Source organism: Pristis pectinata, chromosome 6 (assembly GCF_009764475.1).
Source record: "Pristis pectinata isolate sPriPec2 chromosome 6, sPriPec2.1.pri, whole genome shotgun sequence".
NCBI classification, from domain to species: Eukaryota; Metazoa; Chordata; class Chondrichthyes; order Rhinopristiformes; family Pristidae; genus Pristis; species Pristis pectinata.
The window spans coordinates 799,358-870,789 of record NC_067410.1 but is presented as its reverse complement, the minus strand read 5'-3'; the positions used below and the strand labels follow the sequence as shown (position 1 = coordinate 870,789).

Sequence of the window (71,432 nt, the reverse complement as noted above, 5' to 3'; positions counted from 1 at the left end):
CTGAGTGTAAGGCCAGGGAGATGGCGTCCACTGTAGACCTGTCACAGTGGTAGGTGAATTGCAGTGGGTCGAGGTTGTCTGGGAGGCTGGAGTTGATGTGTGCCATGACCAGCCTCTCAAAGCACTTCATGATGGTGGATGTCAGAGCCACTGGTTGGCAGTCATTAAGGCATGTTACCTTGGTTTTCTTAGGTACTGGGATGATAGTGGTCTTTTTAAAACGGGTGGGAACCTCAGATTTAAGCAGGAAGAGGTTAAATATGTCTGCAAATACCCCCGCCAGCTGATCAGCACAATATCTGAGCACATGGTCAGGGACACCATCTGGGCCAGATGCTTACCGTGGGTTCACTCTCTGGAAGACTGATCTTATGTCCTCGACGTTGACCACGGGTTCAGGTGCATTGGAGAGTGTCGGGGTGGTGGTGACAATCCACTTCGTTTTTGTTCAAAACATGCATAGAATCCGATAAACTCATTGGGAAGGGATGCACTGTTGTTGGCGATGCTGCCTGACTTTGTTTTATAGCCCGTTATAGCGCATAAGCCCTGCCACAACTGACGGCTGGTCTGGGACTTGATTTTGGACCAGTATTGTCTCTTGGCATTCCTGATAGCTTCACAGAGGTCACATCTCGACTTCTTGTCAAGGTCAGAGTCACCTGATTTGAACGCTGCAGTTCTCGACCAGTAGGGAGTGGATCTCTCAGTTCACCCATGGTTTCCGGTTTGGGAACACCCGGATTGTCTACAGCCATTGTTGGCAAGATGCCAGAGTTCATCATCAAAATGGAAATACCTAATCAATTCAGTAAGCTGAATATAAGCAAACCTGGTCAATGTAGTTTTATGGAAGGTAAATTGTCTCTGCCAAATTTGCTCAGATCTTTGAGGATGTGACAGGGAGAGTTGATGGTGGTGTGTGGGGTGGGAGGTGGGTGGGAACCCTGCAGATGTAGTGTATTTAGACTTCCAGAAGACATTTGACAAGGTGCCACGAGAGGCTGGTGCATAACATAAGCGCCCAAGGAAGTGCGTCAGCATGGATTGACAACTGGCTGTCACATTGTTGGAATAAATGGGTGCTTTTCAGTCTGGAGGGATGTAACTGGTGGAGTTCCCCAGGGATCGGTTCTTGGTCCTCAATTGTTTAATAATTACACGAATGATCTGGAGGAGGGAACAAAACGTAAGGTTTCCAAGTTTTCTGATGATACAAAAGTGGGTGGAAGGACCTGTTGTGATGGGACGTTGTGATTCTGTAACGGGATATCGATAGATTGAGTGGGTGGCAAATGGAGTTTAATGTGGGGAGGTGTGAGGTCATGGACTTCAATAAGGGGAATCAAACGGTGGGTTATTATCTAAATGGAGAGAGATTGTAAGTGAGTGAAGTTCAGAGGGATCGAGGTGTTCTTGTGCATGAGTCACAAAAAGTTACCAGGCAGGTCCAACAAGTAGTTCAGAAGGGAGACGGCACGTCGGCCTTTATTGTGAAGGGTTGGGGTTTAAGAACAGGGAGGTTGCGTTCCAGTTGTACAGGGTGTTGGTGGGACCACACCTGGAGTACTGAGCACAGGTTTGGTCCCCTGACCTCAGTAAGGATCTAGTGGCACGGGAGACAGTCCAAAGGATGATTCCTGGGTAACTCCTTGGAAGGAGAGGCTGGACAACTTGGGTCTGTATCCTCTGGAGTTCAGAAAAATGAGGAGTGAGCAGTGGGAGAGTCACGGACAAGGGGACATGGTTACAACCTGAAGGGCGAGTCATTTCAACCAAAGTGTGTGGAAATGTCTTCTCTCAGAGGGCGGTGAACGTCTGGAATTCTCTGCCCCTGAGGGCGGTGGAGGACGAATCATTGGATAAATATTTTACAGATCCGGGAATTACGGGGAGCTGGCACAGAAGAGGAGTTGAGGCCAGTGTAGATCAGCTGTGGTCTTATTGAAAGGTGGGGCAGGACTGAGCGGCCAAGTGGCCTCCTCCTGCTCCTGTGTCATTCTGCATGTGAGGCTGACATACTGTTACCCAAAGGTGTTCACAGAAAAGGCAGTGGCAGAGAGTGGGGAGGCTGGGGGTGAACTCAGAGTGGTTCAGGGTTATGGTCAGAGGGAGATACAGCAGGAAACAGGCCATTCAGCCCACTGAATGTGCTGACCATCTACCCCCCATTTACACCAATCCTGCACTAACCCCATTAGTTTACTCTCCCCACATTCCCATCAACCCCCCCCCCCCCCCAGATTTCACCCCTCACCCACACACTTTAAAGCGTCCAATTAACACACTGAGCCACACGTCTTTTGAACTGGGTTGGCAGGGGGATGGGAACCAGAGTGTTGGGTCAGATGCTGGAGCATTGGTGTAAAGGCAGATGCAATGTGCAGAGAGGCTGTGAGGAAGGATAGGCAATGGATAGGCATAAATGCAGTCAGTCGGATGGGTTGAAATGTGTTTAATGTGAGAAGTCTTAAGGATAAGGGTTGTGAACTCAGGGCACGGATCAGTACAGGGAACTACGATGTCGTGGCCATTACAGAGACTTGGCTGTCACAAGGGCAGGAATGGCTGCTAGATATTCCAGGGTTTAGATGTTTCAAAAGCGACAGGGACGGAGGTAAAAGAGGTGGGGGAGTGGCTTTGCAGATCAGGGACAGTGTCACAGCTGTAGAAAGGGAGGACACCCTGGAGGGATCGTCCACAGAGTCAGTGTGGGTGGAAGTCAGAAACAGGGAGGGAGAGATCATTCTATTGGGAGTATTCTACAGACCCCCAATAGCAGCAGAGACACTGAGGAGCAGATCAGGAGGCAGATTTTGGAGAGGTGCAAAAATAACAGGGTTGTGATGGGTGACTTCAACTTCCCTAATATTGATTGGCACCTCTTTAGTGTAAAGGGGATAGATGGGGCAGAGTTTGTTCTGTGTACAGGAAGGATTCCTGACACAGTGCGTGGACAGGCCGACTAGAGGAGAGGCCATTCTGGACCTGGTACTAGGCAATGATCCTGATCAGGTGACAGACCTCTCGGTGTGCGAGCATTTCAGAGACAGTGACCACAACTCCCTGACCATAGTCATTGGCAGGGATAGGAGCAGACAATATGGAAAAGTATTCAATTGAGGGAGGGCTAATTTCAACGGTATTAGGCAGGAACTTGGGAGCGTAAATTGGGAACAGATGTTCTCAGGGAAATGCACAGCAGAAATGTGGAGGCTGTTTAGGGACCACTTGCATAGGGTTCTGGATAGGTTTGTCCCACTGAGACAGGGAATGGATGGTTGGGTAAAGGAACCGCGGTTGACAAGGGAGGTAGAACATTTAGTCAAGAGGAAGAAAGAAGTATACTTAAGGTTTAGGAAGCAAAAATCAGACAGAGCTCTTGAGAGTTATAAGGTAGCCAGGAAGGGGCTTAAAAAGGGAGCTAGAGGGGGCATGAGAAGGTCTTGGTGAGGAGGTACGGGAGGTCCTTCATGAATACTTTGCTTCAGTGTTCACCAGGGAGAGGGACGTTGATGAGGTCAGTGTAGAACAGGCTAATGTGCTGGAGCATATTGAGGTTAAGAAAGAGGCAGTATTGGAGCTTCTGAAAAACATTAGGATAGATAAGTCCCCAGGACCAGACGGGATATACCCCAAGTTACTACGGGAGGTGCGGGAAGAGATTGCTGGGACGTTGACGACGATATTTGCATCCTCCCTGGCCACAGGAGTGGTACCAGAGGATTGGAGGATGGCAAATGTTGTTCCCTTGTTCAAGAAAGGTAACAGGGATAATCCTGGGAATTATGGACCAGTGAGTCTTACATCAATGGTGGGTGAGCTATTGGAGACGATTCTTAGGGACAGGATTTATGAGCGTTTGGAGAAGCATAGTTTTATTAGGGATAGTCAGCATGGCTTTGTGAGTGGCAGGTCGTACCTCACAAGGCCAAATGAGTTTTTAAAGGAGATGATAAAACAAATCGATGAAGGTAGAGCAGTGGATGTGGTGTATATGGACTTTAGTAAGATGTTTGACAAGGTTCCCCATGGTAGGCTCATTCAGGGAGGGATCCAGGGAGACTTGGCTATGTGGATTCAGAATTGGCTCACCCACAGAAGGCAGAGTGTGGTAGTAGATGAAGCATATTCTGCCTGGAGGTCGGTGACCAGTGGTGTTCTGCAGGGATCTGTTCTGGGACCCCTGCTCTTTGTGATTTTTATAAATGACTTGGATAAGGAAGTGGAGGGATGGGTTAGTAAGTTTGCAGATGGCACAAAGGTTGTGGATAATATCATAGGTTACAACAGGATGTAGACAGGATGCAGAGTTGGGCGGAGAAGTGGCAGATGGAGTTCAATCCAAACAAGTGTGAAGTGATACACTTTGGGAGATCGAACTTGAAGGTGGAATATGAGGTTAATGGCAGGATTCATAGCAATGTGGAGGGACAGAGAGATCTTGGGGTCCACATCCATAGATCCCTCAAGGTTGCCGTGCAAGTTAATAGGGTGGTTAAGAAGGCGTATGGTGTGTCGGCCTTCATCAGTCGGGGGATTGAGTTCAAGAGCCGCGAGGTGATGTTGCAGCTCTATAGAACTCTGATTAGACCACACTTGGAGTATTGTGTTCAGTTCTGGTCACCTCATTATAGGAAGGATGTGGAAGCTTTAGAGAGGGTGCAGAGGAGATTTAGCAGGATGCTGCCTGGATTGGAGAGCATGTCTTATGAGGATAGGTTGAGCGAGCTGGGGCTTTTCTTTTTGGAGAGACGCAGGATGAGAGGCGACTCGATAGAGGTATATAAGATCATGAGGGGCATAGACAGAGTGGACAGCCAGCACCTTTTCCCCAGGGCAGCAATGAACAATACCAGGGGACATCCGTTTAAGGTGAGTGGAGGAAAGTTTAGGGGAGATGTCAGAGGTAGGTTTTTTACACAGAGAGTGGTGGGTGCCTGGAACGCACTGCCGGGGGTGGGGGTAGAGGCTGATACAATGGGGACACTTATGAGACTCTTAGAAGGCACATGGATGTAAGAAAACTGAAGGGTTACAGGCTGTGTAAGAGGGAACGGTTAGATTGATGATGGAGTAAGTTTATATAGGTCCTGTGCTGTACTGTTCTATGTTCTAAACCAAGCACCCGGGGGAAGCTCCTGCGGTCACAGGGAGAAGGTGTAAACTGCACACAGACAGCGCCCAAGGTCAGGATCGAACCCAGGTCTCTGAAGCTGGGAGGCAGCGGCTCTACCCACTGTGTCACAGGGGCAACCCGAGGTTACGTTGCCTCCTGCACAGGATGCTTCTGATTATTCTGCTCTCTGTGTCAGATCTGTTCCACTTTGCTCAAACAGCTCTCCGCAGCTTCCCCTGGGAAATGGCATGGTTCAGACTGAGTGATTGAGAGGTTTTGTTCAGAGAGTGTGAAGGTACAAAGGCTTCTGGAGAACAATGGTAACTTTCCCACTGTCACGGTGACAGCAGTGAACATCACAGCCTGTCAACAGCTCTCAGCCCGACCAATTCAAAAACAGTCTGGGGCAAAAACAAGACGTGGTGCAAGGCAGGCATTGGTCAGGCAGCGGGTATGGAGAGAGGACACAGTTCATGCTTTATGGGTGACCTTCAGGAGGAGCTCCTGCCCTCTGACAGGTGAGTGACCTGAAGAGATTCTCCCTCCACAGATGCTGGCCTGACCTGCTGAGGATTCAGACTGTGCTGGGTTCAGATTCTGCTTTACCTGCTGATGAATCTCGCTCCTCGTTCAGCCGCAGGTTCACCAGAACCGACAGGTAAGGTGGCGATGTGACTGCTGCAGGGATATGTGTTCAGTTCTCACCAAGGCAGTCACTGAGTTCTCCACTGAACTGGTGGGGAAAGGTGAATGTCAGTGACCGTGTCCAGGAGAAGACAACTTACAAACGAGCTCAGAATCTTGGTAACGGGCTCTGTCGCCCTTCCCTTCCCTTCCCTGCCCAGCCCAGCCCAGCCCAGCCCAGCCCAGCCCAGCCCAGCCCTCCCCCGCCCTGCCCAGCTCAGCTTTAACCAGACGCTGACTGCAGAATCACTGGTGTGAAAACGCCTTGGCTCAGGGCAGTGAAGGGTGGGTAATAAATCTGACGGGTGACACCTGCAGTGTGTTGGAACATGAACAGGTACACAACAGGTTCAATCTTAACTCCAGTTTATGGGATCAAACAAAGGAGTGTCAGCCACAAACCAACCAGTCCCAGCCCTGTCACACTCTCCTTCAAATAACCCACTGCCCCGCTCTCCCCACAGCCCCGTCAGTGCCCACACTGATCCCACTGCCCCGCGCTCTCCCCACAGCCCTGTGTCACCTTCCATTTTCCTGTCCATATGCAATGATCTTGCTCCCGTCCCCGGGGTAAACCACTCAGTGCTGCGGTCACTGTCTGAGTAATGACATTTCTCCTGCCTGAGCCCTCTCTCAGACTCAGTTATTGAACCAATGCTCCCCTGACGCTGACTCACCAGCCTCAGGAATGAGCTGTCACGGTTCCCTCCATCAACACCCCACACTCATTTCGGTTTAATGCAAACTGTTGCAGAGCTGAGCTCAATAAATTCAACAGGATTCCTAATGAGATTATAGGACCTGGTCATGATCAAACTACACAATTTGATGCTACTGGGTCCCAGAGATGCTTTGAAGACACTTGAATTCACGAATAAAACAAGAATTGTACCTCGACAGCATCACAAAAACAAATGATCTCCTTTCTGTTTGTGGGATCTTACTGTGCAGGTTAAGGGTAACAGAACAGCAAGGGTCTCCTACACTGACCACACCTGATTGTCTGTGAGGTGTCTGGGATGTGCTGGGGTTGGAACCCTCCTCCCTCGATCGGGGACAGAGCTCGGGCCCTGTCCGACTCTGAGCTGCCTGTTCCTGTGCACCCACTCCCCAGGACCCACGTCCCCTGAGTCCCTTGCCATCGCAGACTTACTGGTCCCAGCCTCGGACACTGACTGAGCAGCACCACGCCAGGGCAGAGACTTCCAAACACCCCCTCCCTCACTCCCCTTCCCCATTCTCACTTTCTTTCCTTTATTCTCCCCCTCCCTCTCTCTCCTCTCCCCCCTGCCCTCTCCCTGTCATCTCTCTCCTGTCCCCTCTCCGTCCCCTCGCCCTCCCCCCTCTCTCTCCCTCTCTCTCTCCCTGCTGTGAGCTGTGAGCTGTGAGGCCACATGCTGGCACTGACACAATGGGCCGAATGGCTAGCCCTCTGCTGCCCCCACCCCTGGGTAAGACCTGATTTGCCCTCCTGACTTTAGCTGCCGGCAGTCTGCACTCAACCTCAGCCGGGACGGCCGTTCAGGTGGGTAGAGTCTCATCCAATGGGCAACGAGGTCTGGGTGTGTCCAGGTGAGTCTGGGTGTGTCTACGTGACTCTGGGTGATTCTGGGTGTGTCCAGGTGAGTCTGGGTGTGACTCAGTGTGTCCAGGTAAGTCTGGGGTATGTCCAGGTGAGTCTGGATGTGACTCAGTGTGTCCAGGTGATTCCGGGAGTGCCCAGGTGATTCTGGGTGTGACTCGGTGTGTCCAGGTGATTCCGGGTGTGCCCAGGTGATTCCGGGTGTGACTGGATGTGTCCATGTGAGTCTGGGTACATCCAGGTGAGTCTGGGTGTGACTGGGTGTGTCAAGGATGGGGGACAATTGGTCTGCGTCATTAAGTTGGATACCATAGAACCATAGAACAATACAGCACAATACAGGCCCTTTGACCCAACGTGCTGTGCCAACCTTTAAACCACACCTAAGACTATCTAACCCCTTCCTCCCACATATCCCTCGGTCTTAAATTCCTCCATATGTTTATCTAACAATCTCTTGAACTTGTCCAACATATCAGCCTCCACCATCACCCCAGGCAGCGCATTCCATGCACCAACCACTCTCTGGGTGAAAACCCTCCATCTGATATCTCCCTTGAACTTCCCACCCATTACTTTAAAGCCATGTCCTCTTGTATTGAGCATTGGTGCCCTGGGAAAGAGGCGCTGGCTGTCCACTCTATCTATTCCTCTCAATATCTTGTATACCTCTATCATGTCTCCCCTCATCCTCCTCTCCAATGAGTAAAGCCCTAGCTCCCTTAGTCTCTCCTCATAATCCATACTCTCCAATCCAGGCAGCATCCTGGTAAATCTCCTCTGCACCCTTTCCAATGCTTCCACATCCTTCCTATAATGAGGCGACCAGAACTAGACACAGTACTCCAAGTGTGGCCTAACCAGAGTTTCGTAAAGCTGCATCATTACTTTGCGGCTCTTAAACTCTCAAACCAACTACAAAGTTGGTTTGCCCAAAGAAGACAGGGTAATGCTGGATGTGGTGTTATTCTGGAGGTCTGAGACTGGTGGAGGGACTGCTGTTGTTCGTGATGTACATCAGTGATCTGGATGAAAATGTAGGTGGGCTGATTAGTAAGTTTGCAGACAACACAAAAATTGGCAGTTGTGGATAGTGAGGAAAGTTGTCAAAGGATACAGCAGGTTATAGACCAGTTGCAGATGTGGGCAGAGAAATGGCAGATGGAGTTTAATCCAGACAAGTGTGAGGTGTTGCACTTTGGGAGGTTGAATGTAGGGAAAATGTACAGTAAACAGCAGGACCACTTTGAACATTGACATACAGAGGGATCCACAGCTCCCTGAAAGTGGATGGGGGGGTGGAGAGGGTGTACAGTATACTTGCTTTCGTTGGTTGGGGAGTTGAGTATAAAGATGGCAAGTTGTGTTGTAGCTGTATAAAACTGTGGTTAGGCAGCTTTTGGAGCCTTGTGTGCAGTTTTGGTCGCCCCATAATCGGAAGGGTGTGGAGGCTTTGGAGAGGGTGCAGAAGAGGTTCACCAGGATGCTGCCTGGATTAGAGAGCATGAGCTATAAGGAGAGGTTGGACAAACTTGAATTGTTTTCTCTGGAGCGACAGAGGCTGAGGGAAGACCTGATAGAAGTTTATAAAATTATGAGAGGCTTTGATGGGGTAGACAGTCAGAGTCCTTTGATCAGGGTGGAAATGTCTAATACTAGAGGGCATAGGTTTAAGTTGAGAGGGGGAAAGTTTAAAGGAGATTTATGAGGCAAGTATTTTTACACAGAGAGCGGTGGGTGCCTGGAACGGGCTGCCAGGGGTGGGGGTGGAGGCAGACACGACAGTGATGTTTAAGAAGCATTTAGACAGACACGTGAACAGGCAGGGAATGGAGGGATATTGACCGTGAACAGATAGGTGGGATTAGTTAGACTGGCATCATGGTCGGCACAGACATGGTGGGCCAAAGGGCCTGTTCCTGTGCTGCACTGTTCCACACCAGGACTGCCCTACAGCCGTGGGAAGGACACCCAGGAGCAGATTTGCAAGTAAATTGTAGAGATGTGCAAAGGCTGTAGAGTGGTAAAAATGGGAAACTTTGACCATCGGAATATAGAAACGCGAGGGGTTTTTGAAATGTATTCGGAAGTATTTCCTTGGCAGTGTGTTTCTGCTCCAACGTGGCTGGTTGGGTTCTGGGACCTGGGCCAGCCCAGTTGAGAATCAGTGGGGAACATCCAGGGAATAGTGATCATAACATCATACGGTTTAGAATAAGTACGGAAAAGGATATGGACCAGTCCGATATGGTCAACTGGAAAGGCAGTTGTTCCAATGAGAGGACAGATCTAGCCGGAAAAACTGGAGCCAAAGCTTGCAGACAGAATGGTGGCTGAACTCTGGGAGCCTTTAGTTGGAGATTTTCAGTTACACAATAGAAAGGGAAAATGGAATTCGAGCCAGAGTTTCCTGGGGGATTGGGAAAAGGCAGAGGGAAATGAAACAGAAAGGGAGAGCAGATGACAGATGCCTGTCACAGCAGATCAGTTCAGGAAGATCAGAGAGGAGAGGAAGTGAGAGCAGAGAGATCCTGGGAGGAGACATGAAAGGGAATCCATAAACACCCAGCAGGCATGTGAACAGAAGGACTGTCACCAGAGAGAGCAGGACAACCACAGATTGGAAGGAAAGCTGCTCAAGGATTCGGAATAAAAGAGGAAGGAAAATCACAGTGAACCTTTCCAACACGTTTGGCCACAGCCGGGCTCGAGGGATCTAGGGAGGGTGGGGGATGGATTCACTGAAATGTTTCCGGCAGGAGGGAGTTTAGTTCTGTGGAGAGACTGGAGAAGCTGGGATGTGAGGGGATTTATAATCAGGGAGGTAGTGAAGGAGGGAGAGACAGAGAAGGAGGGGGAGGGAGGGGGAGGGAGAGAGGGGGGAGGGAGAGAGGGGGAGGGAGAGAGAGAGGGATGGAGAGAGAGAGGGAGGGGGAGGGAGAGAGAGGGGGGAGAGAGGGAGGGAGAGGGAGGGAGGGAGAGAGGGAGGGAGAGAGAGGGAGGGAGGAAGAGAGGGAGGGAGGGAGAGAGGGAGGGAGAGAGAGGGAGGGAGGAAGAGAGGGAGGGGGAGAGAGGGAGGGAGAGAGAGAGGGAGGGAGAGAGAGAGGGAGGGAGTGGGGGGAGAGAGAGGGAGGGAGAGAGAGGGAGGGAGAGAGAGGGAGGGAGGGAGAGAGAGGGAGGGAGGGAGAGAGGGAGGGAGAGAGAGGGAGGGAGGAAGAGAGGGAGGGGGAGAGAGGGAGGGAGAGAGAGAGGGAGGGAGAGAGTGGGGGGGAGATGATTACTGCCTGGTCCTTGTGTGACATGTTACTGACCACTGACCAGCCTGTGTCTGAGTGCTGCCCAGGTCTTGCTGCATGCAGGCACCGGCTGCTTCATTACAGAGGGGTTGTGAATGGGATCGAACACTGTGCAGTCGTCAGTAACCATCCCCACTGCTGACCTCCTGATGGACGGACGGTCACTGATGGTTGGGCCCAGGACACTGCCCTGAGGAAGTCCCCAGTGATGTCCTGGGACTGGGACGCTGACCTCCAACACCCACACCCACCTTCCTCTGTGTGAGGTCTGACCCCACCCACTGGGGTGTTACCCCAATGCCCACTGATGTCAGGTTTCCCAGGGCTCCGTGATGCCACACTCGGGCAAACACTGCCTTGGTGTGGAAGGCAGTCACCCTCTCCTCCCCTCCCCTCCCCTCTGGAGTCCATGCTTGGACCCAGGCTGTGATGGGTGTGGACCGAGTGGTCCTGGTGAAACCCAGACTGTGCTCGGCATCAGTGACAGGTCATTGGTGGGTCAGTGCCACTTGACAGCACTATCGACAACCCCTTCCATCACCGTACTGATGGCTCAGGGCAAACTGACTGGGTGACAATTAGTTGGATTGGATTGCCCTGTGTTTGGTGAACAGGACACCTGGTTAAGTTTCCACATTGCCAGGTAGATGTCAGTGTTGTAACTGCACTGGGACAGTTTGCCAAAACTAATCCCACCTGCCTGCACATGGTGCATATCCCTCCACTCCCGGCCTGTTACCATGTCTGTCTAAATGCCACTTAAACGTTGTATTGTACCTGCCTCCAACACCTCCCCTGGCAGCCCGTTCCCGGCACCCACCGCCATCTGTGTAAAATCAGAATCAGGTTTATTATCACTGACATATGTCGTGAAATGTGTTGTTTTGCGGCAGCAGTACAGAGCGAGACATAAAGACATCAAAATTACTACATTACAAAAATAAATAAATGGTGCAAAAGAGGAATAACGAGGGAGTGTTCATGGGTTCATGGACCGTTCAGAAATCTGATGGCAGAGGGGAAGAAGCTGTTCCTGAACCATTGAGTGTGGATCTTCAGGCTCCTGTACCTCCTCCCCGATGGTAGTAATGAGAAGAGGGCATGTCCCAGGTGGTGAGGGTCCTCAGTGATGGATGCCGCCGCCTTGAGGCACCACCTCTTGATGATGTCCTCGATGGCGGGGAGGGTTGTGCCCGTGATGGAGCTGGCTGAGTCTACAACCCTCTGCAGCCTCTTTCGATCCTGCACATTGGAGCCTCCGTACCAGGCAGTGATGCAATCAGTCAGAATGTTCTCCACTGTGCATCTGTAGAAATTTGCAAGAGTTTTTGGTGACATACCAAATCTCCTCAAACTCCTAATGAAGTAGAGCCACTGGCGTGCCTTCTTCATGATTGCATCAATGTGTTGGGTCCAGGATAGATCTTCCTAGATGTAGATGCCCAGGAACTTGAAGCTGCTCACCCTTTCTACCACTGACCCCTCAATGAGGACTGGCGTGTGTTCTCCTGACTTCCCCTTCCTGAAGTCCACAGTCAGTTCCTTGGTCTTGCTGAGGTTGAGTGCAAGGTTGTTGTTGCGACACCACTCAACCAGCCAATCTATCTCACTCCTGTACGCCTCCTCATCGCCATCTAAGATTCTACCAACAACAGCAGTGTCATTGGTGAATTTATAGACGGGGTTTGAGCTGTGCTTGGCCATATAGTCATGAGTATAGAGAGAGTAGAGCAGTGGGCTAAGCACACATCCTTGAGGTGCAGCTGTGTTGATTGTCAGTGAGGAGGAGATGTTACTACCGATCCGCACTGACTGTGGTCTCCCGATACAGAAGTTGAGGATCCAGTTGCAGAGGGAGGTACAGAGGCCCAGGGTTTGAAGCTTGATGATTAGTACTGAGGGGATGATGATGTTGAACATCAAGCTGTAATCAATAAACAGCAGCCTGATGTATGTTTTGCTGTTGTCTAGGTGCTCCAAAGCCAAGTGAAGAGCCAGTGAGAATGTGTCCGCTGTAGACCTGTTGTGGCGGTAGGCAAATTGCAGCAGGTCCAGGTCATTGCTCAGGCAGGAGTTAATTCTAACCATGACCAGCCTTCATCACAGTAGAAGTGAGTGCTATAGGATGATAGTTGTTGAGGCAGCTCACCCTGATCTTCTTGGGCACCAGTATGACTGATGCCCTTTTGAAGCAGGTGGGAACCTCCGACTGCAGCAGTGAGAGGTTGAAGATGTCCTTGAACACTCCAGTCAGTTGGCTGGCACAGATTTTCACAGCTGGCCAGGCACACCATTGGGACCTGATCCTTCACCCTCTTGAAGGATCTTCTGATGTCAGCCTCCGAGACAGAGATCACAGGGTTGCCGGATACTATGGGGATTCGTACAGGTGTAGTGTCATTCTCCCTTTCAAAGCATGCATAAAAGGTACTGAGCTCACCAGGGAGTGAGGCATCACCGACATTTATGCTGTTAGGTTTCACCTTATAGGGAGTAATGGCATGCAAACCCTGCCACAGCTGTCGTGCATCTGATTGTGGCATTAACTTCACACGGAATTGCCTTTTTGCTCTCCTGACGGCCTTCCGTAGGTCGTACCTGGACTTCTTGCAGGGTTCTGGATCGCCGGCCTTGAACGCCACAGATCTTGCCCTCAGCAGACTCCGAATCTCCTAGTTCATCCGGGGCTTCTGGTTTGGGAAGACTTGGTATGTTCCCGACGGCACACGCACATCCACACGGGTCTTGATGAAGTCTGTAACGGCCATGACATATTCATTCAGATCCAAGGATGAATTCCTGAATATTGTAAAAGAAACTTGCCTCGTAAATATCCTTTAAACCTTCCCCCTCTCACCTTAAATGCATGCCCTCTGGTATTTGACATTTCCACCCTGGGGGAAAGACTCTGGCTGTCTGCCCTCTCTATGCCTCTCATAATCTTATAAACCTCTATCAGGTCTCCCCTCAGCCTCCACCCCTCCAGAGAAAACAACCCAAGTTTACCAACCTCTCCTCATAGCACATACCCTCTAATCCAGGCAGCATCCTAGTGAACCTCTTCTGCACCCTCTCCAAAGCCCCCACACCCTTCCTGTGATGCAGACTAACCAAAGGTTTACACAGCTGCAACATAACTTCCCCACCTTTATACTCAGTGCCCAAACCGATGAAGGCAAGCAAGCTGACCAGACGCAGACCCCTCTGTACATCAATGCTCCAAATGGTCCTGCCCTTTACTGCCCCCAGCACATTCTCAGTAACGCAAAAAGACACATTTCACTGGGCGTTTCAATGTACATGTAACTAATAAATAAATATCTTATCTTACATTTATCCCCTAAAGTGCAACACCTCACACTTGCCCGGATTAAACTCCATCTGCCATTTCTCTGCCCACATTTCCAGCTGTGTTCTATATTCACCAGAGGCTGAGGAGTGTGAGGGAGCAATATCGACAACTATTCTCTCAGAGGTGGGGATGTTCACTGACGACTGCACAATGTTCGGTCCCATTCACAACCCCTCAGTGACGAAGCAGCCAGTGCCTGCATGCAGCAAAACCTGGGCAGCACTCAGACACGGGCTGGTCAGTGGTCAGTAACATGTCACACAAGGGCCATCAACAAGAGAGTCTGACCACCTCCTCTGGACATTTCATGGCTTTATCATTGCCCAGTCCCCCACCACCAACAGCCTGGGGGTCACCACCGACCAGCTGCATAAATAAAACTCAAATTAACTGTAAATGCTGGAAATGTGAAATGGAAACATAGCTCGGAAATTCTCAGCCGCTGAGTGGACTTTAACTTGCACTGTTAACTGCTCCTGTCTCCACAGACACTGTCTGACCTGCTGAGTGCCACATAAACCCATGGCGACAGAAGCAGGTCAGAGGCTGGGGATCCTGCGGTGAGTGACCCACCCCCGAACTCCCCACAGCCTGTCCACCATCTACACGTCAGGAGTGTGACGGGACACTCCCCACTCGCCTGGGTGAGTGCTGCTCCGACAACCTTTGAGAAGCTCGACACCATTTAGGACAAAGCAGCCACTCGATCAGCACCCCATCCACCCCCATAAACACCCCATCTACCCCCATAAACACCCCACCCACCCCCATAAACACCCCGTGCCTCCACCACCAGCACACAGCTACACCCGTCTACACAACACACTGCAGTTACTCACCCAGGCTACTCCGACAGCACCTCCCAAACTGCTTCCTCTAAGAGGGACGAGGGCAGCGGGTGCAGGGGAACACCACCACCTACAGGTTCCCCTCCCAGTCACACCCCACCCTGACTTGGAAATATCTCACCATTTCCTCACCGTCACTGGGTCTAAGCCCTGCAACTCCCTCCCCACTAGCACCGTGGGAGCTCCTTCACCAGAGGACTGCAGCGGTTCAAGGGGGCAGCTCACTCCCACCTTCTCCAGGGGCAGGTAGGGATGGGCAATAAATGCTGGCCTGACAGTGACGCCCAGATCCCAAAGAATGAATGAATGGAAATAATTGTTCTAGTACAGGACACAGAACACAAAACAGTGCAGCATAGGAACAGGCCCTTCGGCCCACCGTGTCTGTACTGACCATGATGCCAAATTAAACTAATCCCTTCTGCCTGCACACGGTCCACCTCCCTCCATTCCCTGCCTGTTCATGTGTCTGTCTAACAGCCTCTTAAACACCTCTATCATATCTGCCTCCACCACCTCCCCTGGCAGCACATTCCAGGCACCCACCACTCTCTGTGTGAAAAAACTTGCCCCGCACATCTCCTTTGAACTTTCTCCCTCGCACCTTAAATGCATGCCCTTTAGTATTAGACATTTCCACCCTGGGAAAATGACTCTGACTGACTACCCTATCTGTGCCTCTCATAATTTTATAAACTTTCATCAGATCTCCTCTCATCCTCCGCTGCTCCAGAGAAAACAACCCAAATTTCTCCAACAAGGAGAGGTTAGCTCATGCCCTCTAATCCAGGCAGCACCCTGGTGAACCTCTTCTGCACCTTCTCCAAAGCCTCCACATCCTTCCTGAAATGGGGCGACCAGAACTGCACACAATGCCCCCACGTGGCCTGACCAAAGTTTTATACAGCTGCAGCATGACTTCCTGACACTTATACACAATGCCCTGACCAATGAAGGCAAGTGTGTCGTATGCCTCCTTTACCACCCAATCTACTTGTGTTGCCACTTTCAGGGAGTGATGGACTTAGACTCCAAGATCCCCCTGTACCTCAACACTCCCAAGGGTCCTGCCATTTACTGTACACTTTCCCCTTACATTTGACCTCCCAAAGTTCAACACCTCACACTTGCCCGGATTAAACTCCATCTGCTATTTCTCTGCCCATATCTGTACCTGATCTATATTCTGCTGTATACTTTGACAGCCCTCTACACTGTCCACTACTCCACCATCTGCAAACTTACTAACCCATCCGTTTACACATTCATCAAAATTATATGTATATGATTTATATGTAATATTCTGGCTGGAGGTCCGTGACCAGAGGTGTTCTGTGGGATCAGTGCTGGGACCTCTGTCGTTTGTGATAGATATCCTGCAGAACACCACTGGTCACAGACCTCCAGCCAGAATAACACCCCTCCACCACTACCCTCTGTCTTCTCTGGACAAGCCAGTTCTGAATCCAATCTACCAAGTCACTGTGGATCCCATGCATCATAATCTTCTGGATGAGCCTCTCACGAGGGACCTTGTCAAGCACCTCACTGAAATCCATGTAGACAACATCCACACCCTACCCTCATCAATCACCCTCGTCACCTCTCAAAAAACTCAATCAAGTTTGTAACACGTGACCTGCCCCACACAAAGCCATGCTGACTGTCCCTAATCAGGCCACGGTTTTCTAAATGCACGTAAATTCTATCCCTAAGAATTCTCTCCAGTAGCTTCCCCACCATTGACGTGAGACTCACTGGCCTATAATTTCCTGGATTATCCCTATTTCCCTTCTTGAACAAAGGAACAACGTTGGCTGCTCTCCAAGTCTCTGAGACCTCGCCTGTTGCTAGTGAGGACACAAAGATGGACATAAGATGAGGTGTGTAGAACACCTCAGCAGAAGTGATGTACTGAATCACCAGCACCCGGAGTGGAGTTCGCTGTGGACACGTAGCTGGCCACACGCAGATCCTGCACTCTTCCCTCACCTTTCCACCTCCGTACCTGCTCTCGTCCAGTCTCAGTGGGTGCTCGTTGTCACAGCACTGGGATTGGGGAATTCTGGTCTCAAGGAGGGGCTGCCCAAGGAGCTGAATGAGTTTTTAACAGATGTGTTCTCCGTTACAATCAGCCTCCCCTCCATGGAATCTGTCTACACTTCTCACTGCCTCAGTAAAGCAGCCAACATAATCAAAGACCCCACCCACCACAGACATTCTCTCTTCTCCCCCCGCCATCGTGCATAAGATACAAAAACCTGAAAGTACGTACCACCAGGCTCAAGGACAGCTTCTTTCCTGCTGTTATAAGACTATTGAACGGTTCCCTAGTACGATAAGATGGGCCCTTGACCTCACAATCTACCTTGTTATGACCTTGCACCTTATTGCCTGCCTGCACTGCACTTTCTCTGTAACTGTGACACATTATTCTGCATTCTGTTATTGTTTTACCTTGTACTACCTCAATGCACTGTGTAATGAATTGACTTGTACGATCGGTTTGCAAGACAAGTTTTTCACTGGACCTCGGTACAAGTGACAACAATAAACCAACACCAATTTCACTTCCTGGAAGGCAAGGATCAGTCACCTGTGGGGGAGTTGGAGCAGGATCAGAGGCAAGATAAGGAAAATATTTCCCCAGGAGGTGGTGGGATCTGGTGCTCACTGGTCGAGAGGGAGGGGGAGGTGGACACCCTCCTCATGGTTCCCGCTGCACCACTCTGCACCGTGTCCACACACATCTCATGGGATCAAGGCTGGACAACAGCTCGAGAGATGATCCACCGGGCACAGGCCATCCACACCTCCATTCCACACCAGCCTCCTCTCCCCTCCATCTCCCCCCTTCAGCCCCTCCCCCAGCTCTCCCACCCTGTGCTGTTGCTCTGCTCCCTTCCCATATTCTCTGCACCTCTGCTCCCTGACCCCCCAACCTGAGTGACCTCTGTCACCTCCTCCCAGCCCCCCCCCCCCCACCGGCTCCCCTCCCCGGCCCCTCCCCAAGTGCTGATGATGTACACTTCCAATCCTGCACTCACTGACAGGGGAACAAGCACAGATTGTGAATCACTGAATGTAACGCGATAAAAACTGATGAAAACCAGTCCCAAAATATCACAGCAAATATCCTCTGAAAAATTGATGATCTCCATCAGGCCTTTACGACGCAGAGGTCTGGCTCCAGGAGTGACGTGAGGGTATTACTGGGGCTAGAACACACTCTATAACATATTGTCTTCTCGACGGTGAGGGCCCCCAGCCTGGGGCAGTCCTCACAATCCGATGGTTTCCTTCTGTAGTTTGATGTTAACGGCAGTCAACGACTGTCGCCAAGGGGACCCATGGTACAGACACTGGCCTGGAGCTTCAGTCTGTGCCAGACCACTGAGTTTCTTTGCTGCATTTATCAGGAGTTAGCACGAGCCCCACAGTGCCCTGTGCAGCTGACATCGTCCAGGTGTGTGCTGTGGCCTCCAGCAGTGTACAGAGCTCATCTGATGCTCATTCCTGGACCCAGGCTGCAGACGGTGAGGGGAACTCTCAATGCGGTGTCTGGTGCCCCACAATCAAAGGGACACCCACCAGGAACCACCCCACTGGTCCACCAGTCACAGGGAGATACAGCACGGGATCAGGCCCTTCGGTCCATCTTCCCTGCTGTCCATCAACCAAACATGGTTTCATTCTCCCCACATTCCCACCAACTGCCCCCAGACTCTATCCTTCACCCACACACTGGGGGGCATTTACAGTGAACAACTAACCCACTGACCCGCATGTCATTGGGATGTGGGAGGGAACCGGAGCAACCAGCCAGGGACAGCCAGCATGGCTTTGTGAAGGGAAGATCATGTCTCACAAGCCTGATAGGGTTCTTTGAGGACGTGACCAGGAAGATTGATGAGGGTAGTGTAGTAGATGTGGTCTACATGGATTTTAGTAAGACGTTTGACAAGGTTCCTCATGGTAGGCTTCTTCAGAAGGTCAGAGGGCAAGGGATCCAGGGGAGCTTGGCCGTGTGGATTCAGAATTGGTTTGCCTGTAGAAAGCAGAGGGTTGTGGTGGAGGGAGTGCATTCGGATTGGAGGGCTGTGACTAGTGGTGTCCCACAGGGATCGGTTCTGAGACCTCTACTTTTCGTGATATTTATTAATGACCTGGATGAGGGGGTAGAAGGGTGGGTTAGCAAGTTTGCAGACAACACAAAGGTTGGTGGTGTTGTGGATAGTGTGGAGGGCTTGCAGAGGGATATTGATAGGATGCAGAGCTGGGCTGAGAAGTGGCAGATGGAGTTCAATCCGGAGAAGTGTGAGGTGGTACACTTTGGAAGGACAAACTCCAAGGCGGAGTACAAGATTAATGGCAGGATACTGGGCAGTGTAGAGGAGCAGAGGGACCTGGGGGTTCATATCCACAGATCACTAAAAGTTGCCTCACACGTAGATAGGGTAGTTATAAAAGCTTATGGGATGTTGGCTTTCATAAGTCATGGGATCGAGTTTAAGAGCCACAAGGTAATGATGCAGCTTTACAAGACTCTGGTTAGACCAAACTTGGAAGGATGTGGAAGCGTTGGAAAGGGTGCAGAGGAGATTTACCAGGATGCTGCCTGGATTAGAGAGTATGAATTATGAGGAGAGACTTAGGGAGCTAGGGCTGTTCTCATTGGAGAGAAGGAGGATGAGAGGAGATATGATAGAGGTGTACAAAATATTAAGAGGAATAGATAGAGTGGACAGCCAGCGCCTCTTTCCCAGGGCACCAATGCTCAATACAAGAGGGCACAGCTTTAAAGTAATGGGTGGGAAGTTCAAGGGAGATGTCAGAGGGAAGTTTTTCACCCAGAGAGTGGTTGGGGCATGGAATGCGCTGCCTGGGGTGGTGGTGGAGGCTGATATGTTGGTCAAGTTCAAGAGATTGTTAGATAAGCATATGGAGGAATTTAAGATAGTGGGAGGAAGGGGTTAGATAGTCTTAGGTGTGGTTTAAAGGTCGGCACAACATGGTGGGCCGAAGGGCCTATATTGAGCTGTATTTTTCTATGGTTCTATCTGGGGGAAACCCCCGCAGTCACGGGGAGAACGTGGAAACTCCACACAGACAGCGCTGGAGGTCGGGATCGAACCTGGGTCTCTGGAGCTGTGAGGCAGCGGCACTACCTGCTGCACCACCCAACATTGCAGGGTCCTCCCTCCAGCCACACAACACCCTAACCACCCCACTCAGCCGCAACCCTAAACACGCCACCAGCAGCCAATCGCCATATCACTAAACAGGTGACCTGGCCAATCACATTGATGTTTGTGGGATCTTGCTGTGTCTCCAGGTCACATTCTGGCTCCACAGTGGCTGCCTCGGCACAAACCACCTGAAGGAGGTTTCCTACTGCTAGTGGTCAGGTGTTAAACACAGAACATAGAACAGTCCCTTTGGCCCACTATGTCTGTGCTGATCATGGTGTCAGTCCCCTGCACATTCAGGTGTCTGTCCAACAGCCTCTTAAACACCAAGTGCTTTCACCTCAACCCCCGGCAGCCTGTTTCAGGCACCCGCCGCTCTCTGTAAACGGGGAGCTTGCTCTTCTCCAGTTGCAGCAGCAGAGGGGAGGAGCCAGCAGCTTTTTTAAGGTTGTGTGATTGGCTGAGTGTGGGGTGACTCAGACACATTTCTCTATCGCAAGGATCAAGAGACCCGAAGGCTGTGTTACCTGCCTGGTGCCTGGGTTCAGGACATCTCATCTGACCTGCAGAGGAATTTGGAGTGGGAGGGGAAAGATCCAGTTGTTTTGGTCCATGTGGCCACCAACAATGTAGATAGAACAAGGAAAGAGGTTCTGTTGAGGGGATTTGAGCAGCCAGGGACTAATTAAAAAGCAGAACCAAAAAGTAATAATCTCTGGATTACTACCTGAGTCACATGCAAATTGGCACAGGGTCAATAAGATCAGATAGTTAAATGCATGGCTCAAAAATTGGTGTGGGAGAAGTGGGTTTGAATTCGTGGGACATTGGCACCAGTATTGGGGAAACAGGGAGCTGGTCTGATGGGACGGGCTCCACCTGAACCACGCTGGGACCAGGGTCGTGGCGAATCGCATAACTAGGGCTGTGGATAGGGCTTTAAGCTAAGTAGTAGGGGGGTGGGTTCAACAGATTGGAAAAGTGTGGATAAAGTAAAAGGGAAGGATAACGCAGGAGAGGTTACTGAAGTCTCCAGAAAGGGATAAGAATTTAACTTCAGGTAACATGGAGACAAATTTGAGAAGAGGGGTGGTGAATACAGGACTGAAGGTGTTATGTTTGAATGCACACAGTGTACAAAACAAGGTAGATGAGCTCATAGCGCAGTTAGAAATTGGCAGGTACGGCGTTGTGGGCATCACAGAGTCGTGGCCAAAAGAAGATCACAGCTGGGAGCCAAATGTCCAAGGATACACATCCTATCGACAAGACAGGCAGGTGGGCAGAGGGGTGGGGTGGCTCTGTTGGTAAAAAATGAAATCAAATCCTTAGCAGGAAGTGACATAGGATCAGAAAATGTAGAATCCTTGTGGGTAGAGTTAAGAAACTGCAAGGGTAAAAACGACCCTGTTGGGAGTTATAATCAGGCCTCTGAATAGTAGCCAGGACGTGGGGTACAAATTACAACAGGAGGTAGAAAAGGCAGGTAAAAAGGGCAATGTTACGGTGCTCATGGGGGATTTCAATATGAAAATAGATTGGGAAAATCAGGTAGTTACTGGATCCCAAGAGAAGGAATTTGTAGAATGCCTATGAGAAGGCTTTTTAGATCAGCTTGTGGTCGAGCCCACTAGGGGAAAAAGCAGTTCTGGATTTGGTGTTATGCAATGAACCAGATTTGATTAGGGAGCTTAAGGTAAAGGAACCCTTGGAGGCAGTGATCATCATATGATAGAATTCACCCTGCAGTTTCAGAGGGAGAAGCTAAAGTCGGACATATCAGGATTACAGTTGAATGAAGATAACTAGAGAGGCATGAGAGCGGAGCTGGCCAGAGTTGACTGGAAGGGGACCCTAGCAGGGATGATGATAGAGCAGCAATGGCAGGAGTTTCTGGGAGTAATTTGGAAGACGCAGGATCAGTTCACCCCGAAGAAGAAGCATTCTAAACAGTGGATGAGGCAACAGTGGCTGACAAGGGAAGTCAAAGACAGCATAAAAGCAAAAGAGAGAGCAAACAATATTGCAAAAATTAGTGGTAAACTAGAGGATTGGGAAGCTTTTAAAAACCAACAGAAGGCACTGAAAAAGCAATAAGGGGAGAAAAGATGAAATATGAAGGTAAAGCTAGTCAAAAATATAAAAGAGGATACCAAAAGTTTTTTCAGATATATAAAGAGAGGCAAGAGTGGACATCGGACCACTGGAGCATGACACTGGAGAGGCAGTAATGGGGAAGAAAGAAATGGTGGACGAACTGAATAAGTATTTTGCGTCAGTTTTCATTGTGGAAGACACCAGCAACGTGCCAGAAATTCGAGGGGGTCAGGGGGCAGAAGTGAGTGCAGTTGCTCTTACTAAAGAGAAGGTGCTTGGGAAGGTGGGGTAGGTGATGGCTCTGTGGGTCAGCCGGGGGTGGTGCAGGTCTGTGGGTCAGCTGGGGGTGGGTCAGCCGGGGGTGGTGCAGGTCTGTCAGTCAGCCAGGTGTGGTGCAGGTCTGTGGGTCAGCCGGGAGTGGGTCAGGTCTGTGGGTCAGCCAGGGGTGGTACAGGTCTGTGGGTCAGCCGGGGGTGGGTCAGCTGGGGGTGGGTCAGCCGGGGGTGGGTGACGGGTCTGTAGGTCAACTGGGGGTGGGTCAGCCAGTACATTCAGAGGTTACAACACGCAGAACATGTTGATCTCGTGTGCACAAACTCGGAGGTGTCAGGGACAACAGTCGGACCTAGGAGGGTCTTTGAGCTGAAACATTAGCTCCAGTCCTCCCTCCACAGATGCTCTAGAACAGACAGAGCTTGTAGTGAAGTCAGGTCAGTGTGACCGAGCACCGGCAGCCGTGGTGGTGACTGCGGTGATCAACGCCGTGTCCCTGAGGAGATTAGGTGGAGGGCAGCTGATGAGGGATTGTGCCCAGGACCCACCTCACAGCACGAGTCGGCACGAGCTGCAGCTTCCAACAGACCTGCTCTGTCACCTGCACAGCTACAGCGGATGCTAATTATCCGGGTAAGCAGAGTTTGACAATTAATACACAAAATTACCTTATGGTGTGAAACCTTCACTGACAATCTTTAAAACTTGGATAAAAATAGATCATGTGGATGGGAAGCAGCCAAAGAAAACATGGAAACAATTGAGAAGGCAGGGAGACAAAACACTGCAGAATTAGGCTCATCCTGCAGCACAGCACAGCACAGAGTCAGGGTCTCCCAGATCCTCCCGGTTCCTGAAGGTAGAAAAACAGGGAATTGGGGTCAGAGCATCAAACGTCACGGCCTCAGGTGAGGGGCATTGGGGAAGGGAATCGTTATTGCCACGGGGACAATACATTGTGTTTCTGATGCTGTGACAGATGGAGGTCAAGAAACTCCCATTGTGTAAGCATCACGGGCACTGCTGAGAGTAATAGGAACAACTCGGACTGAGAAAGACCATCAGATATTGCCTTTGCAGGGAAGAGGTGTTATCATTTCTTACTGGGCAAGTCTTTCACACGGTCAGAAACCACAGGCTCTGTTGACGATTCTTGGTTCTGTCAGCAGTCCCTGGGCTGGAAAGGTGTCTGTTTAACAACATGAATCAGTTACCAGACACTTGAACGGACCTCTCATATGCTAAGAGATGAACTCTTGACCTTCCAATCGACCTTGTGGTGGCCCTGGCACCTTATTGTTTACCCGCACTGCACCTTCTCTGTAACTGTAACCCTATATTCTGCATTCTGTTTTCCTTTGTACTACCTCGATGTACTGATGTAGGGAATGATCTGACTGGAGGGCATGCAAACAAAAGCTGTTCACTGTAGCTCAGTACATGTGACAATAATAAACCAATAAACCAGTTACCAAAATTCTTCAAATACAGAAAGATACCAGTTATGCTCCTGCTGAAGTGCAGAAGATTCAAACACCACAGAACTTAGTTAAGTCAGATCTTGAGGGGAGGGTGGAGGAGAAATGGTTGAGGCAAAGACGGATTCCTGAATCAAGCCCAACTGAGAGGCAGTTAAATAACGACGTCAGGAACAGGGTGTCAGAGGGCAGTGGACAAAGATATCCAGTAGAAACGGGTGTAAATGTAAATCACTTCATCCAATCTACAAAGGAACGGAAGGGAGTTGTGATGAGTGTGTGTCAGGCAAGGAACAGTGCGACTGGGAAAGGAACGACCCAGGATTCCACTGAACTGAGTCAAGAAACGACACCTTCCTCTGGAAGTGGATACAAAGCCAACAAGTACCTGTGAGAAGATCAAAGAGACTCAGAAAACCTAAAAATAGGTTAAATCTGTAGAATAATATGAATACATGAATCACTTTTCAGAAAGAGAGGAGCAGTGTGGTGTATTAAATGTTCGACATATGGCCACATACACAGTTAGCTGTGGCCATATGCAATAAACAAGGTATATGTACCCGACAGATTGCTACGTCTGCTACCCATTTATAACATTGCTGGCACTACATACAGGCAGAATAAGAAGCCACACGTACATTCACACAAATCTGGGCCACATATCCAAGCTCTAAATCTAAGACACAGACCTGGGCCCCAAATCAACACGCCGACAAATCTCCAAGGGACAATACATTAGACCACGTTTCTGGGCAGCATTTCGGGGCTTGGAAGTAAAAGAAGAGCCTTTGGAGCACATTCCCAGGACTGGGAATACTGGGACAATAAGATTACCCAATGCCGAGGCTGCTCTGTGACGGAAACCATTTCCATGCTTTTGCTTCAGCTGAGACTCTCCTGAACAAATCCCCTCGTTCTCAGTCCGGGAACCCGTGGACCCCACAATCCACATTCTCCCCTGTGTCTGAAGTACTCTCTGAACGCAAAAACCAAACTGCTGGGGGAGCTCAGTGGGTCAGGCAGCATCTGTGGAGGGAAACGGACAGTCAACATTTTGGGTCGAGACCCTTCATCTGCCCTGAAAGACCAGAGGGGAGATGGTCAGTGTAAAGAGGTGGGGGGACGGGGTGGGGCCAGAGCTGGCAGGCGATGGGTGGATGCAGGTGAGGGGGTGGGCATAGGCAGATGGAGGAGGGGAGAGAGGGAATGGTGACGGAGGCTGGGAAGGTTTCGACTTGAAACGTCAACCATCCATTTCCCCACAGATGCTGCTCGACCTGCTGAGTTCCTCCAACAGTCTGGTTTCTGCTCCAGATTCCAGTCTCTTGTATCTCGTTTCTCTGAACGGCCTGGCTCCAGTTTTAACAAGATGACATTTTATTCCACGAATAATACGTGTATTTCTTACAGTCTACTGTGTTGCAAACGTCATTCACAATTTTCAGTGAGGTTTCCCCGAGGTACGATCTGCCTGGGTTGCTGGGACTGGTGGCTGTGCTGTGGGGGGTGCTGGTTTCTCAGGGACAGAACCACACCCCACTGCTTGGATTCCTCTCCCTCACTGGCCGTTACTGGAGTATGAGGCTGTGAAAGACCCCACTGCACCACAGCTCTTGCTGTGTTCCGGAGGAGACAGCAGACATTCAGAGTCCCCACATTTAACAGAGGTTACTCCGTGTGTGGGCAGTGTCCACCCCACATCAGTCACCTCATCCCCTGTTCCCAAATCCAGGGATTTCTTCCGCTATGTTGTTCTTGTTCCCACCAGACCGTGCACTCAGTGGATCATCCTCTGTAATTCCTCACCTCCAATGAGATTTCATCACCGGGCACACCTTCCCCTCCCTCCCCGTTCAAATTCCAAAAGGACCATTCCCTCCACGACATTCAAACCCCTTCCCCCACCTCCACCAACTCCTCCCCTTCTCATGGTACCTTCCCATGTGCGACACTGGCCCTTTTACCTCCCCTGAGCTGATTCCAAGGATCCAAATGCTCCTTCCCGGTGAAGCAGTGATTTACTTGCACTTCCTCTAACCCAGTGTCCTGCATTTGGTGTTTACCATGGGGTCTCTTCACTGGAGAAACCACACACAGACTGGGTGACCACTCTGTGGAACATCTGCGTTGTCTGGGGTGACCCTGAGCTTCCCGTTGCCACATAATTCCCCCTCCCACTCCCATTATTCCCTAACTGCCGGCATTACATTAAATTCAAGAATGGCAGATAACCAGTCATTTCAATCTTCCCCCTCCCACACTTCTGACACACCTTCTCCTGACACACCTCCACATGACACACTTATGTCTGACAGCGGACAGAGCCACTGCCTCACAGCTCCAGAGACCCAGGTTCAATCCCAACCTTGGGCGCTGTCTGTGTGGAGTTTGCACGTTCTCCCTGTGACCACATCCCTGGTTTCCTCCCACATCCCAGCGACGTGCAGGGTCAGTGGGTTGATTGCTCTGATGGGATTGGTGGGTATTTGGGACGATAGATTACAGTGAAACTTCATGGGGAATGGGATTGTTCCTTGAGCCAGTGTAACCTCGATTGGCTGAATGGCCTCCTATTTTAAAAGGAAATATGGAGACAGGAACAGATATTGTTTGGCAGAAGTGTACTATTTGTAGGTGGGCTGCTTGACTGACCAATGCAGTGGGTTGTGTCCAAAGAGAAGGCAGATCTCCATTCCCCAAGCACATGGCTTGAAGCTGGAGGATTTGGCTGGGCTCGGTCTGGGTGGAATGAACAGTGGTGCCCCAGAACCCAAACCACAAGGTGACAACCGTTATGTAACTGGGAAAGATTCTACAGAATACAAGAGCTGAACGCGTGAAAATAAACCATCACCAGCTTGTGGTGACTCATTGTGTCGGTGTGGGAAAGGGCGCCAGCCTCCTCAGGGTTCCTGCCCCTCCGCACTGGGCACCGAGAATGTTGTTCAGTAGTTTTCTGAATGGCCCGGGTGAGGGAGAGAAGGCCCCCACGGGCAGGAGGGAACAGAACAGTGAGCAGAAAGTGAGGCTGAGAATAAAAATCCTGATGTGGCCTTTGAAACTAATTCTTCACAAACCTGGAGTTGAGGTGGAATGAAGGGGTCCACTTGTTCTGAACACTAAGTCGAGAAACAGCTGAACCCATCAAGCATTTCTTCACACGGCAGAGGATGCAGCCTCACAGAAACAGAGGAACGTCTTGGGACAACTCACTTGGGACACAGCTCCACATGTCCAGAGAGCTTTGGGAAGGAGCTCTCCACAGCACAGCTGTGCACACAGGAGGCCACAAATGGAAAGTTCAGCCTGCTGATGGGTCATGGGAAGGGAAACTGGGTCAGCCGAGTGAGAGCACAGAGGGAACGGGATGGACCAAGGGAGGCCATACAGGAACTGTGCTGACAAACTGCCCACAGGACATTCAGTCTGCAGAACAAAGCAGAAGCTGAGGGGAGGTGCTGCTGAGATCTTCTGCAAATCCCTGGATTCTGGGAGAATCCCAGAGGACACCACGTCCCATAACACAGTTAGTGAAGATACGGGGGGAGAGTCTGACCGAAGGGGCCATGTAAGAGAAGTTTTAAAACATGGTTTTAATATTCCTTCCAGCTGCTCTTGGTTCTCCCACTTTTCCAGGGCCAGGCACCGCTGTGTTACCACAGGGGAGCAGAAGAAAAACTGATTGTGCAGCTGAGGATGGAGACATCGGAATGGGAAAGGCCCAGAGGGTGTGAGCTGGAACACTTTGAGATAGGTTTACAGAGGCCACTTCCTCTATGGCAGTTTCTTCCCTCACAGGCAAGCTCACCAACACTCAGAATCAGAGACCCATCCCGGAGACCTGATCCGGAGACCCATCCTGGAGACCCAGCAGAGACACTCTCATGTCTCAATCTCTTGGGAAATTGCTGAATGGAGACACAAGAGATTCTGCAGATGCTGGAATCTGGAGCAACATACTAGGTAGTGTAGCAGTTAGCGTAATGCTATTAGAGGGCCAGAAACCCAGGTTCAATTCCGGCCGCTGTCTGTAAGGAGTTTGTACATTCTCCCCGTGTCTGCATGGGTTTCCTCCGGGTGCTCCGGTTTCCTCCCACATTCCAAAGACGTAGGGGTTAGGAAGTTGTGGGCGTGCTATGTTGGCGCCGGAAGCATGGTGACACTTGCGGGCTGCCCCCAGAACACTCTACACAAAAGATGCATTTTTTCGATGTACATGTGACTAATAAAGAAATCTTATCTTAAAAGCTGGAGGAACTCAGCAGGTCAGGCAGCATTTGTGGAGGGAACTGGACAGTTGATGTTTCGGGTCGAGACCCTTCATCTGGACTCATCTGGAAATAAAATGCTCAGATATACAGAAGGAACTTGGGGTGCAAGTACTTAGATAAGGTGATAGAGAAGGCGGATGGCATTCCTGCTTTCATGGGTCGGGGCATTGAGTACAAGAGTCAGGAAGTCATGTTGCAGCTGTACAAAACTTTGGTTGGTCCACACGTGGAGTATTGTGTGTAGTTCTGGTCGTCACATTACAGGAAGGATGTGGAGGCTTTGGAGAGGGTGCAGAAGAGGTTCACCAGGATGCTGCCTGGATTAGAGGGCATGAGCTATGAGGAGAGGTTGGACAAACTTGGGTTGTTTTCTCTGGAGCAGTGGAGAACAAGGGGGGATCTGATAGAAGTTTATAAAGTTATGAGAGGCACAGATAGCATAGACAGTCAGAGTCTATTTCCCGGGATGGAAATGTCAAACACTAGAGGACATAAGTCTAAGGTGAGAGGGGAAAGTTTAAAGTAGATTTATGAGATTTTGTTTTACAGAGAGCGGTGGGTGCCTGGAACAGGCTGCCAGGGGAGGTGGTGGAGGCAGATACATTTAACAGGCATTTAGACAGACAGGTGAACAGGTGGGGAATGGAGGGATATGGACTGTGTGCAGGCTGATGGGATTAGTTTGAATTATATCATGCTCAGCACAGAAATTGTGGGCCAAATGGCCTGTTCTATGTTTCATCCCCTCCCTTCTTTCCTCTCCCGTACATCCTCCCTCCGTCTCACCACAGATACTGCAGCCTCTGCTCCATCGGCTGCCTACCCCATTACTCCCCTGCATCAGGGGGGCTCCGTCCCCACTCCCTCCCTCCACCCGCAGCTGTAAGAGGCTGCTACAGCAGAGGTCATGTGCCAGTGCAGGGTGTAGTGTGAGGGGGCTCCAGTGCAGGCTGCAGGGTGAGGGGGCTCCAGTGCAGGGTACAGTGTGAGGGGGCTCCAGAGGCCACTACAGCAGAGGAGGTGATACTTCCTCCTGCTGTTCCTCCCCCGCCAATGAATGCAGTGGTCCTGACAGAGGTCCCTCGACAACTCTGCCAGTCTGCAATTCTCCGTGCCCTGCTGCTGAGCGAAAGCTCCCCAGCTCTCTGCTGTAGTCTCCCACTCATTCCCTTAAGGGCCGATGCATTTGATTTGTATTCCGCACAGGGCAATGACACTCACAATCCACTTAACATTGCAGGGGTCTCCCAGGAGTGATCCATCCTCACACAGAAGGCAAGATACACAATTCAAACACGGGGCGCCTCAGATGAAGAAACAGGGCACAGCAAGATCACACAATTGCCCCTCCCACAGTGACCCTCAGTACCGACCCCCCACAGTGTGACCCTCCCTCAGTACTGCCCCCCCACAGTGTGACCCTCCCTCAGTACTGCCCCCCACAGTGTGACCCTCCCTCAGTACCACCCCCCCCCCACAGTGTGACCCTCCCTCAGTACCACCCCTTTTTTTTAAATGGATAATCACCATGTTTATTATAAAATTGAATTTTACGGGATTCTGATGTATAACGAGGTGTGGCAGCTGAGACCAGATTGGTACACAACCAACAGCATGATGGGATCTCCCTCAGTACCACCCCTCTCAGTGTGACCCTCCCTCAGTACTGCCCCTCCCACAGTGTGACCCTCCCTCAGTACTGCCCCTCCCTCAGGGGTGGTGTTACAACCAGAGGGAGGTGGGGGGTATTTGAAGGATGTGAGAGAACCAGCAGTTTGCCCCAGTACAGCACAGTCCACAGATGCAGAGCTGGGGGAGGGGGGTGAAGGTGGCTACAAGAAAGTTGGGGCTGCACTGGGGGTGAGAGGTGAGGAAACATTGCAGATTGGAGAATGGGATGAGCAGTGCAGGGTGCAGTGTGAGGAGGCACCAGTGCAGGCTGCAGTGTGAGGGGGTTCCAATGCAGGGTGCAATTTGAGGCAACCCTAGTGCAGGGTTCAGTGAGATGGGGCTGCAGTGCAGGGTTCCATTTCAGGCTGCAGTGTGAGGGGGCTGTAGTGGAGGGTCTCTCTCACAGTCTCTCTCTCACCTTCACACACACTCTCTCCCTCCCTCCCACACACTCTCCCTCACACAGTCTCACCCTCTCTCCCTCCCTCACACACACTCCCTCCCTCACACTCTCTCCCTCCCCCTCACACACACCCTCCCTCACACCCTCCCTCCCTCCCTCACACCCTCCCACATGGAGTCTCTCGCTCACACACAGGTGCACGGTGGCGGCGGGTGATCGGGACCAGCGCCGAGGAAGGGGGTTATCCCCCGGGACCGCTCCTCCTCCCCCTCCGCGTCGCTCCTGCGGCCGGCAGCCTGTTTCCAGCTGCAGCGAGCGGGAGGCGGCAGCGCTGCGGAGCGAGGCGGCGGGCGGCGGGCGGCCGGGCTGTGGTGAGTGTCGGGCTGTGGGGGACGGGGCGACCACCACCCAGGAGCTGCCCCACCCGGTCCCCGGCGCCACAGCAAGGTAGTGCCGGGACGAGCCGTGACGGCGGGGTCCCGGGCGGCTGTGTCCGGGGAGGGGGGAGCACCGTCCCATTCCGGCCCCGCAACCTCCCACAGCACAGACCGAGGCCACTCGGCCCGTCATGCCCGTGCCAGCCCACCCCACCTCCCCCTGCCCACTTCCCATTGAATCTGCTCCCGTGGGTTAAAGGATTCCCTCGCTGAGGGAGCGCCGCACTGTGGGGGGCGGTACTGAGGGAGCGCCGCACTGTGGGGGGCGGTACTGAGGGAGCGCCGCACTGTGGGGGGCGGTACTGAGGGAGCGCCGCACTGTGGGGGGCGGTACTGAGGGAGCGCCGCGCGCTGGAAGGGGCAGTGAGGGAGCGCCGCCTTGTCCAGTGTTGCGGCGGGAACTGATGTTGGGTGCCCGGTGCTTGTTCAGGGAAGGGCTGCGTTTCAGTAGCACCTTCCACTTCCCCTGTGGATCTTCCCGAACACGCGTCGGCCGGTCGGGAAGTTTGGGAAGGGCGGTGGTGTCGATTCACCAGAAGCAGGTCGGTTGGACCTGGTGGTGACCGGGGGGGGGGAGGGGTCCGGCGAGACCGGGTAGTGTTCAGGGGTACCGGGGGGGTGTTCGGGGGGAACAGGTGGTGTTCGAGGGGACCGTGGGGGGGGGGTGTTCAGGGGGGCCCAGGGGGGTCCCGGGGGGGTGTTTGGGGGGGGACGACCGGGGGTGTCGTGGGGACCGTGGGGGGGGGTGTTCAGGGGGGTCCCGGGGGGTCCGGGGGCCGTGTTCTGGAGGGGGGTGTCCGAGCTGAAGCAAGGTGAACGTGCAGGAGAGGGAGGTGGAGAGTATCATGTTGCAGGTGGATTTGTACAGCAGTGTCCTGCTGCATTTATGTAGCGCCCTGGACGATTGTGGGATGGTCTGGTCTCCTTGTAAAGGAGGAAGCGCAGTGAAGGTTCAGCGACTGAATGCTGGGATGTTGGGTTTGGCAGTGCAGACAAGCTGCACGGACTGGCTCAGGATGGTCCTGAGTTCAGAAGAACCAGCGGTGGTTGTGTTGTGTTACCACCGGTACCAAACACAGGTCCGGCTGTGGTCAGCGGGAGTGCTGCGGGTGGCTGTGGTCATTGCACTACAGGAGGGGGGGGGGTCAGCAACACGGGGTCATCAGAGGTTCACCAGGGTGTTGCCTGGATTGGAGGGTCCCGCTGATAGTGGGGGGGGGGGGGGGTGGTGAGGGCTGTGGTCACTGGGGGAGAGGGGGTGTTATCATGTGGGGGAGGGGGTACCTCCGGTCCTACCCCACCATTGACTCCTATCCCTCCGGTCCTACCACACCATTGACTCCCCTCCCTCCAGTCCCATAGACTGTGTGCTGGTGGGGGCATCCACACCTCAGTCCTGGTGTGTAACGTAAATCGGGAGGGGCATTGAGATGTGGGAATCTGGAGGGAGGGGCTCTGGGAGGGGCAGGATGGGGGTAGGGATGGAATCCAGTGAGGGAGTTAGTTCATTCAGGCGAGGTATCTGGGGCCACAGGAGCTCACCAGCTGACCCGAGAGACTTGGGGGAGACTCCATTTCCCTTCCATTTCACAGCGACCAGGCGTGAACTTTTCTGACCTCGGGGCGTCCCGATGGGGAGCAAGGCCAATGGGACAAGGAGTAACTCCTGTTCGTGGCCAACCAGACAGCATCAGGCAGTGCAGGGGACGGCGGTTCCTCAGTGAAACCAACAACAGACATTTCCCATTGATCACTGGAAACATTCTGGTCAGGCAGCGACTGTGGAGGGAGAAACACTTGGTGGGTCAGGCAGCGACTGTGGAGGGGGAAACATAATGTTTCATGTGGTTGAGCTTTTGTCAGAACTGGGAAAAGTTCAGAATCAGGTTTATTATCACTGACGTATGAAGTGAAATGTGTTGTTTTGCGGCAGCCATACAGTGGAAAGACACAAAATTACCCTAAAGTACAAAATCAATAAATAGTGCAAAAGAAAAGGAATAATGAGGTAGTGTTCATGGGTTCATGGACCGTTCAGAAATCTGATGGTGGAGGGGAAGAAGCTGTTCCTGAATCGTTGAGTGTGGGTCTTCAGGCTCCTGCACCTCCCCCCCCCCCCCCCCCCCAATAGTAGTAACGAGAAGAGGGCATGTCCCAGATGGTGAAGGTCTTTAGTGATGGATCCCACCTTCTGAGGCACCACCTCTTGAAGATGTCCTCAATGGTGGGGAGTTTTGTGTCCATGATGGAGCTGACTGAGTCTACAACCCTCTTCAGCCTCTTGCAATCCTGTGCATTGGAGCCTCCATACCAGGCGGTGATGCAACCAGTCAGAATGCTCTCCACCGCACATCTGTAGAAATTCATAAAGGTCTTTGGTGACATACCAAATCTCCTCCAACTCCTAACAAAGTAGAGCCGCTGGCATGCCTTCTTCATGATTGCATCAATGTGTTGGGTCCAGGATAGATCCTCCGAGGTGTTGACGCCCAGGAACTTGAAGCTGCTCACCCTTTCCACTGCTGATCCCTCAATGAGGACTGGTCTGTGTTCTCCTGACTTCCCCTTCCTGAAGTCCACAGTCAGTTCCTTGGTCTTGCTGACATTGAGTGTGAGGTTGTTGTTGTACACCACTCAACCAGCTGATCTATCTCACTCCTGTACACCGCCTCATTGCTATCTGAGATTCTACCAACAACAGTGGTGTCATCGGCCAATTTATAGATGGGGTTTGAGCTGTACCTAGCCCCACAGTCATGTGTAGAGAGAGCAGAGCAGTGGGCTAAGCACGCATCCTTGAGGTGCGCCTGTGTTGATTGTCAGTGAGGAGGACATGTTACTGCTGATCCGCACTGACTGTGGTCTCCTGATAAGGAAGGCGAAGATCCAGTTGCAGAGGGAGGTACAGAGGCCCAGGTTTTGAAGCTTGTTGATTAGTACTGAGAGGACGATGGTAGCTGAAGGGAGTGCCTCTGACAGGACAGAGACCGGGGGAGACTGTATGATATGTGGAGGGGGTGCTGACTGAGGGATGGGGTGGGCTTGGTAACAGCCGCTCATCTCTTATTTCCGATTTCCAGCAACTCCTGTGTTCTGCCCCTCACGGTTCCAGACTCCCTCCTACACCCACCTCCCTTGGACGGATCAGCCGGCAGCAACAAACTGCACCCCCACCCGACAGCCAGTGCCACCACCACTGGCAACCATAGAATGGTACAGGACAGAAACCAGCCCCATCCCCGCCCACTACAGGCTGACTGTGGTGCCCAGTCCCACACACAGAGATTCTACCCTGTCTCTGCCCCTCATAACTTTATAAGCCTCTGAGGTCACATCTGAGGGACAGACAGACGGGGTGGGGCAGGTGTCCAGGATGGATGGACAGGGGGTGGAGGTGGGGCGGGGTGTCTGGGATGGGTGGACAGGGGGTGGGGGGTGGGACAGGTTGTCTGGGACGGATGGACAGGGTATTGGTTTATTATTGTCACTTGTACAGAGGTGCAGTGAAAAACTTGTTTTACAAACCAGTCGTGCAGGTCAATTCATTACACAGTGCAGTTACATTGAGTTAGTACAGAGTGCATTGATGTAGTACAGGTAATAACAGTACAAAGTGTCACAGCTACAGAGAAAGTGCAGTGCAATAAGGTGCGAGGTCACAACAAGGTAGATCATGAGGTCATAGTCCGTCTCATCGTATAAGGGAACCGTTCAATAGTCTTATCACAGTGGGGTAGAAGCTGTCCTTAAGTCTGGTGGTACGTGCCCTCAGGCTCCTGTATCTTCCACCCAATGGAAGACGGGAGGTGGGTGGGGTTTTTGGTTATGCTGGCTGCTTCACCAAGACAGTGAGAGGTAAAGACAGAGTCCAAGGAGTGAAGGCTGGTGTCCGTGATGCGCTGGGCTATGTCCACAACTCTCTGCAGTTTCTTGCGGTCCTGGGCAGAGCAGTTGCCGTACCAAGCCGTGCTACATCCAGATACATCTTTCTATGGTGCATTGGTAAAAGTTGGTGAGAGTCAAAGGGGACAAACCAAATTTCTTTAGCCTCCTGAGGAAGTAGAGGCGCTGGTGAGCTTTCTTGGCCGTGGCTTCTAAGTGGGGCCATGGGGTGGGGTTGGGGCAGGGTGTCTGGGACAAACGGGGTTGGGTGGGGTGTCCGGGGCAGCATCATTGGGGGACACGGTGCACAGGCACTGGGCAGCAACAAATACACACTTCTTTAAGGCACAACAGAAGCAGTTGTTCAACCATGGATCACAGTAGAAATTGTTCAACTGATAGAAGAGAACTATAAAGGTCCCAGACAAAAACTACACTGAAGCCAAGGATTAGGAGTATTTCAGAATTCAGTGAAGGAGGGCTGAGAAATTGCAAAAGGCAGTGGAACTGTAAAGTGAGCTTGTGACAGGGAGAAAGCAGACTGCAGGAGCTTCCATGGGTGTGTGATAAGGAACGGACAAATGAGAGTAAAAGGCAGAGACGGGAGAACTCGTGACAGGGAATGACAAATGCCGAGGCATTAAACAAGGACTTTGTGTCTGTCTTCGGGGAATAAGATGCAGAAATACTGAGAACCGAAGGTCCAGTGTTAAGGAGGAGCAGAGGAAATCGGTATCAGTAATGCTCCTGGAGACGTCAATGTGAAAACAGATACGTCCCAAGGGCCTGATGATTCACGTTCCAGAGACTGAAGGGGTTACCGATGGACAAGGTGACGTCTGGTTATCTCCTCCAAAACTGCAGATTCTAGAATGTTCCTGCAGGTTGGAGGGTAGTAAGTGCTGCTTAAAGGAGGGAGGGAGAAATCCGGGACCTGTTAGAGCAGGGGCAGTGTGATCCTCTGGGAAGGGAATCGGGACTGAAACATTGATTGGAATCCTTCCAATCTGTGCAGTAGAGGGGGCGAGGGCACCTGTGGAAGGACTGGGATTGGTTTATTATTGTCACATACACCGAGATACAGTGGAAAAACTTCTGCTTGTGTGCCATCCAGACAGATCATTCCATATGTAACTACATCGTGGTAGTGAAAAGGTAAACAGGATGCAGAATAAAGTGTTACAGTTACAGAGAGTGCAGTGCAGGCAGACAATAAGGTGCAAGGGCCACAATGAGTTGGGAGATCAAGGGTTTATCTTTAGTGTCTGAGAGTCTGATAACAACAGGATAGAAGCTGTCCTTGAGCCTGGTGGTACGTGCTTTCAGGCTTTTGTATCTTCTGCCCTGTGGGAGGGGGGAGAAGAGAGAATGTCCAGGGTGGGAGTGGTCCTTGATTATGTCGGCTGCTTTCCTGAGGCAGCGGGAAGTGTAGACGGAGTCAATGGAGGGGAGGCTGGTTTCTGTGATGCGCTGGGCTGTGTCCACAACTCTTGCAATTTTTTGCAGTCTTGGGCAGAGCAGTTGCCATACCAAGCCGTGATACATCCGGCTAGGATGCTTTCTGTGGTGCATCTGTAAAAATTGGTGAGTGTCATCAAGGAGATGCCAAATCTCTGAGGAAGTTGAGGTGCTGGTGAGCTTTCTTGGCCGTGGTGTCTATGTGGGTGGACCAGGACAACTTGTTGGTGATGTTTACACCTGAGAACGTGAAGCTCTCAACCACCTCCACCTCAGCACCTTTGACACAGACAGGGGCGCGTACTCCGCCCTACTTCCTGAGGTCAGTCACCAGTTCTTTTGTTTTGCCGACATTGAGGAAAAGTTGTTGTCATGGCACCATGTCAGTAGGTTCTCTATCTCCTTCCTGTACTCTGTCTTGTTGTTTGAGATCTGGCTCACTACGGTGGTGTCATCTGCAAACTTATAGATGGAGTTAGAGCAGAATCTGGCCACGCAGTCATCTGTATAGGGAGTAGAGTAAGGGGCTGAGGATGCAGTTTTGTGGGGCACCGGTGTTGAGGATAATCATGGAGAAGGTTTTGTCACCAATCCTTACTGATTGCAGTCTGTTGGTTAGGCAGCATAGTCTGATTAGGGACAGTCAGCATGGCTTTGTGAGGGGCCGGTTGTGCCTCATGAGCCTGACTGAATTCTTAGAGAATGTGACAAAGCACATTGATGAAGGTAGAGCAGTGGATGTGGTGTACATGGAGTTTAGTAGGGTGTTTGATAAGGTTCCCCATGATGGGCTCATTCAGAAGGTCAGTAGGCATGGGATCCAGGGAAACATAGCCGTGTAGATTCAGAATTGGTTCGCTCATAGAAGGCAGAGGGTGGTTGTAGATGGAATGTATTCTGCCTGGAGATCAGTGACCAGTGGTGTTCTGCAGGGATCTGTTCTGGGACCCCTGCTCTTTGTGATTTTTATAAATGACTTGGATAAGGATGTGGAAGGGTGGGTTAGTAAGTTTGCAGATGACACGAAGTTTGGTGGTGGATAGTGTAGAAGGTTGTCGAGGTTTACAATGGAACATTGATAGGATGCAGAGCTAGGCTGAGAAGTGGCAGATGGAGTTCAACCCGGAAAATTGTGAAGTGATACACTTTGGAAGATCGAATTTGAAGGCAGAATACAAGGTTAATGGCAGGACTCTTAGCAGTGCGGAGGAACAGAGGGATCTTGGGGTCCACGTCCGTAGGTCCCTCAAGGTTGCCGCGCAAGTTGATAGGGTGGTTGAGAAGGTGCATGGTGTGTTGGCCTTCATTGGTCAGGGGATTGAGTTCAAGAGCCGCGAGGTAATGTTCCAGCTCTATAAAACATGGTTAGACCACACTTGGAGTATTGTGTTCAAGAAGGAGCCCGGCAGCCGTTGGAGCAGCAGTTCCCTTTCAGGTACGGTGAATGTATTTAAATGGCTTAACAAGTGGAGGGCAACTGAAGGGTTAAACAGAGTGTTGGGCGATTGATTAGGGGGAGTGTATACTTGAGATAATTGGCAGATACAAATATAAGGAGGAGTAACTGAAGAGGAACGGCCAGTGTGAGGGGCCCAGGGTAAGAGTGGAGCTTTGAGGCTTTGGCTCAAGAGGCTTCAGCGAGCAGAGGCTGAGGAAGAGCTAGCACCCTGAGAGGTGTAAGGCTGGTAAGTTCCTTTAATTTAATTAACTTAGGAGTAGGTAGTGAAGGCAGCAGTTAGGGCAGTCGAGTGGTCCATATGCGGTATGTGGGAAGTCAGGGACAGCTCGCTTGTCCCTGGGGACTACACCTGTAAAAGGTGCATCCAGCTGCAGCTCCTGACAAACTGAGTTAGGGAGCTGGAGCTGGATGAACTCCGGATCATTCATGAGGCAGAGGCAGAAATAGACAGGAGTTTCAGGGAGATAGTCACCCCTAAAAGTCATGAGGCAGGTAGCTGGGTGACTGTCAGGAAAGGGGAGGGGTATAGACCAGAAGAGCAGAGCACCCCTGTGGCCGTTCCCACCAACAATAAGTATACCGTTCTGGGTACTGCTGGTGGGGACGACCTACCAGGGACAAGTTGTAGTGGTCGAGTCTCTGGCACCGAGGCAGGACCCTCATCTCAGATAGGAGGGATGGTAAAGAGGAGAGCAGTAGTGATAGGGGATTCAATAGTTAGGGGGGCAGATAGGAGATTCTGTGGGAGAGATCGAGAATCCCGGATGGTCTGTTGCCTCCCTGGTGCCAGGGTCCGTGATATCTCAGATCGAGTTCTCGATATTCTCAGGAGGGAGGGTGAGCAGCCAGATATTGTGGTCCACGTAGGGACCAATGATGTGGATAGGAAGGAGGAGGAGGTCCTGCAAAGAGTTTAGAGAATTAGGTGCAAAGTTGAAGGACAGGACCTCCAAGGTTGCAATCTCAGGATTGCTACCAGTGCCACGTGCTAGTGAGGCTAGAAGTAGGAGGATCATGCAGCTAAATACATGGCTAAGGAGATGGTGCAGGAGGGAGGGCTTCAGGTTTCTGGACAATTGGGCTTTGTTCCAGGGAAGGTGGGACATGTTCTGACAGGACGGTTTGCACCTGGACTGGAGGGGGACTAACATTCTTGTGGGTAGGTTCGATAGTGCTGCTCTTGGGGGTTTAAACTAGATTTGCAGGGGGAGGGGAACCAGAGTGTTAGAGCAGATAGTGAGGTGGAGGAGGAAAATGGTCATGCGAGGACTGCAGGTATCGACAGAAACCAAAGCTTTGTACCTGATAGAAATGTTCTCAGGTGCATCTATTTCAATGCAAGGAATATTTTAGGTAAGGCAGATGAGTTTAGGGCATGGATTGGCACGTGGGATTACAATGTTATTGCTATTAGTGAGACTTGGTTGCAGGAGGGGCAGGACTGGCAGCTTAATGTTCCGGGGTTCCGTTGTTTCAGACGTGATAGAGGGGGAGGGATGAAAGGGGGAGGAGTGGCGTTACTGGTCAGGGAACAGATCACAGCCGTGCGTAGACAGGACAGCCCAGAGGGCTCGTCTACTGAGGCCATAAAGGTGGAGCTGAGGAACAGGAAAGGTGTATTATAGACGACCCAATAGTCAGAGAGAATTGGAGGAACAAATCTGTAGGGAGATAGCAGACCGATGTAAGAAACAAAGGTTGTAGTAGTAGGGGATTTTAACTTTCCACATATTGACTGGGACTCCCACACTGCGAAAGGGTTGGATGGCTTGGAATTAGTCAAATGTGTTCAGGAAAGTTTTCTAAATCAATATATAGAGGTACCAATGAGAGAGAATGCAATATTTAATCTCCTATTAGGGAACCAGACAGGTCAGGTGACAGAAGTATGTGCAGGTGAGCATTTTGGGTCCAGTGACCATAATGTCATTAGTTTCAAGTTACTTATGGATAAGGACAGGTCTGGTCCTCGGGTTGAGGTTCTAATTGGAGAAAGGCCAATTTTGTGGAAATGAGAAAGGATCTAGGAAGAGTGGATTGGGATGAGTTGTTTTCTGGCAAGGATGTGCTCAGTAAGTGGAAGGCCTTCAAAGGTGAAATTTTGAGAGTGCAGATTTTGCATGTTCCTGCCAGGATTAAAGACAAAGTTAACAAGCATAGGGAACCTTGGTTTTCAAGGGATATTGGCGATCTGGTTAAGAAAAAGAGAGAGGTGTATAGCAGGTATAGGCAACTAGGAACAAATGAGGGACTTGAAGAGTATAGAAAAAGTTAAAAATACTGAAAAAGGAAATCAGGAAGGCAAAAAGAAGACATGAGGTTGCTTTGGCAGATAATGTGAAGGTAAACCCGAAGGGTTTCTACAAGTATATGAAGAATAAAAGGATAGTAAGGGACAAAATTGGTCCCCTAGAAGATCAGAGTGGTCATCTATGTGTGGAGCCTCAGGAGATGGGGGAGATCTTAAACAATTTTTTTGCGTCAATATTTACTCAGGAAACTGGCATAGTGGATATGGAAGGAAGGGAAACAAGCAGTAGTGTCATGGAACGTAGAGAGATTAAAGAGGAGGAGGTGCTTGCTGCCTTACAGCGAATAAAGGTAGATAAATCTCCCGGGCCTAATAAGATATTTCCTCGGACATTGAGAAAGACTAGTGTAGAAATTGCAGGGGCCCTGGCAGATATATTTAAAATGTCCTTAGCCACAGGTGCGGTGCCGGAGGACTGGAGGGTAGCTCATGTAGTTCCATTGTTTAAAAAGGGATCTAAAAGTAAACCAGGTAATTACAGGCCAGTGAGCCTGACATCAGTAGTGGGTAAATTATTGTAAGGTGATCTGAGAGATCGGATATACGAGTATTTGGACAGCCAAGGGTTGATTAAGGATAGTCAGCATGGCTTTGTGCGTGGTAGATCATGTTTAATGAATCTTGTAGCGAGGAGGTTACCAAGAAAGTAGATGAAGGAAAGGCTGTGGATGTTGTCTATGTGGACTTTAGTAAGGCCTTTGACAAGGTCCACATGGTAGGTTAGTTCAGAAGGTTCAGACACTAGGTATCCATGGAAAGGTTGTAAACTGGATTTCAAATTGGCTGTATGGGAGAAGACAGAGAGTGGTTGTGGACGATTGTTTCTCAGACTGGAGGCCGGTGACTAGTGGTGTGCCTCAGGGATCTGTGCTGGGGCCATTGTTGTTTGTTGTATATATCAATGATCTAGACGATAATGTGGTAAATTGGATTAGTAAATTTGCGGATGACACTAAGATTGGAGGTGTAGTGAACAGCGAGGAAGGCTTTCAAAGCTTGCAGAGGGATCTGGACCAACTGGAAGAATGGGTCAGAAAATGGCAGATGGAATTTAATGGAGACAAGTGAGGTGTTGCATTTTGGAAGGACAAATTAAGGGAGGACATACACAGTAAATGGTAGGGCACTGAGGAGTGCAGAGGAACAAAGGGATCTGGGAGTTCAGATACATAATTCCTTGAAAGTAGAGTCACAGGTAGACAGGGTTGTAAAAAAGGCTTTTGGCATCCTGGCATTTATAAATCAAAGTATTGAGTATAGGAGTTGGAATGTTTTGGTGAGGTTGTATAAGTCATTGGTGAGACCAAATTTAGAATATTGTGTGCAGTTCTGGTCGCCGAACTACAGGAAGGATGTCAGTAAGATTGAAAGAGTGCAGAGGAGATTTACAAGAATGTTGTCGGGTCTTCAGGAGTTGAGTTATAAGAAAAGATTAAGCATGTTAGGACTTTATTCCTTGGAGCGGAGAAGATTGAGGGGAGGTATGGTAGAGGTTTATAAAATGATGAGGAGCATAGACAGGGTTAATGCAAGTAGGCTCTTTCCACCTGGATTAGGAGAGATAAGTACGAGAGGACATGGCTTTAGGGTGAAAGGGGAAAGGTTTAGGGGGAACATTAGAGGGAACTTCTCAAAGAGTGGTGGTAGTGTGGAATGAGCTGCCATCTGATGTGATAAATGCGGGCTCGCTCTTAATTGTTAAGAGTAAATTGGATAGATACATGGACGAGAGAGGTCTGGAGGAGTATGGGCTGGGGGCAGGTAAATGGGACTAGCAGAATAACGTTTCGGCACAGACTAGAAGGGCCGAATGGCCTGTTTTCTGTGCTGTAGTTTTCTATGGTTCTATGGTAGGACATACACAGTAAATGGTAGGGCACTGAGGAGTGCAGAGGAACAAAGAGATCTGGGAGTTCAGATACATAATTCCCCGAAAGTGGCGTCACAGGTAGACAGGGTTGTGAAGAAGGCTTTTGGCATCCTGGCATTTATAAATCAAAGTATTGAGTATAGGAGTTGGGATGTTATGGTGAGATTGTATAAGATATTGGTGAGGCCAAATTTGGAGTATTGTGTGCAGTTCTGGTCACCTAACTATAGGAAGGATGTCAGTAAGATTGAAAAAGTGCAGAGAAGATTTACTAGAATGTTGCCGGGTCTTCAGAAGTTGAGTTACAGGGAAAGATTGAACAGGTTAGGACTTTATTCCTTGGAGTGCAGAAGAATGACAGGAGATTTGATAGAGGTTTACAAAATTATGAGGGGTATAGACAGAGTAAATGCGAATAGGCTCTTTCCATCGAGATTAGGAGAAATAAGTACGAGAGGACATGGCTTTAGGGTGAAAGGGGAAAGGTTTAGGGGGAACTTCACTCAAAGAGTGGTGGGAGTGTGGAACGGGCTGCCATCTGATGTAGTAAATGTGGGCTCACTCTTGAGTTTTAAGAATAAATTGGATAGATACATGGACGGGAGAGGTCTGGAGGGTTACGGACTGGGTGCAGGTCAATGGGACTAGCGGAATAACATTTTGGCACAGACTAGAAGAGCCAAATGTGCTGTAGTGTTCTATGGTTCTGGTTGCCTCATTATAGTAAGGATGTGGAAGCTTTAGAGAGGGTGCAGAGGAGATTTACCAGGATGTTGCCTGGATTGGAGAGCATGTCTTATCAGGATAGGTTGAGTGAGCTAGGGCTTTTCTCTTTGGAGCGAAGGAGGCTGAGAGGTGACTTGATAGAGGTGTACAAGATGATAAGAGGCATAGATCGAGTGGACAGTCAGAGACTTTTTCCCAGGGTGAAAACGACTCACATGAGGGGGCCTAATTTTAAGGTGATTGGAGGAAGGTATAAGGGGGATGTCAGAGTTAAGTTTTTTTACTCAGAGTGGTGGGTGCATGGAACACACTGTCAGGGGTGCTGGTAGAGGCAGATCCATAAGGAACATTTAAGAAACTCCTAGATAGGCACATGGATGATAGAAAAATGGAGGGCTATGTGGGAGGGAAAGGTTAGATAGATCTTAGAGCAGGTTAAAAGGTCGGCACAACATCGTGGACAGAAGGGCCTGTACTGTGCTGTAGTGTTCTATGTTCTAAGTCAAAGATCCATTTGTAGAGGGGATGGAGAGTCCGAGGTCTAGTGGTTTGGAAATAAGTCTGCTTGGAATTATGGGGTTGGAGGTGGAACTGCAGTCAATGAATAGAGGTCTGACCTGGGTGTCTTTGTCATCCAGATGTTCCAGAGACGAGCGTTGGGCCAGGGAAGGCATCTGCCCAGTACCTGTTTTGTGTTGCTTCAGTGTTCAGAAGGCTCTTGGTAAGGCTGCAAAGAGGAAGTTGGTCAACAAGGTTAAGGCCATCTAGATCCAGAGTTGTTAGGTGGATCAAAGATAGAAAACAGCAGAGTTAAACAGGTTTATCCCAAGTGACAACCTGTGACCGACAGGGAACGTACCACAGCGATGGGTGGGTGTGACTGATGGGGAATGTATCGCAGCGATGGGTGGGTGTGACTGATGGGGAACGTATCGCAGCGATGGGTGGGTGTGACTGATGGGGAACGTACCGCAGCGATGGGTGGGTGTGACTGATTGGTGTGGCCCCGGGGTGGGCGTAGCCTCAGGGACAGGCGTGGCCTCGGCTACTCAGGATCTACACGAACAGTTTGGCTGAGGTGACCAAGTGGAACGTTTCCAAGTCGGCCAGTGGTGAAAGTTTGAGTAAGGACAAGGAGGAGGCAAAATGTGAGGGCTTCACTCTGGGAGAATGAACCCGTTATACATCGCGTTTCACGTGGTGAAAGATGGGGAAAAGTTGGTAATGTGATAGTCCTACATCACAGAAACTGTGTAGTGACCAGGGATGTGGATTAAATGCAGCGAAATGGAACTAACTTAGAATGGCATCGTGGTTAGCATGGATGAGTTGGGCTGAAGGGCCTGGTTCTGTGCTGTCTGACTCTGGGACTCTCTTCCAGTTGTGGCCTGACCAATGTTGTATCACTACCCTCATAGTCTTTGCCCCAGCTAATGGACCAGTTTCCCTTTCTGAGAGGCTGGACCAGCTTGGGTTGTTTTCTCTGGAGCGGTGGAGGCTGAGGGGAGACCTGATAGAGGTTTGTAAGATTATGAGAGGCAGAGATAGAGTAGTCAGCCGGTATCTTTTTCCCAGGGTTTAAATGTCCAATACCAGAGGGCACGCATTTAAGGTGAGAGGGAGTAAGTTTAAAGGAGATGTGCGGGGCAAGTATCTTACACAGAGAGCGGTGGGTGCCTGGAATGTGCTGCCAGGGGTGGGGGTGGAGGCAGATACAATAGTGGCTTTCAAGAGGCTCTTTGATGGGCCATGGATATGCGGGGAATGGAGGGAGATGGACATTGTGTAAGCAGATGGATTAGTTTGGTTGATTTAATTGGATCGGCACAACATGGTGGGCCAAAGGGCCTGTTCCTGTGCTGCACCGTTCTGTGTTCTCTGTTCTATTACATTGACTTCACCACCTAGTCTACCTCTGCTGCCACCTTCAACGATCCTTGAACTTGTTCACCAAGGCCTCTCTGTTGCTCAATATTCCCAAGAGCCCTACCATTCAATATAAATATCCTACCCTTCTTCGTCTTCCCACAGCGCAGCCGCTAGTACATCAGGATTAAATTCCACCTGCCAATGCTCTGTCTTACCAGATGATCAATATTGTCTGTTTGATGCTCTAAGGGAGCTCAGTCTCCTTGTACACAAGTCACTGAGAGCCGAAGTGCAGGGCAGCAGGTGATCAGGTACCGTATGTTGGTGTACATTGCAGGAGTCTCTCAGTACTAAAGATGCCTTGTTACAATTAGACAGGCCACTTGAGGTTGCACCTGGAATATCGTGCATGGGTCTGGTCTTACCTGAGAAAGGACATACTTGCCACTGAGGAAGCAGTGAAGATCCAGTGGTCTGGTTCTAGGGGTGGTGTGTGTGCCATGTGAGGAAAGATTCGATAGACTGGGACCGTACTCTCTGGAGTTTAGACCTCCTTGAAACCACCACATTCTGACAGGGCTCGTCAGTGGGTCAATGAAGTACTTTGTGAAGTATTGTTGCTATTTAAATAGAGGAAACAAAACACAGCAAGATCCCACAAACAGCATCGAGTCAAATGTCCAGACTACCTCTTGCCCAGTGGCTCTGCCTCAATCGCCCCATCGGGGCTTGCTGTTCATCCACTGGGTTAACGAGTTCGAGCAGTTGTGGAACTTTAGTTCAGTTAGTTACCAGAAAGGTCACTGGTGATGATGACGCCAAGATGCAGGATTCTGGTTGAAACCCATCGGGTCTCTGCCTTTCTGAGAGGTCCTTGCCTGGTCTGACTGTGAGTGGTGCAGCACACCACTCAGTCCAGGGGTAACCAGGGACGGGTGGTAAATGCTGGCTCCTTGAGGAAGGAAGCTGGTTACCAGTGGCTTCCTGTTTGGCTCCACCTCTGGCTCTGGAAGTTCTGGAAGTTCTCGGAGTTCTCCTGTGACCCGTCTTTCTTCCCTGCAGGGTTTGCAGATCCGACATCCTCTGTCCTGGTGCCCAACGTCCCTGCGGTTCCGAAAGCCTCTTCTGCCAGAGGTCAGTTTCTTTGGGGGTCCGATTGCTGTTTCCCTCCTCCTGCACCCATATTGCTGCTTGCACCCATTGGTGTAGAGTGGGTGCTGGGGGCTGTCCCATCGAAATGGGTCGGGAGGTCCGATGGGATGTTCCCGCCTGGCTGGAGCCTGGTGACTGGTGTACAGGGAGGGGCTGGTGAGACCAGGGGCAGGGCCGCCTCTGGTCTCTGCAACGGGGGGGGGGGGGGGGGGCGACGTCCCAGTAGGACAGGGTGAGGAAGGTTGGGCAAAACACACTGAAGTTTGGGAAAGTGGGAGCGATCCCATCGAGGCCCAAAGTTGTGGGAGGGAAGGATGGGGAGGGGAAGGTGGGGGCTGGATAGTCTGGAACTGGGGCAGAGTCTCGGGTAAGGGGGTGGGGAGCTCACCGGACTGAGGTGGGTGGGGGGGTTCTCCGTATCGTGTACATTGAGAGCTGAGGTGGCTGAATTATTGGGTGTGCAGACTGGGGTGGGGGGGGGGGGGTCCGAGTTGGGACAGCACGGAAAGGCCCTTCGGCCTGCCACATCCATGCTGACCTGTGCCCATCTACACTAACCCCACTTGCCCACAGTAGGACAGTCTCCTTCCAAGCCTTGCCTGTTTGTGTCTGTCCAAACCCCTCTGAAGCGCAGTGTCAGTACCTGATCCCACCACCCCCCCCCCCCCCAGCAGCGCGTTCCCGGTATCACCCCCTCTCTGGGTAAAAACCCTTCCCCTCAGAGCCCTCACTCCACGCCCTCTGGTTTTGATACCCCTGCCAGGCGAAAAGATGCTGACCATCTACCCTGTCCATTCCTCCCACATCCCAATCAGCTCTCCCCTCAGCCTCCTTCGCTCCAGGGAAACAGTCCCAGCTTGTCCGATCTCTCCCCATAACTAATCCAGGCACCATCCCGGTGAATCTCCTCTGCACCCTCCCCAGCACATCCATGTCCTTCCCACGGCGCGGAGACCGGAACTGCACGCGCGGAGACCGGAACTGCACGCGCGGTGCTCCCAGTGCGGCCTGACCGGTGTTTGTAAAGTTGCAACACGACATCCCAGCTCTCGTATTCTGTGCCCCAACCTCTGAAGGCAGACATCTAACGTGTTTGGGGGCAAAGGGAGAGAGTGTTGGGGGGGACGCGGAGGGGGGGGGGAGTGTTGGGGGGGACAGAGGGGGAGGGTTGGGGCTGGAGGGACTGATGGAGTGGACATCCTTTGTCCTGGGTGGTCACCGACTGTTGTTACGGTGACAGATGGGGTGATTCCAGCTGTTGCTGATGGTTGGGGCAGGTGCTGCAGATGTGTCACCTCTGCTGTACAGCTGTTTGCAGCTGGAGTTGTCAGTAAATCCTGAAGCTGGATCCGGCAGAGACATCTTCCCCCATCCTCCAGCTGAAACTGAGGGAGAATTTAAAACCCTGCAGCTCCTGCTTTGTAACCACATGAACCTCGGTTTACGTGGATATGGGAAAGTTATTGATCGTGGTGGAAGGGCAGAGAATGGGGAATATTCACGAGGCTCAACCCGGTCACATCCTCGAGAGGTGAAAGATTCCGTCAACTGGCAGCTACGTGTGGTCTGGGCCTTAATCCGTGTCCACAGCAGACAGGCGGCTGTTCCCCAGCACACAGCCCCCTGTCCCCTCTCTCCCTCCCTCCCCATCCCTCACTCCCCCTCCGTCCCTTCCCACCCCCTCCCCCTCCCTGTCCCCTACCTCATCCCAATCCCCCTCCCACCCTCCTCCCTCCACCCTCCACCCTCCCACATCCCCTGGATACAGCATCAGCCCTGCCTCCTCACAAGAGGTAAATTAACCCCCCACCCCTCAGGGGTAAGTCACCACCTCCACTCAGGGTAAATCCACCCCCCCCCATACCACCTCCCCTCACGAGGGGTGCAATCCGACCAGGGCTGTGATGGAGTCAGACGGTGGTCCTGGTGAAAGCCACCCCAGGAGACGATGGGTTTCCTGCCAACCGCAATGTCGTTACCTCATCCCTTGTAAAATTCTGCATGTTGGGTCAAAGTCAGAAAGATTCTCAGCTGAGCCAACTGTTTGACTTAATTCCGTGACGGTATCTTGCTACATGTATCAGTGTGAATTCTGATTTGTTGCTGTACCGGGGGAGTGCCTTGGGATGTGTGGCCACATTAATGCGGCTATATAAATGCAGTGGTTGTTACTGTTGTGTGTACTGTAGCTGTAAGAGGCGATGGGAAGTTGTTAATAACCGCCCTGGTTTAGCTGGCTCGGAAGTGGGTTTAGGCAGCAGGTGATATGGTGTCTAATTAGCAAGATGGAAGCCTTCCTGCAATTAATTCCCACTTCACTGTGGCTCGTCAGGTCTCCCCAGAGAGGTGTGAGGGGAACCACAGGCAGGGGATTACCTGTGGGTGCTGCACTGTTCCCAGTGACCCAGGGAACCACAGGCAGGGGATTACCTGTGGGTGCTGCACTGTTCCCAGTGACCCAGGGAACCACAGGCAGGGGATTACCTGTGGGTGCTGTCCTGTTCCTGGTGACCCAGGGTAGGGGAACCACAGACAGGGGATTGATTACCTGTGGGGGCTGCACAGTTCCCGGTGACCCAGGGTAGAGCCTGGAGTCAATTGGCCGGTGGCTGCGCTTGGGCTGGATGTGGAGCCTGTCCCATCCACAGTCTGGCAGCCTGGTACACTGACCCCTGGGCACACTGACCCCAGCTCATGCTGTGCATGTCCATCGGCTGAGAATTGGGGAAGGTGTTGCAGGACTGTCGGGAGAGGGCAGGGAAGTGGGAATAAGCAGGGAGCCAGCAGTGGCAGGAGGGGCCGAGTGGTTTGCGGTGATCGGTTAGCAGCCTGTCTACAGGAGAGCGCGGGGAGTGCGAGACTTGTCAGTCCACTGAAGGAGCTCAGCTCAGTGTGAATCACTGAACAATTAACCTTCAGTCATCCACATCAAGTAATTAAATGAATGAACTTCAAATCAAAGTCTGGGCTTGGTGGAGACGGTGGGAGCCACAGGTGGTGGTAAATCACCTGGTCTGTTCTGTGTGTGTGGCCCCAGGTCAATGACGAATTGTGCCAGCAGGTCGCTCGGTTGTACAGAGCCGCTCCGGGAGAGTATAACCTGAGAGGAAACGACAAGTCAGTCAGCTTAACGGCTGTCCTGTGGAAAACATTCCAAGCTGTGGGTACGGACATTCCAACAGGGCACTGAGTAATCAGGCAAAGTCAACGTGGGTTTGTGAAAGGAAAATCATGTTTGACCAATTTATTGGAACCGGTGAAGGAACATGTGTGTGTGAGCAGGACTGGTGGGTGTACTGTGCTTGGGGTTCCTGAAACCTTGTGGTGTAGGAGGTGGCGTTTTGGCATCAGTTGATTAGCTGTAGCCGGAAACAGAGGCTTAGATGGAATGTCTTCTGGTTGGCAAAAGGTAGTGCGTGGTGTGCCGCAGGGTGCGGTACTGGGGCTTAACCCTTTCACAGTTTACATCAGTAACTTGGATGAGGGGACCGAACAAATGGTCACTGAATTTGCTGAGAGCACAAAGCAAGTGGTGAAGATAAGATCTTTACTCGTCACATGTACATCGAAATGCACAGTGAAATGCATCTTTTGCGTAGAGTGTTCTGGGGGCAGCCCACAAGTGTCGCCACGCTTCCGGCGCCAACATAGCACACCCACAACTTTCTAACCTGTACGTCTTTGGAATGTGGGAGGAAACCGGAGCACCCGGAGGAAACCCACACAGACGGGGAGAACATACAAACTCCTCACAGACAGTGGCCGGAATTGAACCCAGGTCGTTGGTGCTGTAATAGTGTTATGCTAACCGCTACACTACCGTGCCTGCCCTCAGAGGGGAGAAGGATGTAAGGGGGGTACGAAGGGAAACAAAGGTTGAGTAAGTGGGCAAGGAGCAGGAAAATGGGCTAGAACGTAGGAAATGTGGAACGGTCCACTTTGGCAGGAAAAAAATTAAAAAAGCAGATCGTCTGTGATGGTGAGAGATTACAGATGTCAGTGGTTGAGGGATCTGGGGCTCCCACTACATGATTCATTAAAGGCCGGTGTGCGGGTACAGCAAATGGTCGGGAAAGCTAATAGAGCCCAGACAACACCAAATTAGCAGAGCTGTGGGTAATGAGGAAGGTTCTCAGGATTCTGCAGGATGTAGAGCAGTTGTAAATGTGGGCAGAGAGATGGCAGATGGAGTTTAATCTGGGCCAGTGTGAGGTCACTCGGTGTGCCTGGAGTCAGTGTCAATCCGGGCTACTTTGGGAGGTCAAATGCATGGGGAAAGTGTACAGTGAATGGCAGGGCCCTGAGGAGCATTGATGTACAGGGGGATCCTGGGGTGCAAGTCCATCGCTCCCTGAAAGGTGGCAACACAAGTGGACAGGGTGGTGAAGAAGGCGTACAGCATGTTTGCCTTCATTGGTCAGGGTGTTGAGTATAGAAGCCAGGAAGTGAAAAAACAGCTGTTGCAGCTGTATAAAACTTTGGTCAGGCCACACTTGGAGCATTGTTTGCAGTTCTGGTCTCCCCATTACAGGAAGGATGTGGGGACTTTGGAGAGGGTGCAGAAGAGGTTCATCAGGGTGTCAGAGGCTGAGAGGAGACGATAGAAGTATATAAAATTATTAGAGGCTTAGACATGTAGATGGGGTCAGCGTCTTTTTGCCCAGGGTGAAAATGTCAGATACTGGAGGGCATAATTTTAAGGTGAGAGTGGTGGGTGCCTGGAACGGGCTGCCAAGGGAGGTGGTGGAAGCAGATACAACAGCAATGTTTAAGAGGCATTTAGACAGACACAGGAACAGGTGGGGAATGGAGGGGTATGGACCAAAAGAATCTGGTTTGTTATCACTGACATATGTCGTGAAACTTGTTGTTTTGTGGCAGCAGTACAGTGCAAGACATAAAGACATAAAAATCACTACGTTACAAAAATAAATAGAGGACAAAAGAGGAATAATGAGGGAGTGTTCATGGACCGTTCAGAAATCTGATGGCGGAGGGGAAGAAGCTGTTCCTGAACCATTGAGTGTGGGTCTTCAGGCTCCTGTACCTCCTCCCCGATGGTAGTAATGAGAAGAGGGCATGTCCCAGGTGGTGAGAGTGATGGATGCTGCTGCCTTGAGGCACCACCTCTTGAAGATGTCCTCGATGGTGGGGAGGGTTGTACCCGTGATGGAGCTGGCTGAGTCTACAACCCTCTGCAGCCTCTTGCGATCCTGCACATTGGAGCCTCCATACCAGGTGGTGATGCAACCAGTCAGAATGCTCTCCACCACACATCTGTAGAAATTTGTAAGAGCCTTTGGTGACATACCAAATCTCCTCAAACTCCTAATGAAGTAGAGCCACTGGCATGCCTTCTTCATGATTGCATCAATGTGTTGGGTCCAGGATAGGTCTTCCTAGATGTTGATGCCCAGGAACTTGAAGCTGCTCACCCTTTCCACCGCTGACCCCTCAATGAAGACTGATGTGTGTTCTCCCGACTTCCCCTTCCTGAAGTCCACAATCAATTCCTCGGTCTTGCTGACATTGAGTGCGTTGTTGTTGTAACACCATTCAACCAGCTGATCTATCTCACTCCTGTACGCCGCCTCATTGCCATCTGATGAAGATTCTGCCAACAACAGTGGTGTCATCGGCCAATTTATAGATGGTGTTTGAGCTGTGCCTGGCTGCACAGTCATGAGTGTAGAGAGAGTAGAGCAGTGGGCTAAGCACGCATCCTTGAGGTCCGCCTTTGTTGACTGTCAGTGAGGAGGAGATGTTGCTACCGATCTGCACTGACTGTGGTCTCCCGATAAGGAAGTCGAGGATCCGGTTGCAGAGGGAGGTACAGAGGCCCAGGGTTTGAAGCTTGTTGATTGGTACTGAGGGGATGATGGTGTTGAACATTGAGCTGTAATCGATAAACAGCAGCCAGATATGTTTGCTGTTGTCTAGGTGCTCCAAAGCCGAGTGGAGAACCAATGAGATTACGTCTGGTTTTGGCGGTAGGCAAATTGCAGCAGGTCCAGTTCCTTGCTCAGGCAGGAGTTAATTCTAACCATGACCAGCCTCTCAAAACACTTCATGTGCAGGCAGATGGGATTAGTTTAATTTGGCATCATGGTCAGCACCGATATCTTGGGCCAAAGGGCCTGTTCCTGTGCTGTACTGTTCTATATTCTAGTGTTCTTGTTTGTTGTGAGGGGAATCGAATTTAAAAGTGCTTCATTGGTGAGCACGGGTGACACCACATTACCACGGGTGTACCAACCTCCTCATAAACCAAGATAACATAGGGTGGTGGAGCTAGCTTGAATGTCCTGCCCCTCCCATCCCCACCATCCCCATCCCCTCCTCCCATCATCGTCTTCCAACCCCCCTTCCCCCTGCCTCCCCTCCCCCTGGTGTGAGAATCTGGACCTCGGGGTCATAAGGAGCTGCCCCTCAGTGACAGAGATCATTGCTGGGCCTTGCTGGTGACACCCACAGCTGGATACATGGATTTAAAAATGGATCCATTGTCTTTTAGAGCTCATGGCTGATCTAGTATTCATTGCTCTAGCATCCAGTCCCATCCCCTCCGAGTGCCTTAAAGGCACTCAGCGAGTGTGCAGGGCTCTGAGTCGTCTCTGCCTCCACTGGGATGTACGTCTCTGGCTGACAGCTCTGCAGAGTCACAGGTCCACAGACAACTCTCCTTCAGTGTCCTTGGGCTGTGGTCAGAGACTGCAGACAGTGCCACAGCCCTGCAGCAGGGGAGATGGACACAATAAAGGCATTCTGGGTCTGATGGAGTAAGTGTGTCAGGGGAAGAGGCAGATTCCGATCAGTTCATTGTCACATACACCAGGGTGCAATGAAACTCCTCGCTCGTGTGAAGCTCACAGAGTGAACAGTGCACATGTGGTCATAAACAGATACAACAACAAGCACAAAACAACAGAACTATGCAAACTGAAGTGGTGCTAAAAGAAATGGTGCAGTGATAATAACAGGAGGGGTAGAGTCTGGAGTCCAGGAATGTGGCAGCCCCACCGGGAAGGGGATGTGAGGGAGGGGACTGGTTCAGGAGTCTGACAGCAGTGGGGAAGAAGCTGTTCCTGATTCTGGACGCCCGGGCTTTCCAGCTCCTGTATCTTCTCCCAGAAGGTAGAAGAGAGGAAAGGGAAAGGCCAGGGTGGTAGGTGTCCCTGACGACACTGCCAGCCCTCCTGAAGCAACACACAGTGAAAACGGACTGGATAGAGGGAAGGGACGAGACTGTGACGAACGGGGCAGTGTTTACCGCTCTCTGCAGGTCCCGTCAGCCCAGAGCAGAGCAGTTGCTGATGCAGGCTGGGATGCAACCTGTCAGGGTACTTTACATAGCGCATCTGTAGAAGTTTGAAAGAATCCTCATGGACGAGCAAATCTTGTCAGACGCATAAGAAAGAACATGCATGCTCTCTCAGTCACTGCATCAGTGTGGAGGGACTGGAGAGGTTATTGGTAATACAGATGCTGAGGAATTTAGAACCATAGAACAATACAGCACAATATAGGCCCTTCGGCCCACCATGTTGTGCTGCCCTTCAAACCACTCCTAAGACTATCTAACCCCTTCCTCCCACATATCCCTCTATCTTAAATTCCTCCATATGCTTATCTAACAACCTCTTGAACTTGTCCAATGTATCAGCCTCCACCACCACCCCAGGCAGCGCATTCCATGCACCAACCACTTTCTGGGTGAAAAACCTCCCTCTGACATCACCTTTGAACTTCCCACCCATTACCTTAAAGCCATGCCCTCTTGTATTGAGCATTGGTGCCCTGGGAAAGAGGCGCTGGCTGTCCATTCTATCTATTCCTCTTACTATTTTGTATACCTCTATCATGTCTCCCCTCATCCTCCTCCTCTCCAATGAGTAAAGCCCCAGCTCCTTTAGTCTCTCCTCATAATGCATACTCTCTAATCCAGGCAGCATCCTGGTAAATCTCCTCTGCACCCTTTCCAATGCCTCCACATCCTTCCTATAATGAGGCGACCAGAACTGGACTCAGTACTCTAAGTGTGGCCTAACCAGAGTTTTGTAAAGCTGCATCATGACTTTGTGGCTCTTAAACTCGATCCCACGACTTATGAAAGCTAACATCCCATAAGCTTTCTTAACTACCCTATCCACCTGTGAGGCAACTTTCAGTGATCTGTATATATGAACCCCCAGATCCCTCTGCTCCTCTACACTGCCCAGAATCCTGCCATTTACCTTGTATTCCACCTTGGAGTTTGTCCTTCCAAAGTGTACCACCTCACACTTCTCTGGATTGAACTCCATCTGAAGCTGTCGACCGTCTCTACAGCAGCTCCATTGATGAGGACAGGGTTGTGTTCACCCAACCGCTTCTTAGGTCAACAACCAGCTCTTTCACCTCACTGACGTTAAGAGCTAGGTTGTTGTTCTCACACCGTGACACAAAGCTCATCATCTCTCCTGTACTCTGTCTCATAGCCGTCGTTGAGCCAACTGATAACAGCAGTGTCATCAGTGAACTTGAAGACTGAGTCGGCACTGTACCTTGCCACACAGTCATAGGTATACAGGGAGTAGAGCAGGGAACTGAGCACATAACCCTGGGGAGCACCAGTGTTGGGGTGAGGATGGATGAAATGTTCTGACCAATTCTAACCAACTGAGGTGTGCTGGTCAGTAAGTCTGGAGGCCAGTTACAGATGGAGTCCCAAGGCCAAGGTCCAAGACTTTCAGAATCAGATTTATTATTGCTGACTTATATGATGTGAAATTTGTTGATTTGTGACAGCAGCACAGTGCAAAGACATAAATGTTGCAGCTGTATAGGACCCTGGTCAGACCCCACTTGGAGTACTGTGCTCAGTTCTGGTCACCTCACTACAGGAAAGATGTAGAAGCCATAGAAAGGGTGCAGAGGAGATTTACAAGGATGTTGCTTGGATTGGGGAGCATGCCTTATGAAATCAGGTTGAGGGAACTCGGGCTTTTCTCCTTGGAGCGACAGAGGATGAGGGGTGACCTGATAGAGGTGTATAAGATGATGAGAGGCATTGATCATGTGGATAGTCAGAGGCCTTTTCCCCAGGGCTGAAATGGTTGTCACAAGAGGACACAGGTTTAAAGTGCTGGGGAGTAGGTACAGGGGAGATGTCAGGGGTAAGTTTTTTACTCAGAGAGTGGTGAGTGGGTGGAATGGGCTGCTGGCAACGGTGGTGGAGGCTGATACAATAGGGTCTTTTAAGATACTTTTGGATAGGTACATGGACCTTAGAAAAATAGAGGGGTATGTGTAAGCCTAGTAATTTGTAAGGTAGGGACATGTTCAGCACAACGTTGTGGGCCGAAGGGCCTGTATTGTTCTGTAGGTTTTCTATGTTTCTATGGAAAATTACTTTAGATTACAAAATAAATAGTGCAAAACAAAAGGAATGAGGTAGTGTTCATGGATGGTTCAGAAGTCTGATGGTGGAGGGGAAGAAGCTGTTCCTGAATTGTTGAGTATGGGTCTTCAGGCTCCTGTACCAAATCTCCTCAAACTCCTAACAAAGTAGAGCCGCTGGCATGCCTTCTTCATGATTGATCAATGTATTGGGCCCAGGATAGATCCTCTGAGATGTTGACACCCAGGAACTTAAAGCTGCTCACCCTTTCCACTGCTGATCCCTCGATGAGGACTGGTGTGTGTTCTCCTGACCTCCCCTTCCTGAAGTCCACAATCAGTTCCTTGGTCTCACTGACTTTGAGTGTGAGGTTGTTGTTGCAACACTACTCAACCAGCCGATCTATCTCAGTCCTGTACACCACCTCATCGCCATCTGAGATTCTGCCAACAATTATTATTTGGTATTGTGGGATCTGGAAAATGGGAGGAAAATGTTTGTCCGTTCCATATGGTGGCAGCAGGTCCAACAGGGGCTTCCACGTCGGATCGGGAAGGAAACGGACCAGGCTGTGGAGAGAGCTGTGGAAGAGGTAAAGTGGTTCACAGATTACAGATGTCCTGTAAGTGAGAAGGAGACGGGTGTCAGGAATCTTGTTATTGGAGCACAGACTGAGCATGGGAACGGGGCGTGGGTCTAACTTAGAAGGGCATTTAGGTTAACGTGGACCATTTGGACCGAAGGGCCTGTTTCTGTGCTGTGTGAATCTACAACAGTCGACATTTAGATTTTGCTTCACGTGTACGTCTTCCAGCAGGAGCAAGGGTTTTATGTGTGGAGTTTACTTGACGGGTGTTTGTATCACAGATGTGTGTTGTGTGGGTGTTTGATCAGCCAAAGTTGTGCTGGTGTCTGTTACCTGGGTCCCCCTTGTCCTCACGTTTCATCCCACCAGCCTACGTATCCAACACATCATTCTCTGCCACTTCTGCCATCTCCATCGGGACACCACCACCAAGCATATCTTCCCCTCCCCACCCCTCTCTGCCTTTCGCAGGGACCACTCTCTCTGCAACTCCCAAGTTCACTCCTCCATCCCTCCCACCCCCATCCATCCCGCTCCCACCCTGGGAACTTTCCACTGCCCCCGCCATAGGTGCAACACCTGCCCCTACACCACCTCCATCCAGGGACCCAAACAGTCCTTTCAGGTGAGACAGAGATTCACCTGCACCTCCCTTAATATCATCCACTGCAGTGGTTTTCAACCTTTTCCATGCTGCAGCCCCCCAGAACATGCCCTTGTTAGATGGAGGACCCCCAACGCCCACAAAATCAAACAATCGATAATTCATGCATACAACACATAAATTACTGCACATAGACCCTATTGAAATAGTGACTATTTCGATCACCAATAATTACCAGCGGTGTCTTTCAGTGTTCAGTTCAATGTGAAGGTTGTGCCTGTTTTGCACTGCAGAGTTTGTCCAAACGTGGTGGTATGTGCGACAAACATCAATACTCAGTACTCAGTCTTGATCTGTATTTGGTTTTCATGGCAGTGACTGCAGAAAATGCTGTTTCACACAAGTAAGTAGTTGCAAATGGTAACAGAACATTGACGGCTTTGCCGGACAGCAGTGGATACTCCTGGGAACATGCTATCCAGAACGACAACAGTGACATTCGGTTGAACTGCAAGCACAAAGTCCTGTCAGATGACAGTTCAGCCAATTCTTCTTGTTCACATCCAGTTAAATCAGTAAGCATGCATTCAAACGGATTTCGAATCCAATCAAACATGCTCGTGTCATCGTTGCCAAAATACTCATGGAAATAAGATAAGATCTTTATTAGTCACATGTACATCGAAACACATGGTGAAATGCATCTTTTGCATAGTGATTTTGGGGGGCAGCCCGCAAGTGTCGCCACACTTCCAGCGCCAACATAGCATGCCCACAACTTCCTAACCTGTACGTCTTTAGAATGTGGGAGGAAACCGGAGCACCCGGAGGAAACCCACACAGACACGGGGAGAACGTACAAACTCCTTACAGACAGTGGCCAGTGACAGCTGTTGAATATGGTTCAAAACGGTGCTCGCAGTGGCCTCTGTCTTAGTCTCATTCACTGTCAGAAAGTCAGCCAGCAACGGAAACATATCATAGACGCCTTGCTCACATCTTCCCTTCCAGATACAGAGTTGTTTCTGGAAGGCATTGATTCTGTCATGCATTTTCAGAATGTTTGAGCCAGGTCCTTGCAGTGATAGATTTAAGCTGTTCAAAATGTTGAAAATGTCTGCAAGATAAGCTAATCTGGCAACCCATATCTCATCTGTCAAGAACTGTGCCAATGATCCATTATGCTCATTTAGAAAAATGAGCAGTTCATCTCGCAATTCATATACACGTTGCACAACGCGGCCTTGTGACAGCCACCTGACTTCTGTATGTAGCAACAAATGCTTATGCTCTGCTTCCATTTCACGGCATATGTTTTCAAACAAACGATGTTTGAGCGGCCTGGCTTTGATAAAGTTAATGATTTTAATGCACATGGAAAACACATCCGCAAGATTTTCATCCATATCCTTTGCAGCCAAAACCTCACGGTGAATCATGCAGTGGGTCGCTGCTACATGTGGAGCTACTTCTTTCACTCGTGCGACTAGACCCGACTTCCGTCCCGTCATTGCGGCAGCATCATCTGTGCATACTCCAATACACTGTGTCCACGCCAATGCCGATTGTACAAAAATAGTGTCAAGTACACGGAAAAGTTCTTCACTGGTTGTACACCCTGGGAGCGCCTTGCAAAACAAAAAGTCTTCCAAAGCTTCTCCTTCCCAGCAATATCGAACATAAACCAACAACTGCGCAGCACTGGCAACATCAGTACTTTCATCGAGCTGAATCGCAAATCTGACTTGCTGAAGACGTGCTATCAGCTGGCTCTGTATATCTTCCACCATATCGCCAGTTCTCCTGCTTACTGTGTGATCAGACAGTGGAATGGCTTTCAGTTTTTGACTGGATTCTTTTCCCAGTACAGCTTTGCACATATCTACTGCTGCAGGCAGTATAAGCTCTTCTCCAGTTGTGTGAGGCTTTCTGGAATGTGCTATTCGTAATGCTACCAAATACGATGCGCGAAGAGCCTTCTCATTTACAGTGGTGCAGGCTGTCATTTTGCCTTTTTGCTTGAGGTACAGCTCCTTTTGCCGCTCAAAATATTCCTTCAGCTTACTGGCAATATCTGGATGCACTGTTGTTAAATGGCGCTTCAATTTCGCTGGTTTCATTACATCGTTGAACAGTGTTTGCAAACACACAACACAGAGAGGTTGGTCCGCATTTGTCCCCACTGTGATGAAGCCATATGAAATGTATTCTGGATCGTACTTGCGTCGTTTTCTCTTTCAGTCACCCTTATCCCTTCGTCATCAGAATCTTCTGGTTTCTGGTCAGCTTTTCTCTTCAGAAATTTCTCCATACTCAGCAATACACGCTGGACAGTTTAATTACTATTACTGATAAACAAAATTATCAAAACTAATCTAAAATTTACACGCTTGCGCACTTTTCGTTTAACAGTGACATCACTGTGGCGTAAATGCACGGTAAGTAAGCAATATTATTAAGGCACACCAACAACGTCACTCAGTCTCACTAACACTACAGTGCACAACAGAATAGTAGTGAGTAGTGAACACTACTGACTACTCTGACTACACAAATCGAATATTAAGTGACAGCTTACCAGAAGGGTAAGATTGTCGCCTATAACAGATAGAATAGATATGGCCGATTTTCTGAACAGTGGAAAACTGGAGCAAGCAGGTAAGCTACGTCTTTGTAACAGTCGCTTTTCCATTTTTTTCTTGGCTTGCTCGCGGACCCTGGCAACCCTAACCCTAACCCCTGGGGGTCCGCGGACCACAGGTTGAAAACCTCTGATCTACTGCATTTGGTGCTCCAAGTGTGGCCTCCTCTACATTGGTGAGACCAAACGCAGACTAGGTGACTGTTTCACAGAACACCTGCCCTCTGTCTGTAACCGCAATCTGAGTCTCCCCATTGCCGGTCACTTCAACTCCCCCTCCCACACTATCACGGATACGTCAGTCCTCGGCCTCCTCCACTGCCGGGAGAATTCCAAGCACAAACTGGAGGAACAGCTCCTCATTTTCTGTCTTGGAACCTTGCAGCCTAACGGCACGAACATCGAATTCTCCCACTTTAAGTAATCCCCACGTTCCCCACACACCCTCCCCCCCCACCAGGCTTCTTCCATTTCCCAGCCTCTTTCTCTTTTTTCCAACCCACTTTTCTCCCCCCCCCGCCTTTGACCCATCCCCCGGTGGGTCTGCTCTCCCCTCCTCCCCCACACCTGTCCATCACTGTCTCTTAACTGCATCTACCTATCACCACCCTGTGCCCACCCCACCTCCCCTCTTTTGTCCACCTATCACTGCTCTGCTTTCCCCTCCTATATATCGGGCTTCCCCTTTTCCTATCTTCAGTCCTGAAGAAGGGTCCTGACCCGAAACGTTGACCGCCTGCTTTTCTCCACGGATGCTGCCTGGCCTGCTGAGTTCCTCCAGCATCAGCGTTGTGTTGTTCATTTGATACCTGGGTGTTTATTGTCCCGGCGGTTATTTGGGGTGTTTATTATGCAGGCATTTGTTGCATGGGTGTTGATGTGGGTATTTACTGTGCCGGCGTTTATTCTGTGGATGTTTGTTGGGCACCACTTGTGCGGGTGTTTATTCTGCGAGGGTTTACGGGAGATTTCCCGTCACTACTTGCCCCAGCAGAAGCTGTTGAATTCGCTGTTTCTGGTTTAAACCCTTGCCATTGAAGTGGCGGTCGATCCTGGCAGAGGCAGCGCCTGTGCCCATGGTGCCAGGCTGATACAGCCATCCCCAGGATCACGCTGTGTGTCCTTGGCTCACGGATGCTCATTAGCATTGAGCAGCTCTCTCATGCAGATGCTGATCTCCTTACTGCAAGCCCAGGGGGAATTAAAGCAAGAAGATCAAAGTGTCCACTGAGCAGCCACTAATCTTCAAGAACCATTACTTTCCAGGAACCCAATTAAAATTTTATGCAAGGATGTAATAATTTTTGTGAGGCTCTTGTGGGTGATGGCAGCTCATGGCTGTCAGCCAGCAGCAGGAACCAACCGTTCGTCCTCATTAACTCTCAGCCTTCAGCCAGGCGCAGAATGTTCACACTCTCAGTCCGTCAACAACTCAGTCCCAGCTCGCTCCTGGGACCCCCAGTAAGTACTGACACACTCTCCGGGGACCCCCTATGAATGCCGACACACTCCCCGGGGACGCCCTGTGAATGCCGACACACTCCCCGGGGACGCCCTGTGAATGCCGACACACTCCCCGGGGACGCCCTGTGAATGCCGACACACTCCTCGGGACCCCCTGTGAATGCCAACACGCTCCCAGGACACAGATGGTCACAGCATTTACATAGCTGGTCCAGTTGAATTTCTGGTCACTGGTGACCCCGGGGTGTCAATGGTGGTGATGAGAATTAGCATCGACTGTCAAGGGCAGGTGGTTAGACTCTCTCATTAAGGACTTGCCACTGCCCTGAGGAAGTCCCCAGTGATGTCCTGGGACTGGGACACTGACCTCCAACACCCACACCCACCTTCCTCTGTGTGAGATCTGACCCCACCCACTGGGGTGTTACCCCAATGCCCACTGATGTCAGGTTTCCCAGGGCTCCGTGATGCCATACTCGGGCAAACACTGCCTCGGTGTGGAAGGCAATCACCCTCTCCTGCCCTGCCCTCCCCTCCGGAGTCCATGCTTGGACCCAGGCTGTGATGGGTGTGGACCGAGTGGTCCTGGTGAAACCCAGACTGTGCTCGGCATCAGTGACAGGTCATTGGTGGGTCAGTGCCACTTGACAGCACTATCAATGACCCCTTCCATCACTGTACTGATGGCTCAGGGCAAACTGATGGTGGATATTGGCCAGACTGGGTTTGTCCTGGGTAATTTTCCACACTGTTGGGTGGATGCCAGTGTTGTAACTGCACTGGAACAACTTGTCCAGAGGCACAGCTGGGTCCGGAGCACAGGTCTCCAGCACTACAGCTGGGATGTTGTCCCGTCCTGGGGCCTTTGTATACCCAGTGCCCCCAGCTGCTCCTTGACATCACTTAGAGGGAATTGGATTGGCTGGAGACCGGCTCCTGTAATGGTTGGATCTTGGGGGGTGTGGTGGATGATTAAGCATGGGTATGGGTGGCTCAGCCTGGTCTCCGGCCCTCACGCTCTGGGGGCCCCCCCTCCCATTAGCCGTTCATCGTCCACCACCATTGATGACTGGGTGTGGTTGCATGGTACAGCTCTGATCTGCCCCGTTGGTGGGATCAGGTTGCTCTTGTGTGTTACGGGCTGGGTTATGTTGAGTCTGTCCTTCACCAGGCTGGAGGTGACTGGTTGTAGATGCCGAGAGCTGCTCCCAGCACAGCCGACCACTCCTCAGTGAACCACAGGTGACCACTGGTTTAATGGTGAGGGACGTGTTGGCCTGTGAGGTCACCAGGTGTGCCGGTGGACATCTCTGCTCCCCTCTTCAAGGGGAATGATCAAAGATAGTCAGTTGGTTTTCTGGGGGCAAGGTCCTGTTTGACCAATCTGACTGGAATTTTTGAAGTGTATTGACAAGGGCAGTGCAGTAGATGTTGTTTACATGGACTCCAGAATGATTATGAAGTGTAAACACGGAGAAGGGGACCACTCTCCCCACTGAGTCGTCACTGGAAGGTATCATTGGAACACGCACACTTAACTGGGCAGAGAGGTGGCAGCTGTAGTTTAATGCAGAGATGATGATACACAAGTGGGCAGTGATGCTCTGTGCTGAAGGATGTGCAGGGTCAGTGCACTCACCAACTGTGCCAAGGCCTGTCCCCAGGGTGCTGGAGTTGGGCGAGCAGCCCTTCGTGTGGAAGGGCGAAGGGAGAGGGGCAGGCAGTCAGTGACTGGAGAGATTGGGGTGGGAAGGGGAACAGGTTTCTCCCAGCAAGGAATTGTGCTGAGCTAAACTGTGCTGGGAGCAGCAGCACATTGAGACATCGGGCGGTGGAGGGTGTGGAGATGGGGCAGTAACCAGAGACAAATCTTCCATTCAGAGCACTGTCCCCACGGCTGCCTTCCTTGTAGCAGCACACACCATGGATCTTTATGCTCCTGTCTCTCAATAAGTTCCACTCAGGGTTATGTTGTTACCACACACCACCTTACTCTGCTGCCCAGGAGGATTGCTGTGTGTCCACAGACACGGACGCAGGTAGGTACATTGTGCCCTCTGAGGACAGGCCGAGTCTCTGAGTTCCAAAGTTCCATACTGGGCCGTCCCCCTCCCCAGAGGGAATTACAAGCATTCACAGATCAAGCAGAGAGTAAAGGTGTTGTTCTGTCTATTCTAGGTGTCGTAAGAGCAGTTGCCGTCTCCGGGACTATGCGGATACCCCAGGATGGACACAGCCATGGAGTTGGATAATTACCAGCCTGTGTTGGAGACCACGGACGAGTCGGCCTTGAACCAAGGATGGTACGTCTCCTACCCAGTCAGCTTCCAGGTGTCGTTGACCAGCTTCCTGATGCTGGAGATTGTGCTGGGCTTTGGCAGCAACCTGACGGTGCTGGTGCTGTACTGCATGCAGACCAGCCTGGTGGACTCTGTCAGTAACATGGTGACCATGAACCTGCATGTGCTGGACATCATCATCTGCCTGGTCTGCGTCCCCTTCACCATCACCATTGTGCTGACCCCGCTGGACAGCGACATGGCCCTCATCTGCTGCTTCCATGAAGCGTGCGTCACCTTCACCAGCGTGGCCACGGCCATCAACGTGCTGGTGATCAGCCTGGACAGGTACGACATCTCGGTGCGGCCGGCCAACAGGGTGCTGACGCCAGGCCGCGCGGTTCTGCTCCTGGCTGCCGTCTGGATGCTCTCCCTGCTGGTCTTCTTCGTGCCCTTCATGGAGGTGGAGTTCTTCAGCGTGCCGCTGTACGGACCTGCCTGGCACAACCGGACCCTGCTGTGCGTCAGTGCCGAGGACTACCACCGCGAAACCGCCATGTACTGCCACCTCTTCATCCAGATCCCCTGCTTCTTTGCGGCCGTGGCGGGCATGTTGGGAGCCTATTCCCGCATCCTGAAGGCCCTCAACATCCGCATCGGCTCGCACTTCGCCCGCGGACAGAAGCGCAAGAGCAAGAGGCAGCAGCGGCGGAGGAGGAAGGGGCCAGGGAACTCGCTGGGCAGTCAGTACGAGGGCAGGAGGCTGGCACCCTCTGTGGGGGGCCCACCCCCGGCCCTGGGGGTGCACGCCTCGGTCTCTGTCATCATCGCCCTGCGGCGGGCGGTGAAACGGCACAGGGACCGGAGGCAGCGCCAGCGCCGGGTCTTCCGCATGTCGCTGGTCATCGTCTCCACCTTCCTGGTGTGTTGGGCCCCCATCTCCATCGTCAACTTGCTGGTGTTGTGCCTGGGTCCCAGCGACCGGCTGGTGCGCCTGCGCCTCTGCACCCTGGCACTCGCCTACGCCACCACCGTCCTCCACCCCCTGCTCTACGCCTTTGCCCGCCACAAGTTCCGCAAGGTCCTCAAGAGCAAGGTGAAGAAGCGGGTGGTGTCGGTGCTGCAGGTGGACCCTGTGCCCAGTGCCACCATCATCCACAACTCCTGGGTGGAGCCCGGGAAGGTGCGGGGGTCCGGGGAGCCCACCCAGTCTCTGGCCCAGGCCAAGGCCTGAGCCCCTGAAGTGGCAGCACAGTCTCACGTTGGACACCCTCCCTCCACCCCCCCCCCCCCCCAAAGGGCTTCCCCTCCCCCCAGACCCAACAGCACCAGGGCCCCCCCAAGGGCCTCAGCCACCCCCCCCCCCCCCCGCGCCCCAGTGGACCGTGGCAGCTCGCGGGTCAAAACCACAACCAGCACCAGAGGGGTCCATTCACCACCCCCCACCCCCTCACCAGATCACCCCCTTCCCCACCCCCCCCCCCAAGCCATCTCCCCACTGTGGTTCTCTCCCCACCCCCCTCCCCCCCCGGCTGTCCCTCCACTATGTCTATCTCTCCCCCCGGCCGTCCCTCCACTGTGGTTCTCACCCCCACCACTCGTCTCCTCACTGAGTGTCTCCAACCCACCCCCCCTTCCCCCCCCCCCCAGCTGTCTCCCTCTGTGGCCCCTCCTTCTGTCTCTCCACCCCCCCCCCCCCCGTATCGCACCAGATGTGACCCACATTCCCCACGGGTCACTTCCCCCATTAGAGCGCTGTGACGCGGTGTTGGGAGGTCTCCACTCTCGCACCAACACTGCCCCCTTTAAACATCAGTTCAAGCTGCACTTTATCCCTTTATCACAGTTTGACCCTCACCCCCCCCCACCCTCACTCCTCCCAGCTCCATCCAAATGTGCCACACCCTCACCCCCAGACCCACCCAGGGTGAGTCTGAAGCTGTGGTCACCAGCTGTGTCTGGCTGTGGATCAAAGGTGTGGGTCAGCAGATCAGTCCCTTGACAGCTTCATCTTCCAATGGCGAGCCTCAGTTCCAGAGCCCCTGCCCACCGCCCCCTGCCCCTAGACCCCTCCAGGAAACACTGATCTCACTGACACTGGACAACCTGTGTTTTATCCACAGGAAAACACTGCAGTTGTGGGAATTCTGAAATAAAATCTGAACACTGAGCACTCAGTAAGTCAGGCAGCATCTGTGGGGAGGGACAGACAGAGGTTACGTTTCAGGTCAAAGACCTTTGTCAGGACCGGGAGAAGTTTGAAACCAAACATTGTAGAGACGGGGTGGAGGGGTCACAGGAGGTCTGTGATAGGTGGGCACTGAGTGAGGTGGATCCGTGAGGGTGGGGCAGGTTCATTCATTACTCGTCCTCGACCCCCCCCCCCAATATATCCCCTCGATGTCTCCCCCAATGTACTGTCCTTCCCACAGTGTGCCCCTCCCACCGTGTAACACTCCCTCAGTACTGCCCCTCCCTCTCCCAACTCGGTATCCCTGGCTCCCCCCTGGGTTTGGGATCCCCCATGGAAGGGCCTGGAGTGAGAGGGTCTGTGGTGCGAGGGTCTGTGGTGCAAGGGGTGTGGGGGAGAGTTCTGGGGGTCATGGGGTTCAGTGATTCAGGGTGGGGTCATCGACAGTCCGGCAAACTGTCTCCTTCCAGGATGTGACCCAGCTACAGCCCCCACCCCAATCACTCAGCCTGCAGACCAGGTTTTCCTGGTGGCAGTTCCTTCACCAATCACCCTTGGTTCTCAGCCCCTACATCTCCCCCACTCTCTTGCCACCTTTCCTGACGTTCCCTCTGTCGGTTCCCCTCGCAACCTCCTCTTCCCCGGTCAGTCCATAGCACTGACCGTCCCCGGAATCATTCCGGTACATCTCTCCCGCACCCTCTCCAAAGCTTCCTCACCTTCCCCGATGTGGCTCGCAGACCTGGACGCGATGGGCTGTCTGCTGTCTCCTCGCTCCTCACTCCAGCTCCGTTGCTCGGCAGCCACTGGGTGCCGGACATGTCCATCCACGTGACTTCCCAACTCCAAACGGAAGAGTGGACAATTTTTGTTGACTGTCTTTTTAATCAATACTTTGTACAGAAGTTCAGCCCCCAACCAGCCCATCAACTCTCTCTAGGACTCTGTTCCCACTGAGCACTGGAGATGTACTTCTAATCCCTGGAAACTCCAAGCTGCTTCTGGAGAGGTGCAACTGCCAGGGTCAGTGCCAGTGTGCCAGTGTTCCCCGTGTCTGCACTCCCACGGGCTGACCCACTGTGATCCTGGAGCCGGTTGGGCAAGCCAGCAGGAGACAGACGTTACTGCCACCATGTTGCTGCCAGGAGAACCAAGGGCCCCACTGGAGAGTAAACGGCACGAGTGCCCACTGACCACAAGCTCATCTGTGTAGACACAAGTCCGTGGCTGTAAGAGCAGGTGAGGGGCTGGGGACCCTGCAGTGAGTGACTCACCTCCTGACACCCTGAGACCTGTCCACCATCTACAAGACACAGGTCAGGAGTGTGATGAAACTCTCTCCACTTGCCTGAGTGAATGCAGCTCCAACAAGAAGCTCGACACCATCCAGAACAAAGAACCCACTCACTCGGCACCCCATCCACCACCTGCAATGCTGCCTCCCTCCATCACCACACACAGTGGCTGCAGTGTGCACCGTCTACAGAAATGCACCACAGGCTCCTCCAACAGCACCTCCCAAAACAGTGACCCGCTACCTCCAAGGACAAGGGCAGCAGGTGCAGGGAGACACCACCACCTGCAGGTTCTCCTCCATCCTGACTTGGAAATATCTCGCCGTTCCTTCATCATTGCTGGGTCTAAACCCTGGAACTCCCTCCCCCCAGCACTGTGGGAGCACCTTCCCCAGAAGGACTGCAGCGGTTCCAGAGGCAGGAGCCTCAGTCCCCGTCCTCCAGGGCAGTTGGGCATGGGCAATAAATGCTTTATTATTTCACCACCTCATAGTTCCTCAGAGCACAAAGCATTGAGGTGGGCTCTGCTGATGCCTAGCGATGTTTCTACTCAGCTCAAAGGATGGGAATTTGGTGAAGCAGGCAAGAGGTTTTGAAAAATGTAGAGGGTTAAATGAATGAGAAAATGCAATTATTTAATCACTAACGCAAACTGTTAAGCTAAAGCTGAAAGGGTACAGATAGGAGCAGTTCAATCAGGGTAATAAATTAATAGTTATAGAGTCACAGAGTTGTAGAGCACAGAAACAGGCCCTTCAGCCCAACTCATCCATGTTGATCAAGGTGTCTATTGATCTAATCCTTTTTACCTGTGCTTGGCCAATATCCCTCTAAACCTTTCCTGTCCATGAACCTGTCCAAGTGTCTTTTAAATGTTGTGATTGTACCTGCCTCTGCCACCTCCTCCGGCAACGGTAATTGTGTAGAAACACAAGGACCCAGAAATTTGTCTTTACAACAATCAAAACGAAAGGTTGTGCCGGTTCCCAGGTCCCCTGGGAGGACACTGCCAGCCCCCATCACTCACCGTGTCAACACTCCTCCGGAGCTGGAAGAGTGCTGGTTACATTACAGTTCAACACTTAAAAGCTCTGACTCTGGGGGTCAGTGCTGGGAGGAGAGGTGCAGATGGACGTTGGGTTGGCATTAACGATTTTGGGCAGTTGACATCACTTGATGCAGACGGAGCTCTAGGTGCAAAGTTTCTGTATCCCTCGAGCTATTTTTCTGGCCTCCAGCTCATCAGAATTCAGTCAGTGTAGGTGGGACATCAGAAAATCCCCCACTGGAGTCAGAGGCAGAGAGTATCCTACAGGAAGAGGTGTTCTGTGGTCATCAGATGTCTGACGAAAGAGGAGGCTCCAAACACCACCCCCCCCACCCAACTCCTCAGTAAATAAAAATCAATAGAACTGCAGATGCTGGAAATCTGAAATAAAAACAGAAAGTGCTGGGAACGCTCAGCAGGTCAGTCAGTGTCCTGCAGGGAGAAGATAACAAGAGGCCCTGGTGGGTGGGAGGGGAAACTGGGGCCCTGGTGGGTGGGTGAGAGGGAGGGGGAACAGGGGCCTTGGTGGGTGGTGGGAGGGAGGGGGAACTGGGGCCTTGGTGGGTGGTGGGAGGGAGGGGGAACTGGGGCCTTGGTGGGTGGTGGGAGGGAGGGGGAACTGGGGCCTTGGTGGGTGGTGGGAGGGAGGGGGAACTGGGGCCTTGGTGGTGGGAGGGAGGGGGAACTGGGGCCTTGGTGGGTGGGAAGGAGGAACCGGGGCCCAGTGAGTGGGTAGGAGAAGGAACCGGGGCCCAGTGAGTGGGTAGGAGAAGGAACCGGGGCCCAGTGAGTGGGTAGGTGGGAGGGAATCAGCACCCAGTGAAGTAGATGCCAAACTATCGGGAGTTCCGGATAGTCAGATGCTGGATTCTGGGAATGTTACTGCACTGGGGGGTGGCCAGAGTGAGTGGGTGCAGCAGGGGTGAGAAGGGAGGGAGAGGAGCAGTGTGTTTGGGCTGGCCTCCCTGTGGAACGAGTTCAGGTGGTCTCAGGGGAGACTGTGCAGGTTAGGGCGGTCTCGGGGGCAGACTGTGGGGGTGAGGGCAGTCTCGGGGGAAGTGTGGGGGCGAGGGCGGTCTTAGGGGCAGACTGTGGGGGCGAGGGGGGTCTCGGGGGAGACTGCAGGGGCGATGGGGGTCCCAGGAGGAGAAACTGTGGGGTTCGAGGGCGGTCCCGGGTGGGGGGGAGGGGAGAGAGACTGTGGGGTTCGAGGGGGGGTCCCGTGTGGGGGGGAGGGGAGAGAGACTGTGGGGTTCGAGGGGGGGGTCCCGTGTGGGGGGGAGGGGAGAGAGACTGTGGGGTTCGAGGGGGGTCCCGTGTGGGGGGGGAGGGGAGAGAGACTGTGGGGTTCGAGGGGGGTCCCGTGTGGGGGGGAGGGGAGAGAGACTGTGGGGTTCGAGGGGGGTCCCGTGTGGCGGGGAGGGGAGAGAGACTGTGGGGTTCGAGGGGGGTCCCGTGTGGGGGGGAGGGGAGAGAGACTGTGGGGTTCGAGGGGGGGTCCCGTGTGGGGGGGGAGGGGAGAGAGACTGTGGGGTTCGAGGGGGGTCCCGTGTGGGGGGGAGGGGAGAGAGACTGTGGGGTTCGAGGGGGGTCCCGTGTGGGGGGGAGGGGAGAGAGACTGTGGGGTTCGAGGGCGGTCCCGGGTGGGGGGGAGAGAGACTGTGGGGTTTGAGGGCGGTCCCGGGTGGGGGGGGAGAGAGACTGTGGGGTTCGAGGGCAGTCTCGGTGGGGACTGTGGGGGTGTGAATGGTCTCCGGGGGAGACTGTGGCACCTGTCACCCTTCAGGGGGCAACTGTCACGTTACCCAAAAGCAGGGTCCCCACTGGGCCGTGGGAGCCTCAGGACCCCTGTCAGCAACCTGGTGCAGCCAATCACAGCAGGGTTCTGAGGTTGGCGAGAGGTGACCCTGACCCGAGGGCACAGGGCCGAGCTGGCAGTCTGAAACACTCAGAAAACCACTGGAACCCCCTGCACAGGCAGTGGGAGTATCAGTAGAAGCAGAGTGAGAGGGGGGAGGTGGGGAGGGGAGGTGGGGAGGGGAGGTGGGGAGGGGAGGGGGCAGGCGGGGTGGTGGGGAGCTGCAGGTGCAGTTAGCCAGGTGTGGCTGTAGGGTGACAGTGACCTGAAGAACCAGGGGCAGGAGTGCGTCCCACACGCTGTTGGTGTTCAGGAGGCAAGGAAGGACGGGCGGGAGAGTATTGAGCTGATGACCCAGCACTATTGCTGAACATTTCTCTCGTAGACCTTAGGGGAAGTGAACTGTCGGCCTGATGTGAAACCGGACTGTGTAGGAGCGGGTGTGAACGCAGCAGAGCCCTGGCTGTCACTGCCACCGACTGGCCCAGAGCCCGGGTGAGTGAGAAGCCTTGCTGTGCTGGCAAACTGCCCTCAGCGTTAGTTACCGCTGGAACTCACCCAGTGGCTGAGGACACAGGCGGGGGGTGCAGCCCCTCTCGAGTATGATAGGTTTACCTACAGGAGGGGCTTCAGCCCAGCTCAAGCCCCGGGGGAAAATCTTCAGCGTTTACCCGTGAACCACAGTGTGGGAGGTGAAATGCCCTCGCCATTCACCCTCAGGATGCAGATGGCGGTGCAGTAATGTTGTGCCAATCCCTGAAGATCACTCCCTTTAGCAGCGAGTCGGCATCCTGACCGGAGGGGGTTACTCAGCTGCCCGGTCTCACTGGGCATTGCAGTGGGTCCGGGGGGCAGGTGTTGGAGGCCCCAGCTGCTCTCAGTCTAGGTCAATAATTTCCATAGTCACCCATGCTGTGGGTAACAGGGAACCAGTGGGTGAACCCAGAGTTCCAGGGGGCATCAAAGGCTTCTGTGGAGAGAAGATGTTGGGGTGGGTGGAAGACGGGAAGCAGAGAGTGGGTATCGACAGGTCTGGTGCTGGTCAGCACGGGGTAAGGAGCTGTGTGTCAGGGATCGGTGGGGACTCAGCTTCTTACTGCTTGTTCCTGACTGGCGAAGGCACTGAGGGTAGGGAAGGGAGTGCGGACTAAGGGATACAGAGAGGTTTGGTGAACGGCTAGACAGTAGAAAATGTGAAAACAATTTTAGAAAATAATAAATTGTTGTAAATGGTGAGAGATTGCAGAGCTGAGACGCAGAGGGACCTGGGGTCCCAGTGCAAAGGCTAGTACGCAGATAATGCACGTATTGAGGAAAACCAGCAGAATATTATTGTTTTTTGTGAGAGGAATCGGGTACAGAAGTGAGGAGGTTATGCTTCAGTGTGAGACCGCATCTGAGGTGTTGTGTACAGTAATGGTCTCCTCATTTAAGGTAGGATGTTAAAACATTGGGAATGTAGAGACTTACTTGGCTGATATCTCGAGTGGGCGGGTGTCTTGTGAGGTGGAAGGCCGGAATGACTGGGCTTGTATCCACTGGAAGATGAGAGGGGACAATTAAAGCAGGTAAGATCCTGAGGGGCCTCGACGGGAAGGATGTGGAAATGTTTCCTCGTGTGGGAGAATCGAGAACTAGGGTTTAAACACAAGGGACTGCTCATTTAAAGCAGAGATGAGGGGAGATGATTTCTCTCAGAGGGTCTGGAACTTCCTCGGAGGGTGGTGGAAACTGAAGACAGAGGGATGGCAGAGCAGTCTAGAAGGGCTAAATGGCCTCCCTCCTACTCCATTCTTCTCCGGGACTTCCCAGAAATGTCATTGATACTGGAAATAATGTGTAAACAGTCTGTGCGTGTGTGCGTGTGCCTGTGCATGTGTGTGTGTCTGAGCTCACGGGATGAGATTACCAGGAAGACATGAGAGGCAGAGACACAGTGAAAGCACTTCATCTTTTTCCCAAGGGGGGGGGGGGGGAGCTAAAAACAAGAGGGCATAGGCTTAAGATCAGAGGCGAGAAGTTTAACATCGGGGCAGCTTCTTCACGCAAAGTATTTGGAACGAGCTGCCAGAAAGTGATTTGAGGTGGGCACATTAGCAATGTTTAAAAGCCATCTAGATAAGTCTGTGGATAGGAGAGGTTTAGAGGGCTCTGGGCCAAACACAGGTGGGTGGGACCAGCTCACCAGGCAATGGACAGCACGGATGAGTTGAGCTGAAGGGCCTGTTTCCATGCTGTACGACTATGACTGTAAAAGATTTAAGGATGTTTTCCAAGGCTCTGGAACAGCACCTGTCCACTGAGTGCTGGAAATCCTTGGCCCACGGAAAAGGACCGTTCCGGCTGGGATTGAGAACCTTGAGGCCGTGCAACAGGAAGATGTTGATGTCCCGCGTGAGGAGCGGTGGAGGGAGAGCACCACCTCACAAACCACACACACACCCCCACCCCCCCAGCAGATACCTCCTGCCCCCTCGGTACGAGAGGCTGCGGCTCCCACACTGGCCTCAGCAACCACAGGACTGGAGTGGAAGCCCTTGTGCCTGTGTTTACGTGTCTGTGCCCCAGTCTCTGTGTGACCCTGTATGTGAACCTGTGTGTTCACATCTCTGTGGGCGAATCTCTGTGCACATGAGCCTCTGCAGACCCAACCTGTG

At 51.9% G+C, this 71,432-nt stretch overlaps 1 protein-coding gene across 2 annotated transcripts; it reads left to right on the top strand.

Annotated features, from left to right (window-relative positions):
- Positions 1-30,099: 30,099 nt before the first annotated feature.
- LOC127571758 (G-protein coupled receptor 22-like) lies at positions 30,100-63,851 on the top strand. Of its 2 annotated transcripts, XM_052018443.1 has the most exons (3): positions 30,100-30,637; positions 45,341-45,412; positions 62,283-63,851. In XM_052018443.1, the coding sequence occupies exon 3, from the start codon at positions 62,331-62,333 to the stop codon at positions 63,615-63,617; it is 1,287 nt and encodes a 428-aa protein (XP_051874403.1). In that variant the 5' UTR covers positions 30,100-30,637; positions 45,341-45,412; positions 62,283-62,330; the 3' UTR covers positions 63,618-63,851. The 2 variants fall into 2 exon arrangements, with proteins under 2 accessions (XP_051874403.1, XP_051874404.1); XM_052018444.1 differs by lacking the exon at positions 45,341-45,412.
- Positions 63,852-71,432: the final 7,581 nt, after the last annotated feature.

What these genes read in the sequence shown, in the direction of transcription:
- LOC127571758 (XM_052018444.1), top strand. Translation starts at nt 62,331, where the DNA reads ATGGACACAGCCATGGAGTTGGATAATTACCAGCCTGTGTTGGAGACC.